At 35.7% G+C, this 72,089-nt stretch overlaps 3 long non-coding RNA genes and 2 other non-coding genes across 5 annotated transcripts; all 5 read right to left on the bottom strand.

Annotated features, from left to right (window-relative positions):
• Positions 1 to 21,553: 21,553 nt before the first annotated feature.
• Positions 21,554 to 28,376, bottom strand: LOC145129473 (uncharacterized). Its single transcript, XR_013717517.1, has 2 exons — positions 28,042 to 28,376; positions 21,554 to 26,051 (listed from the first exon to the last, which is right to left on the bottom strand). It is a non-coding gene; the product is annotated as an uncharacterized LOC145129473 (long non-coding RNA).
• A 2,381-nt stretch (positions 28,377 to 30,757) lies between these two features.
• Positions 30,758 to 37,423, bottom strand: LOC145129971 (uncharacterized). Its single transcript, XR_013717749.1, has 8 exons — positions 36,273 to 37,423; positions 35,936 to 36,074; positions 34,965 to 35,811; positions 34,146 to 34,248; positions 32,217 to 32,302; positions 31,838 to 31,936; positions 31,582 to 31,646; positions 30,758 to 31,157 (listed from the first exon to the last, which is right to left on the bottom strand). It is a non-coding gene; the product is annotated as an uncharacterized LOC145129971 (long non-coding RNA).
• TRNAW-CCA (transfer RNA tryptophan (anticodon CCA)) lies at positions 32,640 to 32,713 on the bottom strand. The gene has a single exon. It is a non-coding gene; the product is annotated as a tRNA-Trp (tRNA).
• Positions 32,879 to 32,952, bottom strand: TRNAP-UGG (transfer RNA proline (anticodon UGG)). Its single transcript has one exon. It is a non-coding gene; the product is annotated as a tRNA-Pro (tRNA).
• Positions 37,424 to 40,587: 3,164 nt separating the features above from the next.
• Positions 40,588 to 43,426, bottom strand: LOC145129970 (uncharacterized). The gene is made up of 2 exons (XR_013717748.1): positions 43,262 to 43,426; positions 40,588 to 41,397 (listed from the first exon to the last, which is right to left on the bottom strand). It is a non-coding gene; the product is annotated as an uncharacterized LOC145129970 (long non-coding RNA).
• Positions 43,427 to 72,089: the final 28,663 nt, after the last annotated feature.

Below are 72,089 nucleotides of genomic sequence, written 5' to 3'. Positions count from 1 at the left end.
GTGTTCAATTAAGTTCTTTGTCAAACAAATCGGAAATCGGGAAACAAACTGCTGGACAATAAGTAAGACATTGTTCCATGTATTTGTCCGGCTGATATCTAGAACAGAGGATTATATGATCACTTATCTGAAATGGCGTATCATCATCTTCTCAGTTCCGAGAAACCTTGAAAAGAGCTACGATTGCTGATCGGTTCCTGAAGTCATACTTGCAGTTATAGTTATTAGACTTATCCAAGTGGGAGACTGTTGGATAAGGTGTCTAAGTCCATAACTATTTCTGGTATGTACTTGACCCGACCCGGCATGGTCCATTTGGGTTGCATGGCATCATGCATTTGGATAGACTAAATGAGAGAAATAACACTTGTGGTTTATTAATATATTATAAGTTCTAATATATTAATAGTATTATTTAATTAGTATTGATCAAGAATTAATCTAGGATTAATTAAGTGATCAAAAGATGACTAATTAAATATATGGGTTGATCATGTAAATCATCCATAACTTGTATAGTGGGCTAAAAGGCTCCATGGATAATCAAGTTGGGTTAAACCCATTGAATGCTCCATGGAGGCTCCATGGGAGTTACAAACCCATGGGTCATGGAAATGAAGAGTCATGCCACATTAGGGTTTACATGGTGTAACCCTAGATGTGACACACTATATAAGCAACATGTTCTCCACCAAAATCGGCGACAATAAGAAACAAGAGGGCTAGGCCGATTTTAGAAGTGTGTATTCTCTCTAAAGTCATTCCAAAAGCATTTGGTGTTGTGTGAAGCATTTGAGGCATCACACTTGGGGTGCTAGGCTCACAAGGTTTCAAGGACCATAAGCAACAACAAGGTAAGTTATTCTATCTTTCATGCAAGTAAAAATTTGTTCCCCATGTATGCTAGATAGGAATATAACCTTGGAATTCAACTTTGCATGATAATTAGACAAACATAGATCCAAGGTTATTAGGGTTGCATGTACACTTAGGAAGTGTTAGAATGCTCAAAACTCATCAATGGTAAACCTTAAGTCACCCTTTACCTACCTTGTTAAGTCCAAGTTAGTGTGTCAGTTAACCACACACGCTCCACCAACGACTTAAACAAAGTGTAAAGTGTAATTTCATGGATTAGCACCTTATTCACATTTTCCTAAAGTAACTAAGATTGGGAATTTAATAAAAGCATTTAGTTACTTTATAATATTCATCATACTTTTAATGAGAATTTATAAGTCCTTGTCTTACCCGTTCGGCTAACGACCCTCCACCGATCAAGGAAGCGGTGGGTGAGAGTGGACACCCATTAAGTTGCCATTTTATAGACAACAACCTTATACCCCCTTATAGACCGGCTTCGTGAATGAGGCGTACTAGCGGTAAGACGACTTGACGTTATACATATATATATTAGTAACTTATAATATTATAAAGTATAAGGGTTGAATTTTAACTTTTTAAAATTCTAAGGGTTGGAACTAAAGTTTTAATCAAGACTTTACATGTTCCAAAACTTGAGGGCAAGTTTTGTAAACTTCCAAAACTTTTCATTTCTTATAACTTATGAATTAATTGAGTAATAAAAATGAAGACTCTTCATTTTTATAACTCTTGTGTTCTTTTAATGGCTTTAATAAAAGTGAGACTTTTGGTTTTCCATAACTTGAGGACAAGTTATGGACTCCATTAAAACACATTATGATCATGAATTAAACTACCATGAAGGTTACAAACAATTCCTATGATCATCTAATCTTCATAAGTTCAAGAACATGAATATGAACACTTTCAAGAATCAAAAATTACACTTAAAAAAAACTTGTAATTTTAATAATTGCCATTGTAAATGGATTAGCATAAACATTACACCATCTAAAACAAGCTTTAAAACATCAAAACAGTTTAGGGTAATGTTTCTAGTCCATTTCCAGCAACAAATGTGCAAACTTTCATACGAGCAGAAAACAGAAAAACGATTTTTTTTTCAAGCTGTTTGCACAAAAAAAAAAAACAAACAAACAAACCTAGGCTCTGATACCACTGATGGGTTTTGAGCATTCTAACACTTCCTAAGTGTACATACAACCCTAATAACCTTGGATCTATGTTTGTCTAATAATCATGCAAAGTTGAATTCCAATGTTATATTTCTATCTAGCATACATGGGGAACATTTTTAACTTGAATGAAAGATAGAATAACTTACCTTGTTGTTGATTATGATCCTTGAAACCTTATGAGCCTAGCACCCCAAGTGTGATGCCTCAAATGCTTCACACAACACCAAATGCAAAGGAGTAAACTTTGAGAGAATCTTACACTTGCAAAATCGGCTCTAGCCCTCTTGTTTCTTATGTGTGTCCGATTTTGGTGGAGAATGAGTTTCTTATATAGTGTTGACACATCTAGGGTTACACCATGTAAACCCTAATGTGTCATGACTCTTCATTTCCATGACCCATGGGTTTGTAACTCCCATGGAGCATCCATGGAGCATCCTATGGGTGGAACCCAACTTGATAATCCATGGAGCCTCTTAGCCCACTATATAATATATGGAAGATTTACATAATCTACCCATATATTTAATTAGTTATCTTTTGATCACTTAATTAATTCTAAATTAATTCTTGATCAAACTAATTAAATAATATTATTAATATATTAGAAACCATAAGTGTTATTTCTCTCATTTTAGTTTATCCAATTGCATGGTGTCATGCAACCCAAATGGACCATGCCGGGTCGGGTCAAGTACATACCAGAAATAGTTATGGACTTATACACCTTATCCAACAGAAGCATCGAAGGATCCTGCCTTGTTTTGGTACGTTTTCAAAAACCCCAATAATTGTTCATAATTGTGATTGCTTTCTCGTCCGAATTGAATCACGTAATCCTCATAAGGTTTAAAGCCCTAATAAGCAAATCATGATAGCTTAAGTAAATACGCTAGGGGCAGTTGTAGTTATACATGACTTGTATGCACCAAACCCTTTGTCTTAAATAGTTCGATCGCAAAACTCCCGTCACTCGTAACGACAAATTGGATGCGAACTTCGAAAACTCATCACTCTTCTAAAACCCGAAAGTATTCATGCGAAGAGTATCATCCACCAAGAAATGGACGAGATAAGAGAACAATCCAGACAATTGAAGATGCGTCGTGAGACACTCATCTATCCTTAATTGAACCTTTTTGCAAACAACGACGACCTTTCCAGTAGCAAGGCTGCACCGTTCGAAGCCCTCTGCAGCCATAAGTACAGACCCCATCTGCGCTGGGCTGAGGTGGGCAACACACAGCTAGACAAGAGTCAAGTCCACAATAGCACTCTCGCAAGTCATCATCCGAGAGACGGCAGAAAGTTTCGTACGAAAGGGCTACGCCGATGAGAGACAAAAACCCTTGAAATTCCAAGTTGGTGACCGTGTCCTTTTAAAGGTCTCACCCTGGAAAGGTCTGATACGCTTCGGAAAGTGTAGAAAGCTAAATCCAAGATACGTTGGACCGTCTGAGATCCTAGCTAGGATCGGTCCCATAGCGTACAAACTCCAGTTACCTCGAGCGCTTAGCAGCGTCCATCCCGTCTCTCTTGTGTCGAACCAAATAAGTGTCCGTCCGATGAGACACCTACGAATTCCCCCCGACAACCTCGAGTTAGACGAGCGTCCACTGAGCTCACAGATCGAGAAGTCAAGCGAACGAAATAACGTCACATCCCGATAGCGGAGGTCCACTGGAACGTCAAACAGGAACTTGGATTCACTTGGGAGCACAAGAGTTCCATGAAACTTAAGTACCTCCATCTTTTCCAAGTCTATGAGTTATACCTCTATTCTTGAATTTCGGGACGAAATTCCCTCTAACGGGGGGGATGATGTGACAACCCGAAACTTCTATCTTGTACCTTAGTCAAATTCTATCAATGTTAAACTCGTTTCAGCTATCTTTAGCATTGTTTTGAGCCTGTTTGGATGATCTAAAGCCTTGTACAACCAAAGTTTGAATTAGGGATGGGTTGGTTTAAGATTTAGGGTTGCAAATAGGCCAAACACTCCATCAAAAGGAGTGTGTGGCCGCACACATGAGTGTGTGGCCGCACACCCGAGTGTATTGCCGCACACATGAGTGTGTGGCCGCACACCCGAGTGTATGGCCGCACACACGAGTGTGTGGCCGCACACCCATCCTCCAGTCGCACACTCATCCCTATTTATATAGGGTGACCCCTTCACTCATTCCTTTCATTTGGCTGCACTCTACTTTCTCCCTCTACTTTCTCTCTCTAAAAACTTCATCCAAGAACGCTCTCAAGGCCTCAAAAACGTGAGTTTTCCATCACCTAGCTTATCATACATGAAGGACCCATTGATCTAAGCCCTTAACCATCAAAGTTCATCATGTTCTTCATCACATGAAGGTGTACGACCGCACACCTTCATAAGGTGGCCGTACACACCTTAAATCTCTCCAAAGTGAAGAGTTTGGCCTTCATTCACTAGTAGGACTTGGTATTAGCACTAGAACATCTAAAAATCGACATTTCGGGCACAAATGAGGAGTGTACGGCCGCACACTCCTATGTACGGCCGCACACACCCTCTGTACGGCCGCACACTCATGTGTGCAACCGCACACACAGCCTGACCGCACACCCTGGCCGCACACACACCCTAATGACCATACACCTCCTTTGTTTGATCACATAAGGTCCCGACAAGCATTTCCAAGTCTTTAGGGTGGTTTCCCGTCATGTTTTGTCATGGAATACCTAAATCTAATACATATATGTGCTATTATATGTTACTAGGATCCACTTGAGTGCGAAACCTCAATTGACACTCAACACTCGTAACCGATCATCCGCTCGAATCATCCGTCAAAAGTGAGTTCATACCCCTACATTTTCCGTGTTTTTTAATGTTTTCAGGGGGGAATACAAGCCAAACGCTAAGTATGCTGTTAAGTTTTAAACTTATTAATGCAGTCCAACGATTTCCACGTTTAATAACATATTCGGATATTTTATCTCTTTTTGTAATATGTTGAACATAAGGGAAACTTCTATTTTGGAAATCCAACTTCATAGCTTTCAGAAAGGTTTTTACAAAGCATTTTCCATATCAACTCTAATAAACTATAATGGGTATAGTTTGGGATAACCCTCTAGGTAGTCTCTACTTAATCAGATTTCATAAATGAATATATATAAACTATGGTAGATTTAGTTTATGTTATATGTTTTCTCAGAAGTATAAAGTACATTTATTCAAGGATAATTACTGTTTTATACTGATTTCTCGCTAATAAACTAGATTATACGTAATTGTGAGGCGCTACTTCAATACTGTACCCTTAGGTGTATAGTGATAAATCCTTTTAGTATAACCAGAGTCTCTTGGAGGGAGAGCGTGAGATTTGTGAATAGATCTATTCGGGACTGACAATCCCACACCAGAACTGCTAGCTACAGTTAGGCGGGCACGCCTGTGGTGAACAAATGTCATTTAGCTTAACGCCTGAAGAACGTTATAAAGGTCTCTCGGTCATATCAAGTATGGTTATACGACTCGCAAATAAGTATAAACTAACCTTGTTTATGGACTCTACTCTTCACTTGTTTTATTTTGATTAATAAAACTACTTTCATGTATATACCGATAGTAATCATGGGTTTTCAAAACTTACATCTCTACCTCTAGTACGGATAACCTGTTTTTAGGGAAAATATAGGATTTTCCCAAGATAACACCGGCATTTCTAAAACTGATGGTTTATTTTCTACTAATGGACACTCTTTCAAAACCGCTTTTCATAAGAAAATATAGGATTTTCTTGAGGAACACTTTTCAAAAGGATTCAAAGAACATTTTCCACCAAAACCAAAATGCTTATGAACTCACCAGCTTTATGCTGATACTCTTTCAAAACTGCTTGTATTCTCAGGGAATTAGTAAACAGGTACTTCCAGGAACTCGGAGAAGTCGAAGTGTTAGAGTCGCGTCTTTCTATTTTGCTTTTGATATGAACAAAACTATGTATTAAAACCATGTAAACCTCTTTCATATATGTATTAAATGTCTGGTTGTGTTTACTATGCTTGCTATGATACATTTGTTGTGATACTACGCATGACGTCCTCCACCCCGGAACGATTCCGCCATCACGGTTTTGGGGTGTGACAGATTACACTGAGATGTTTGTTTGCCATAGTCGAGTAGCTGAGTGGTGTAGTTGTTAATTGCTCGGGCAACACATCTTCTGGCCACTCCATATATTCTTGTCGTTTTGACATCAAGCCCCTTGTCAAATTCCTACACTCGGTACCAAATTCATATCATACAAATTCATCCTGTGAGATTATTAAATTGTAATAGGAAAAACAAAATGTACGTCATCAACAAGAAAACCCTAGGAAAACCAAAATTATGGAGTTATGGAAGGTAGAGCTTAGAAAAACGAGTTCTGATTTGATCTAAAAAGAAAGAGAGCTACATGAAAATAGAACTTATAGACAACCAGAAACCAGACTAGGAAGGTGATGAAAGCTAGAGTTTACGATAAATGATGAACCAATAGACCAATTGTTGTTGCAGGGAAACGGTGAGTCAACGAGGAAAGCATATGGACCAAGAGGAAAGCAAGCGATGATGTGATTTATGAGGTTTTCCTATACTTTTCAAGTATACTTCAAAGAGGGACGACGCAGGTGGACGGTGGTGGAGGTGATTTTCCGGGCGGAGGAGGAATTTGAGTCGACAGAGGTCGATTAGGGCTTTTGGAGAAAATTGTTTAGAGTTTGGGAATGAAAATAAAACGAGGGAAAGAAAAAAGAAAGAAAAGCGGGGAATGAAAAAAAAGGAGGCGTCCATTTCTGTGAGCGATTGGCGAGGGATGGGAAAAAAAGGCGTGTGATTTTTAGTAGTCTGTCGTTGTTCACTCACTAAAATGTTTTAATTTGCGACGGATTAGCGAGGGAGCGATTTTGTCGATAAATTCTTGCAATTCAGTTGTTGATCCCTCGGTAATACCTCTCTAAAAGTCTATAAGTATTTTGGTCGAAATATGTGTGCGTTCCGTCGCTGATCCCTCGGTAATCCGTCACTAATTAGCTACGGATAGAATTTGTAGCTAATTTTGTCGCTGAAGGTTATGTTTCTAGTAGTGATATATATATATATATATATATATATATATATATATATATATATATATATATATATATATATATATATATATATATATATATATATATATATATATATGGTGTGGTTCCGGTGAGAACTCAAAAAATAACGAGGACTGCGAAGACAATGCTCCACCACCGATTTCGTCAATGGCACAAACATCAAATCAAATACTTGGATCTGACGCGTTCACACGCGACTGTAGCACCCGATTCCTGGTACGTATTTAATTTCATGAAAATATTACAGTTTACTCTGGGACTCGGCGAGTTGGAGGCCCAACTCGTCGAGTAGACTCGACTGTTGGAACGGGGGTTTAAGTGACCTACTTGACGAGTCGGGAGACCGAATCGACGAGTAGGAGCTGTCTGGACAAAACCCTAATATTTAGGGTTTTCACCCTATTTAAACACTTTATCTTAGCCTCCATCGTCCCTATCACTCCCAGAGAGCTGTATATCGAAACCCTAGCTGTTTTTGTATGTTCTAAGGCCATTTTGGTGCATTTGGTGGATTGTGAAGCTTGAGAAAAAGGAAGAAGCTTGAGAGTTCGAGTTGAGGCTTGGAGATCCAGAGGTTTTGGTCCATATCCAGCTCAATCAAGGTAAAATTCCCCTGTTTTGGTCTTCCATGTATTTATTCATCTTTAGAAGCTTGGACTTTGGGTACATTTAGGGCTTTCCAAGCCATTTTCGGATTTGGAAGGTGTACATGGAATATTGACTCCAGATCTGAGTCATTGGAGGGGTCTCATGGCATAAAGGTGCCAACTTTAAGGCCATGAGAGCCCCATGCATCTTGTAGAGCACCTTTTATGGCATTTTGAGCCAAAGACCCCATGCATGTGCACCAAGTTTGGAGCTTTACGTGTAAAATGGACATTAGAAGGCCAGATCTATGGTTTTGATGTGTTAAGACCCATTTAAATCGACTATATAGTAATGGTCAAGGTTGGACTCGACGAGTCGTTCTTGGGACTCGGCGAGTCGGGGTGTATTGACCACCAAATCCTTTCTGTGGATGGACCAGTTGTTAGGATGGAAAGTCCCTTAGTTGTTTAGACGCGTAAAGGGACCTGAGAATCATAGGACTCGACGAGTGTATGAACAGACTCGGCGAGTCCAAGGCAATCTCCCAACCTTTGAAGATAAACTCGACGAGTTGTTCATACAACTCGGCGAGTCATAGACTAGATGTATTCGTAGGAAGGAGATGAACTCGACGAGTTCAAGGTTGAACTCGGCGAGTCGGATGAAGATACTCTCGATGATGATTGAAGGAGAACCCGTCGAGTTCTTGCTAGACTCGACGAGTAGAGACGGGGATTGTATCGGGTTAAAGGAGTATGGGCTCGACGAGTTGGTAGGCCAACTCGGCGAGTCAGGTCAACTGGATGTTAACTTTGACTAATGTTGACTTTGACTGAATCTGAGTTGACCCTAGTTAGGGTTGTATATCATATGTGATGACTTAGAAGGATTGTTGTGTAGGGATTGAGGAGTCGAGGGGAGTCGATTTTCACACCGAGGACGGTTCAGACACTACACGACATCGAGGTGAGTTACCTTCCAGTAGGAGTAGGTCTAAGGCACCAAGGCCGGCCCACTGGTAATTGTTTAGTTGTGATGATTGTCTTTGTGATAATCATCTGGGTTGCTTATGCTTGATATATGTGTATGCTAGTATGCCATGTATTGTGAGATAGTATCTGTAGGAGGGGATTAGTCCCCGATTCGGTCGCTAGGACCAATGGGTAGGTCGAACACCCCAGATATGTCTGATAGCTTGATTATGATATGATATTATATGCTAGCGGTAGGGGGTGAAACAGTCCCCGTATTCGGCTGAGACAGACCGAAGGGTAGGTCGGCACCCCATAATAGCCTGACACGGGTAGGTCAGCACCCCAAAATGGCTTGACATGGGTAGGTCAGCACCCCAGAATGGCTTGACATGGGTAGGTCGGACACCCCAGAATTGCCCGACAATATGCATGTAGCTTTGTTATGTGGTATGATGGGGGAACTCACTAAGCTTTGTGCTTACAGTTTCAATTTTGGTTTCAGGTACCGCTTCGTCCAAAGGGAAAGAGCTGGCGGTGTAGCAGCGCCTCACACACACATATGATTTCCGCACGGAGTTTCTGGGATTGTACTCTGATTTTCATAACTCTTGATATTGTGATTTTGAAACATGACGTTATGTTTTTATAAGTTGATGTAACTTGACAATGTTTGGTATCCTATTTCATGAAAGGACTTAATTTAAAAACAAAATTTTTGGGCCTTGAAAATTGGGATGTTACAGCGACCCACGTTCGTGATAATTAATACGGACTCGAGAATTTAATCGCGTGTGACGAACGTCCATTGAACGTCATTTAAGTGAGTTTTTTTATTTATTTTTGTTTTTTTAATTATATATATATATATATATATATATATATATATATATATATATATATATATATAAACACACACTTGGTTTTTAGGTTTTCATTTTTTTATTGTCTTTACTACATCCTTGAAGATTCTATTGTTTTTGTTTATTTCTGTTTTTTAATTTTTGATTTTTTGGGTTTTTTTAAACTAAATATCGGTTCAAGTTATTAAATTTTAACAATTATCAAAATTTTGAATAATAAAAATATTAAGGATTATAATATTCTCCGTTCATACTATTTTTTAATCAAATTATTTTGAATCATAGGATTTTGTGGATCATATCATTTTTGAATCATGTATTTTGGATCAATAATATATTCAGTTAAATGAAGTTTTTGTTCAAAAAAAAATTATGGATCATTATATATTTTGAATCATTTAAGATATAATTAAGCATTATAAAATATTTGAATCTAAATATTTTTAAATCATAACAAATTAAGGATCATAAAAAGTTGAATCAAAAGTTTTTTTTTTTAAATCATATATATTTTGAATCATCACATTTTGATACATATTAAGTTCAATATTTTTAAAAAAAGTAATATTTCTTAAAATTAAAAAATAAATACTTTATAAACTTATTTTTGAAAACTTATTTTTACAAAATCACTTGTATAATGAGTACAAGTATTTGTTAAATTTTTATGATTTTCGGAGAATTATATATATATATATATATATATATATATATATATATATATATATATATATATATGATTGTGTTCATTACATAGAATTAAATTTTAAGAATTTTGTTTTTTATCATAATTAAAAAAAATAAAAAATTAAAAAAGAATTACATTATATTGCGACACGTGCCTTAGAAGGGGATGTGGAAGGGAGGTCACGCGCTTGTGTCATCCGATATATATATATATATATATATATATATATATATATATATATATATATATATATATATATATATATATATATATATATATATATAGGGAAAATGACATGTATGCCCTATTAAGTTTCTAGGGTTTACCCATTTAGTCACTTAACTTATTTTGTGGCTTTATGAGGAAACGAACTTGTGGACAACCTGTCTATTTAGTCCCCTAGACTTGTTTTAACCGGTTTCCTTGCCACATCTACACTATTTACCACATCATTCAAGTCAACATTCAAACTTGGACCTTAATTTCGTTGGTTAACTACTTTGAAAGTCAACAAATGCTTCAATTCAACTTGTCACTGTACCAGCTCCTCTGACATCGGCAAATACACCATCTACACATTTATCGGCTCTACTAAATACAATTTGATCACGGTATTTGGCACATCAGCTTTTAGAATGCCATATTCTTTAAGCTTAAGGTTAGAATGCCATCTTCTTTAAGCTTAAAGTTTCTCTTTCTTTATGACCTTTAGATAATGGAATTTGAGAAATTCAAAAGGTGTAGACCTAGATAAGATATTGAAGAAAGCATGTTGAAAACGAAAATCAAATCTTTGAGTGGTGTTGAAGTTTGTAAAATTCGAAAGGGGTAAAAGTGCTTGACTTACCTAAAGCTAATGCCTGTTGTGAAATATGAAGAAAAGAAACATAGTGAACTGAACCCAAACGAGAGGATTGATTTTGCAACATCATTCCACGTTATCAGATCATTTATCAGGAATCTGATTTTATCGAACGTTTACCCGTAATCCTCGTCGTTTCCTCCTGAAATAACATTACAATCAAGATGAGAAGTAAATCAATAGAACCCTAGATCAGAACCAGAAGTGAATCAAGATAAATCTGTTTATTCTTACTTGGGGATGGAATGAAACAGAAAGAAATCAATTTCTCCTTCTTCGATCTACCACTATGTCTCATTTTCATTGGTTTGTTGTTAAGAACGATGGACTCATCAATAACAATCAGATCTTTATCCTCTCGAATCTTTATCCTATCGAATCTCTTCCATTCGCCACATGTGTCTTCTGGTGTTTCTAGGTGAACCGATATTAGAAAATCGGTTGTTGCGGCGGCGACGAGACCCAGATATGTTAATTTCCTCCCCAGAGACATCAAGTCTGGTTTTTGATCTCTTGGTAGGGGAAGGCGAAAGAACGAGGAGATCTTGAAAGGAGAGAGGGGTTTTAGGTTTAAAAGGAATAGTGTTCTTCTTCTCGTCCTTTTTGAAGTGTTGACTTGAATGATGTGGCAAATAGTGTAGATGTGTCAAGGAAATCGGTTAAAACAAGTCTAGGGGACTAAATAGACAGGTTGCCCACAAGTTCGTTCCCTCATAAAGCCACAAAATAAGTTAAGTGGCTAAATGGGTAAACCCTAGAAACTTAATAGGGCATATATGTCATTTTCCTATATATCTATTATACCTTATAAATCATATTTGGTCAAACGCTGAAATTTAAGTCGTACAAGACCATAATGCAATATGTACAATAAATTTATGCATTGAAATCTTATTTGGTCAACAAAATTCAAAAGGTAAAAGGCTAAGGACGGTAATTCAATTCATTTTTTTAAAGCTGGGGTAGAATACGTTTGACTCGGATGAGTCTGTTGAATCTGAAATCTTGGCAAATATACGTGGATTTCGGCCACTCTCCCTTATATTTGACGTCTTTATGATGAACTTCTCCATGGCCTTCATTTCCACACTCTTTAACCGTCTTCCTCCATCTCCACACTTTATCTCCACCTAATTTTCACCGCTGAAGAGAAACCCTAAACGCCGCCTTCAACCACTTACCCCCTTCAACTACCAGCTTCACTCTATTCCTTCTCCACCATTGACAACTTTCACCATCGTCACCTCCACTGATACCACCATCTCATATCTCTCTCTCTCTCTCTCTCTCTCTCTCTCTCTCTCTTTGTAAACACTCTAATGTTTAAACCACACAATCTCTACTCAAACGATTTATCCCATAATTGGTACCACCAAGATTCGCCCCAATCGCCGCCCCCTTCAACCACCAAGAGTCGCTATCGTCTCTACCGCCTTCAGCCACCGCTATTGTCTCGATCAGAAATATATATATATATATATATATATATATATATATATATATATATATATATATATATATATATATATATATATATATATATATATATATTTCTGCCCTCTCCTATATCCCGCGTCATCATGACCATTAAGTAATCACCACTATATTGTCTCCATTAAGCACCCATCATCCTCGCCACTATAGGCCATCACACCATGGCCCTAATGTTACCCACATTTTCCCTTCTGCGTGCAACCATCTACAACCACCTGCATCAGACCATCCCACCTTAAAACCTAGACCCAGGTGGGCTTGCTTCGTTCACCCTTTTATCTTTAAAAAACCCAACCCCGAATAGTTTTCCCACCACTACAGCCGCTCTGCCTCCTTATTTCCCCATCGCCACCAAGGTACACAATCACAACTCTATCTGGTATGTAGAGGAAATAGGGTTTGGAAAAGCGGTTTCAGGTTTGCATCCAATCTATCTTTATCTGTATTTTATTTTACTGGAATCTTTTAACGTATATCACCCATTAGCGACTAGTGTAAGTTTCCTAAAAGTCAACTATTTTCTCACATCGAACTTCAGGTTACATCTCTCTCCCTGCCTCTCTGTTTCCTTAAAATTTGTTTACTCTTTAAAATTAATGATCGGTTTGGCGCTTTCAGGGTTGGAATTTGAGTAATTTCTCATTTGATCTCTTTCTCTTCCATTATCTCCATTCCAATGTAACTTTCTCCCAATCTAGAAACCAAAAAGTCCTAAATTGTAATTGTCCTCTCTCTATCTATCTCTCTGTCAAGCTCATTAGGTATATATATGTTTCTAGATCATTGTGTGTATAAGTGTGAAACATGGTGATAAAGTACCTTTTGGTCTTAATTTTTCAAGGTCAATGTTATTTATCACCATTTTCACCGGGTGAAAGTTTAGTATTGCTTATTTTTATGATTATTTTGTTGGATTCTCTTTGTATATTCTCACAATTACATGAAGATGGATATAATGTAGCCATATACTTGCATTTGGGCCATTGTTGAATTGGATTGGCTTGGATAATTTGTACAACTCTTTCTAATTGAGAAAATTTAATTTACTTTTTTATTAACTTAGCCAACAACTTATTGTACTTAATTTGCTATATTACTCAAATATTCATTTAATGTTTGATCAGGAACTGCTAGGTGAGAAAAATAAATCTTAATCATATTTCCTTTTGCATATACATGTATTTTCCATGTAGTAGGAGCCAATTTGGCATTATAGATCCTTCTTTTCTTGAGATGCATTATGATGGCAGGCCAGATGAGGGGACTTTCACAGGGGCAGATCCAAGGGGATCCCGGGATACCCCTTAAATTTTTTTCGGTAGTGTAATATTTGTTTACGTATACCTAAAAAAAATCGGTATAGTGTATATATACGCATCCCTCTACTTATAAACACAAACAAATAGTTGGTCTACTGGTTAAGACACTAGCTTCTTGAAGTAAAGGTCTCAGGATCAATTCTTGCTTCTTACATATCCTTTGTTTACTTTTTTTTTATTTCCCAGCTATTCTATCCCACATCACTAAACACATGTAAACCCAACCATTTTTTTCTATTATATAAATTTGTTATGCTCATTCTTTATTTGATATCTACTTTGAGTCTCACGTCGATTCAAATATCAAAATATACTTCAACTTCATGTTTATATAACAAGACTTGAGGTTAGCTAAGGATTCGATTAAGATTTGGGTTTAAAACAAAAACCGAACCGGAGAAACCCAAGTACCCCGGAAAAAAATTTGGTTACCCTAAAAAAAAATGGGATACCCCTTTACTTTGATCCTCGCTCCGCCACTGGACTTTCACCTTTGGCATCGTCTTTAGCGGTAAACACCACTGATCATATTACCATGAAGATTCATGTTCAATTTTTCTATAATTTAATTCCAAATTGTTGGTTGTAAATCCATCTAATGAGACCATACATTGACCGGTCGTCGTGGCGATGAGATTTCTTTGATGTTGTCCGGGATCTCATCGGTGTCGTTATTGAGGTCGATGTTAGTTCGTGCGTCAGAAACATCAACTGAACCCGGACCACAAGACATCTTTGATTGTACCTTCGACGATGTTGGCGTCTTAAGCCATTTTTGTTCTTTTCTCACAATCTCCCAAATTTTTTCGTACTAAAAAACATGACCCGTTTCGACGTGATATTGCTCCCCTGCGGCTTGTGTGAATAAAGTTTGTTGTAGATCGAATTAAACTTGGTGCACTTCTTATTGATTGAAGTCCATTTGCTACTAAACATATCGTGATTACGATATGCCCCTTCTTTCTTCAAAATTGTGCGAAATTTTATGAGTACACATTTCCAAAATCCAACTCTTCTCATGTCGTTTCCTAAAGTTGGATTTTTGGAAGTCATGCACCACATCACCGCCAACGCGTACTCCTCCGGTGACCACTATATTGGAGTTTCTTCTTCATTTTACGCGGCCACTTTCCCTTTATTTTTCCCTCTCACTCTAGGTTTCCGACTACCCCCCACTTGCGTTTCAGCAACCGTTTCTTGTGTGAGTGTTTGTGATATCGAAGCGAAAGTGTTGAAAATGTTTTGTTGAAAGTTTGGGAATTGCATTGGGATGAGGTGAGATTGAAAAATTTTCTGAAAATGATATTTGTGGTGAGTTTTGAGAGTTGAGGAGGTTCACATAGCTCTTATATGGCGCGAAACCGAATGGAGCGGATGTGTTTGTGTTTGGATGAGGTGTGTTTGAGTTTTGCTCCATTTTTGGTTGATTGAGAAAGTGTTTGTGTTTTGTGTAATAAGATTTATGTAAAGAAATAGAAGATTGTGTACATAAAAAAAAAAGTGAGATGAAAAGTAGTTGATTTTAATGTGTTTCGAAGATATAAATACACAAATATATAAAAATACATATAAATACATAATACATAAAAAATAACACATAAAAATACATAAAAAAATATGTAAAGTTGTTAAAAATAATATAAATACATAAAAAAAAACATGTTTATACATTTAAAATACATAAAAATCAACAATTTCCTTAAAAATACATATAAATACATAAAGAAAGAGAAGTAACTGTTTGAAAACGATCAAATCCTCCCAAATCCTCCTCCAACATTCAAATCGTAGTTGCTGCCCTTTGTTACTACAATTGCCGATAACATAAAGGCTAATAACGCCGAACGAGGGCGATATTTCGTCCGTGGTTTAAGCCTTGTCATGTCACAAAAACGCAGGTGGACGTTGCCCACACTCGATAGTCTTAGCGTGTGTTCGTAAAATTAGTTGGTAGCAGAGAGCTTGTAGCGAGTAGCTTGTAACTTGTAGTTTTTTTGTTAAAAACTAAATGAAGTAACATTTAAATTTGGAACGTTTTGTTTAAAGTAAACGCTAGAAGCTTATAATACCAAATAACATAATCTGTTCAAAACGGCATGTTTTATCAAACGCTAGAAGTTGAAAGCTCTCAAACACTTCCAAACGTTCCGTACAGAGATATAGAGATAGAGGCATAGGGAGGAGATAAATAGTAGTCCATTATACAAATCCCAATACTCTTTGCCTTGATTCTCAATCATTCTTCCTTTCCATAAGGAGATTGTTTAGGGTTTAGGTACCAACCACAACCCGAGATTGTTTAAGATAAACATGAACAAATAGACGTGTGACCCAAAAAAAGAGAGATCTAGCCGATCTGATTTGAAAACATACCAAACAAGCCTGGAGCGTTCGGGTACCACAGGTGTTCGGGTCCAAAAAAATACTGGACAATTCCGTTATTTCGATACGGATTAGAGACCCAGTAAAAAAAAAACCGAAAACAAAAGTTTATACATCATACATTACCCATTTTTTTTTTATTTCTTTTATTAAATTTTAGTGGCATGAACATAGCCCCAAAATAATATTAGATGAAATACACTTGTAAAACAGCAAATTAATACAAATCAACAGTTTAAAGCATTTGAAACTACAAGTGAATACAATGAGGCTCAGATCTGTAATTTAAAGTCAAACACAGGGGTCGGACACCGCCATGGCTGCAACACCGATTGCACGGGAAGAGAAAGAAGACCAAAAAACACTTCCTCCTCTCAACATACCATCCGGGTTGCCCCGCCAAGATACGGGCCGAATTTCACCCTGTGCTCGATCCATGATGCTCGGATAACAATCCATACAGAAATCAAATATCATCGCCATCATCAAATATCATCGTAATTGCAGATAAAGACACACACACAAACACATACACAGATATATAGATACAGAGAGACAGAGTAGTATATATTTCCTTTTTCATTTGTTTCAAGGGTTGTTGATTTTTGACGAAAATGGGGACAAATTCACCGGCTCAACATGATCGGATCATATCCGATTATGAGTTGGCAAGAGAGGGGCAACCACCCTTTGAAAACCTCCCGTCTCTCTCGCCGGAGCCTCCTTTGTTTTTCCGAGCATCATCTTCAGATCCCCAATTCTGGTGTGTCTGCGTTCGATAGCTGGTATTTATAGTCATAGCGATTCCCATTTATGTCCTTCGGATTCTTAAAAAGAAAAGTGTGGCTTGCGTAGGGCGGGAGGGTATATTTGTCAATACATATAGTATACATTGATACATCCATCCTTATTTACGAGTTTCGTAGTTTGGCCACGAATTTATGTAAAACAATGCATAAGTGGTGTTTGGATTTCAAGAGATTAATTTATAGTTTTATGTTTTTTATAAAAAAGATTAATTTAATAAAATATTTAATATTTTAGAAACTTAGGTGTTGTTTGTTTTTTTCTAATGCAAAATGTTTGCAGTCTACGGACCACATCTGTAAACCTCTGCAGCAGAAGAGGTGAACCAAACGTCTGCAGTCTGAAAAAAAAAGACTGTTTGTTTTTTTAACATCTGCGGGCTACTAAAATAAGCTAAAATCTAAATAAACTAATTGTTATAACTACAAAGTGACTTTTTTAATATTTTTTATAACTTTATTATAAATAATTAACAAATCTAGATCAACTTTTATGTATTATTGTATAAAAAGTGAAAATAAAAATGGTACAAATTAACGTATATATTTGATAAAAACCAATAATTTTGGTCGCAAAGTTAGACCTAAACATTGTAATTGTGAATCAAATAATATATTATGATTTTTAAAATTTGGCACAAAAAATATAAGAATATATTATGATTTTTTTCATATTTATATAAACAACTTCAATAACCATTATTGTAATAAATTTTTATTTATAAATTTGTCAAAAAATATCATGTTTGTGTCGTCGAACTTTTTATTTTTAAGTATTGTAACTTTTTTTTTTCAAATTGTTTATCACTAATAAAGTTGGAATAAATATAAATTCAAAAAAAATAAAAAAAAAATAAAGATATATGTGTTTTTTTAGGCTAGAAGATGTCTGAATATGTTTAAAGACTCTGGTCCACATCTGCGCCAAGAAGAGGGCGCGCAGACATTTTTAGGTCTGCAGTCTTCAAAAAAACAAACAGTCTGCGAAGACTAATGTCTGCGCGTGGTCCGCGCCGCGTAGACAGAAGAGGCTTAGAAGATCCGCGGACAAAAAACAAACACCACCTTATTCTAAAATACCTAAAAACAAAAAGAATTTCAATCAAAACTCCAAGACTGATATGATTTTCGATTTTGGCTCTTTTATGGTCATTTGATGAATGGGATGTTTATGCACCATGTCACGTTAACATTTTTTTTCCATAAAAAACACCAATTTAATTAAAAGATGATGAAAGTAAATAACTTGAGAAAAAGACCTATAACCTCCTCTAACAAACAAGTTGTCTTACTATTAAACTAATATATTAGATTAGAGGGTGTTTGGCTAACCTTATTTAAACTCATTGTTTAACTTATTACCACTTCTATACCGGTATAAGTTAAAAAGATTGTTTGGATAGAAATAACTTATCAATGTATCATACCGGAAATAAGTCAAATCTATAAGGAATATGCTGTTTGTTTTTTCGAAACAAAAATTCATGAAGTCTGCGGACCACCTCTACAACCCTCTGCAGCAGAAGAGGTGGAACAAACGGCTGCAGCCTATAATAAGAAGCATGTTTGTTTTTTAACATCTGCAGACTGCTGCAGTAAACTGAAATTTAAATAAACTAATTTTATAAATTGAAAATGATTCTCAACACTGAAATTTTAATAATTCTAGTATTAAAACATTGAAAAATTACTAAAAAGAACATGTAAAAAAACAAAATTATAAAACTTAAAAAAAAATCTAAAAAAATATAAAAGAAGCTATCAATTTTATTCTACAAAAAAACTAATTTTAAAAAAACATAAGAAAAGAAAATAAAAAAATTAGAAAGTATTGCAAACGATGTCTATAAATTTCGTAAAAAATTACATACATTAAAAAAGATGAACCTGAAACTGAAAATATTATTAACAGAAACGGTAAAAAAATTAAAAAAAAATCAAAGTTTTTTTTTAAAAAAAAATCAAGTTAAAAAAATTGTATCAAATTCTTAAATAAAAGTTTAAAAAAATCAAAGTTTAAAAAAAAGTTATACCAAAATTATAGAAAAAACACTTTGTGGTCTGAAAACCTTCCAAAAAACAAGCTGCTACGAGAGGGCAAGTGTTGCGCGTGTCTTGCGCCGCGCAACAACAAATGGTTTGAAGAGGTTTTAAAAAAAAGAACAACACCACCTAACTCCCCTAACTTATTAGCTTATAAGTTATAAGCTATAAGTTAAAAAGTACTTATGAGAAGTCATAAGATTAGCCAAACACCCCCTTAGTATAAAGGTTTACTATTAAACTAAGATATTAGATTATACGTAATATTCATCCTCATTATTAATTATATCCTCAACTTTTAATTAACCTTTAATTGTCCCCTAACATTAATCACATAAAAGATGGATTTAACCTCTTTTTTTTGTCTTTTTTTTCTTTACAATCTATTATTATTATTATTATTATTATTATTATTATTATTATTAATGTCTTTTGTAGAAAAATCCTAATATTTTAGGTTAATTTACAAAATAATTTCAAATTAATTTGTTACCGGGTGTAACCAGAAGAAAATGGTCATAATGCAACTTTTTACCGATTTTTTTTTGTAAAAAAAATATTAATTTGAAATTATTTCGTTCAAAATATTATAACTTTTCTAAAGAAAAAAAAACATTACTAGATTTACTACTAGTTTTACCGATTGTTTTTTTTATTTAAGTTTTGTTTATCTTTTATGCATCTACTTTTTAAAATTCCCATGTAATTTGTGTTTGTTTTTGTGGTTAAACTTATAAAGATTAGATATTTAAAAAAACTAAAACCAATTAAATAAAATTATTTTGTTTTGTTATAATTATTTAAATATTTAAAAAACCACACCGAGTAATTCGAAAACCAACTAAACCGACTTAATAACACTCTTAATCCACATTTCCCTTGCTTCACCCATCCACCTTTGTCTCTTCCTTTCCTAGTAACCAAACTAGATCGAATTTGAGGTTTAATGTTGATACTTGATAATGGTTTAATGTTTTTCAACTTCATCATTCTTTCTTTTTCGAATCGAATACATTATTCAAACTAGATACGGCTGTTATCAGCTAGTAAACAGAAAACGCCCTTGCAAATTTACATTCCAATTCAACTTTTTCTTTATCCTATAGTATCTTCCCAAATTTCCCAAAATCACACGGAAATGGCACTATCCCACAACCTTATGGTACAAGTAGCAAAACATAATTTTGTTATATGTTTATATCAAAGTATTTTGCTTGATTCTATTTTTAGATCTAGTGTATTTTTTATTCTACTTTGGTTCTATGTTTAGATCTAGTCCCTACAACAGTTTTCTTCATTTACAATCTATTACAAATAATAACACTCCTAATTTTTTATAAATAATAACAAATAGTGGGTCTCCCGCCTTTGGAAGGGTAGTGTGGAATTTTGTTGACGTTTTTATCAAAGAAAAGCATATTGATACAAAATAGCTTTATGTTTTTCCCTTTGTTACAACATACTTTTTAGCAACAAAAAATGCAAAGAATTGCAATAATCTAAAAGTGAATAATGTCTAATTTTTTCTGAGTTCCAAACACATATTGTATGATACAAAAATACCAATTTACTTATATTTTTTTACTTGTTGCAGACTTCCTTTGTCCTCAAGTTTGACCAATTTGAAACATTAAAAAAAGAATTGCATAAACGATAAATGTTTGATGAAAACCAATGATAGATCTCCATGTATCATATATCTTTTTCTAGAAAGTTATTTATGAATGCTTAAAGCAAGCTCAAGTACAACAGTCGTTTCTAAGATAAAGTATTTTAAGAAATGAATCCAAAGTAGGTTGCTATTTCTTGATGCTTACCCATTTTCTGTTGCGATTACTTTGCTTTCTTCAACACCCACCCATCAATGTTTCATCCAATTTTTTTGATAATTTTTTACTTTTAAAGGTTTGACTAATTTGTAAAAAGGTCACAAAAAGAAGAATCTTTGGTAGAATATGCCATATTCGTTGTACTTAAAATTATTCTGGCACCATGAATGTAATAATCCACCACTTTTAATTTTATAAATTCAACATTAACTCTTGAAAAGAATAAAGTAAACCACATAAATATATCATAGCATATCCACATGGTGCTAAGATTGCAAGAATTTAAAAAATCATGGTTATAACAACACAATTTTCCATGTCATAAACTTCCTTTCTTTGTTGTCAATATAAAAAAAAAAATCTTGTGGAGTAGGTCTATAAAGTATACTTAAATTGTCCGATATATATTCATTTTCCATAACTCTCAATTCTTCTCCATTCTAATAATTTAGAGAAAAATGATGATTAAATATTTTCCCTTCACAAAATCCTAATAACTTAAATTCAAACTATTCAATGATAATCACTTAATGAATTTTATTTAATTTTTTCAAAAACATAATTGCAACAGGAAAATCCTTAGGCTCAGATCTGTAATTAGGGAATGTTGACAAAGAAGATGAGGGACTCTGCCATGGCTGCAAACAAACACAGTTGCAAAGTCACTTCTCACTTTGCCATCAACAAATTGCACCGCCAAGATACACAGAACCAATCTTCAATGTCTCTTCATTTTTGCTCAGAAGAAGATTACACAACTGATCATCATAGCCATTCCATATACAACTTTCCAAAAAATATTACTGATATTGCTTTAATTGGATAGATTTTCCATGAACTTAACCATCATCATCATCATCATCACCACCACCATTGCTTTAATTGGATAGATTTTCCAAGTTGTAATAGAAAGAAATAAAAGTAGGATGCTATAATAAATAAATAAATGAAAGTACATTGCTATTCCTTACATTAGCCTTTTACTAATGATCAACATTAGGTTTTGCAGATGAATCAAGGCTCAGATCTTTTATAATCTAGGGAAATTGAATCATCAAAATCCGCCATGGATGCAATCACAGTTGCACGTAACAAATAAAGAAATAGTTTCTAGAAAACAAGCACATGCCATCTGGATTGCCCAGCCAAGATACATATCAGATCAACAAATTACAAGATTGTTCAAATAAAATTCATATGAGATTTGAACAATGACATTTACTCTTCTGATCATCTTGATTACTCCCAAAAAGTAAAACCAAGAAACTAGCAATGTAACAAAAAGCAAAGTTGGACTGAAATTGTAATTTCTACCATACCATAAGGAAAATAGCTGATAGCTTTTGTTTGGAGATAGAAGTGGTAACTTTTATTTGTGTGAAAGTGTTTGGCAAAAGTAGATGTAATCTTTTGAAACTTTAAAATAGTTTTCGGATTAGGAGATTTTTTTTCCAAAACAAGCTTCAAACCCATGTGATAAAAGAACAAATATTTAACTGAACATATTCTAACAATATTTGAATTGAAATTATGAACGCCCCTACCTTAATCTGATCATCTGGCATATCATCCAAATTGACAACAATAGCAACTATCAATGATCCAATGTTAAAACATGAAAATTTTCAAAACACGTAGTGTAGACATAGCAAAATGTATAGACAAAATATACGTTTGATAATAAAAAGGATCAGTAGCAACCAAAACGTGTAAAATTTCAACTATATATTTAGGAAAATATAGATGATAAGCAACTTTTTCTAAGTTTTGAAGCAGCTATATCATAATTGAACCAACCAAAATAATGAACGTAATTATATGGTGAACATTTGATATTAGATTTGTAACTGCAATGCTTATAAATAATCGCTTGAAACATGATATTCGTTGAATTACTATGGCTTTTGAGAAAAGAAATTAATGATTTTAAAGTAAACATATAGCTAATATATATTAACCAACGGTTGGGAGTATCATGATTCATGAATTCAAAGTTTTAATAATTCGACATCCAATTAATCAGGATTAAGTAACAAGACAATATATTTGTTAAAAATATGGAACGAATAATAATGGTAAAGTACCTAGACAAAAACGCATGATGCGAGGGTAGAACGGAGGCTCAGATCAGTTGTAATCGAATTTGTTTTGCCCAAATCCGTCATGGCTGCAATCGCAGTTGCAATGCATATCGATTTCCGAAGAGAAATCTCTAATGAACAACATATGCCATCAGGATTACCCAGCCAAGATACAGATCAGGTCACCAAATTCAGATATTGCTCATTCTACATCTCATCGTCACCGCCTCATCGGAAGAATAAATTAGCAACAACAGCAACAGCAACAGCCAACAGAAACAGTAATACCACAATATATATATATACTAGGCGAATGCCGCAACGCCGATGATCAGTTTAGTTTATCATTCGTATACATGGATGGAGAAATGTGATGTATATGTTTATGTTTGTGTATGTGTGTATGTTTGAGAGAGATTATCGGGTGGCGAATCGGCATCGAAATCATCGGCTCATACTTGATCGCAGGATCAAATGGCAAAAGCGAGAAAGGATTCCTCTCAGAAAACCCTATTACCCTCGCCGGAGCCTCATTCACTTGAGCAAAACACAACATTACGCCTCATCTCCAAATTTTCACCTAGATTTTCTTATTTTATACGAACATCGCATTTTTTTTATTGGGCTTGGATCGTTAATCGTAATAGTAAAATGTGTTCTTTACTTTACTTAGATTAATAAAAAGGAATATAAGTAAATTTAGGGTAATTTGCATTTTTAGTTTATAATTTTTTTTCTTAACTCGGATGGTTTCTAAGATGTATTTTTGTTGCACGTTTGGTCCTTGTTTGATCTAAAAAAACTATTATGGTTTTATTAATTTTTTTATAATTAATTTTATGATTTATATATTTCTTTTATAATTAAATTTATGATTTATATATTGATAAATTAAAAAAATAATTTTCCATAAAACATAAGCAAAGTTACGACCTCTTTCAGCCCCTTCTTCTTTGACTCTCTTCTTCCACTATCACCCAGTATCATTAACATATGTTGCCATATAATTGTATATTATTATCTGAGATCCACCACCATTTTGTCGGAGTCCATCATCCTTGCCTATATGAGACATCGATGATCCATCCTACCTTATCTGGTCTCTTTTTTTCACTAAAATCAACGTCGCTACCTCCTCAGAGGGTGATGGGTGATGGTGGTTCGCCGGAGGTGAAGAACCAAAAGAAGAGGGAAGATGGTGCGCCGGATGGCAAGCTAGACTTCAAGCTTTGCCCATTAGGTTTGATTTCATTTGCAGATTCGATAGAGTTGTTTCTGCATCTCAATTGGAAAAGGATTTTGATTTCATCGTTGGAAAGGATGAAGCTGGAAAATAGAAATATGAGAATGGAGTTGTTTCTTCATCTCGATGTTGACATACCTAACCAGTGGTGGGTTTTTAGAAACCGACGGTGTCGACAACGGGTCGGAGGTTGCCAACAAGTTAAAGTTGTCGACGACAGGTTGAACCACTTCATGAGATTGATGGCCTAAATCTCATATACCCACCATTATTCTTGATGATGTTCCCCAAACTTTTTTCACATTTTTTGTGAGATTTTTGAGAGAGGGTAGAATTTTCAATGGCAACATCGAAGCTACAATCTCTCCAGAAACACCACCCTGATGGCCCCAAAACTAATAAATTGTTTCTTCAAATCACTATTATGATGTTTTTCCAACTTTTAATCAATATAATCACTTGAATTATATTCACATGCTTGTTTTGTTGTGGAATTTTATGGGGTTTTAGGTTTAGTTGATCGTTTGATTTGATTTTTGTTGTTCGACAACAAAAATATAGAGTTATCATGCATATCTTTTCTTCTCTTGGGATTTTGATGTGCTGCTTTGGAGGTGGATGTTGAAATGGTCAAAAATCTTGAAGTGGCTTCCCTCTTGCTAGGAATGCTTGATGAGGCTAATTTAGGTAAAAATCAAAAAATGTTGATGTTGTCTCTTACTTATTCGTTGTTGTGGTTTATCGATGGCACGAAATGACATTCTTTTCAAGAACAAAAGGCGAGTTATCCTGATGTTGGCGTTTTATTGTCTAATCATTGGGTAACGATGGCTTACTTAAATTTTAATGCATTTACATTTGGACTTGTATTGCTTGCATCCATTTATTATCAATGGATGTTAAAAAACTTGGAAGTTTTCTTCTTCAAAGGAAGAAGACTTAAAGTGAGAGATTGATACAAACTATGAAGTTTCGAAAGGGGATCAAACAACAAAAATTATTGGAATGGACGAGTCCTAAATGGACTATAATGAATTCAAAATGATACAAACACAACAACAAACATAAAATTCGCTTTCAATTTCTTCACATTTGATCAACATATCAACACATATCCAACAAGTGCAAAACCGATCAATAACAATTTATGCTCGCCACATTATACCATTATACAATTAGGGGCTGTTTGATATTGATTCTAACTTGGTCCAAAGAGGGATTGGGTAAAAAAAAAGACAATTGGCATGTTTGATAATGATCTGAAAGTCAAGGACTCGGTCCAAAACATGGACTCGGTCCAAGGTTTTCATCAGATTCGGTCCCCCTTTTTCTATTGATGGACCGAGAACAAAAGTAATCAATTCCCATATTGCCCCATTCTTTTGTCACGCCTCCACTGAAGTTGCTCGCTGTTATCGACTGCTGCTATTACCTTTCACGTCCAGTCATCTTCTTCCTCCGACGAAGCAACCGAAGACAACCTTTTCTCCCTCTCCAGCTTCTGTCTTCTCTGAATTTGCTCCCCCTTCTACCATTGTCGACGCAACCCTCCTCCTCCACGTACTCCAACGTAACGATTCTCCTCCATTTACCCAGCAACGCATCATGGACTCAACATACTCCATCGCAGGTCATCCATCACCGCCCTTATCCTCCATCGTCGTCGGTAAGGCCTACAATCGATTTCTGATCCATGTATCTTTGTTAAAACTTTTCAATCGTTTTTTGCAATCGATTTTTGTAGGGTCTGTAATCGATTTTTGCAATTGATTTCATTTCATGTTTGTCTCTGTTAATCTCGTATGCGCTTCATGCTCTGTTGGTGTTTAGACCTAGATATGTTTTTAGTTAAATGTACTTAAAATCATTTATGCCTTCTATGTGTTCGACAAAATGCCACTGTCATTTATGTCTTCATCATATATATTTGTTTAGAGGTAGATGACTTTATTTATTATATTAGAAGAATATATTATGATATTTCTATAGCTAAGCCATTCAATGGTGAGAGTGAAGGATTTTTTGTTATGAAAGTGACTGTATTTTGAGCCAAATGCAATCAAGATTGAAGCATCTTTGATCAACATTGTGGAAAAAAGGGAAAATAATATGCATCTTTGTTGTCAAATATGGTTGATGGTGTCCCAAAGAAACAAATATGGTTGATGGTGTCCCAAAGAAACCAAGAAGTTCTCAATCACACAATGAACCTACAAACATATATATTCTATATTGTAGATTAATCAAGAAGTTCTCAATCACACAATGAACCTACAAACATATATATTCTATATTGTAGATTAATGGTTCTTTGTATTGAAAACTGTTTTGTGCTTGTATACATCTTTAAATGGTTGTAAATTACATCATTTTGTATATTATATCATCTTGTTTTGGAGTATTCAATCAATTTCATTGTTATTTTTGAATATTTTTATAAAAATGTAATATTATAAATTAAATGATAAAGCATAAAGAAATTATTATAAAAAATGTTGTTTTGGGGTAATATAGTCATTTTGCACAATTAGTCATATGCAAAATCAAACAACAAGTTTCAGTCAGAAGTTAACTCAGTCAGAACTTCTAACCGAATCAGCTTCTAATCCAGTCAGCTCTGACCCAGTTAGCATCTATCAAACGACCCCTTAGTCTTATACTAAATTTATTTAAGTTGACAAATTACTTTACTATAAAAAATCCAAAATACCATTTTGATGTATTTTTACAGTGTTTTAGAACTTTAAAGCATTAAAGAGGTACCTACATACATTGTGATGAGAAGCAGAATTTTAACTATAGTACGATATTTTGAGTGCAAAAAAAAAACATTTCCTCACATGTTATCAAATTATCTTAACTATTATCAACTTCATAACCATTTTACAATTTTTACTATAAATTTTTATTTTCCAACTTTTACTATAAATTTGTATTTTCCAACTTTATTTATATCATACAAAGTAAACCCCTAAAAACTGAATGTTAAAATGCATGTATAAATATAGATGATATGGCGCTGCATGCACTTTAATCTTTCAAGATGGATGCAAAATTAAATTTTACTGAAAAAACTAAATAGGGCATGTCATAACAAAAAAAAAAAGTTGTAAGCTGGAGCAATTACTTTAATTTTTATTAGTGTGAGATGTTTGTATTATGTTTAGATAAAAAAAAAATACTCTTTGGAAAAAGTCGTAATTTAAAACATAATGAATTACAAAATTAAAGCATTTGAAAACTGATGTGAAGAGAATTAGGCTCAGATCTGTAAGTTGAAGTCAAACAAAGGGGTCGGACACCGCCATGGCTGCAACATCGGTTGCACGTAACCATTTCTTTCCTCCATTAAACATACCATCCGGGTTGCCCCGCCAAGATACGGGTCGAGTTTCACCCTTTGTTCGATTAATGATGCCCGGATAACAATCCATACAGAAATCAAATATCATCGCCATCTCAAAATACCATCGTAGTTACATATATAAACACACAAAATATGGGAAGTAATTTGTACACAACATTTTTTATTCAATGTCATTGCTTACAATTCTCCTCATTTCAAAAAATGTAGAGCTATGATTATGAAAAAAAGAACCTTTTCTATATATATATTTATTATTGTTTTATTGTTTTCAAGGGCTGTTGTTTTTGGAGAAAAAGGGGACAAACTCACCGGCTCAACATGATCGGATCAGATCCGATTATGATTTGGCAAGAGAGGGGTAACCACCCTTTCGAAACTTCCCGTCTCTCTCGCCGGAGCCTCCTTTGTTTTTCCGAGCATCATCTTCAGATCCCCAATTTTGGTGTGCCTTTGTTCGATAGCGGGTATTTATAGTCATAGCAATTTCCAGTTATGTCCTTCGGCTTCTTAGAAAATAACGGATATGGGCTTGGCCTCCGTAAGGCAGGAGGGTATATTTGTAATTTTCTAATAAACATTGACGACCACTCATCCCTTCTTTACTGGTTTCGTAATTTGGCGACACATTTATGTATCGCGATGCATTTATAAGGGTATATATTTGGCTGGCTAAGGTTTTGTTGTATGTGATTTCTTATTGAACACATGCTTTTAGGAAGGATACTAATGTAATTGTATTTAATTGCCAATTGGATAACCGGTCCGCTTTTGGAAACATTGCTCCATACCATACCTATTTCATCTCCTTTTATCTTGGTTAATTTGTAGATATTGCAAAAATAAAAGTATAAACCCATAACCACATAATTATAACATATTGTCATATATTTAAGAAAGCCAATTCGTAAACAATTTATGTTATAAAGGGATTGTAGAATTTATTTTAAAAAAAATCGCCATATAAGTATAACAAATAAGTTTCCAAGCATTAAAATTTCTAAATCTAATAATTTGTCATAAATAATTATTCCATCCAATAAAAGTAAAACTGTTGATTCAAAGAACTTATTAGACGCATGTACCTATTATATATTTTACTCATTGCAATGTTTTTTTTTTTTTTTTTTTTTTTTTTTGGACAATGGCTTAAAATGATAATCAATACCACAAAACTTGTTTTATAGTCACTAAACTTTTAATTATATCCAATAAGAAAACTAAATTTTTATTTTAATTTTAAAATACCAACAATTATGATTTTTAATTTTTTATCAATTAAAATGACAACGAACACTATCATTGCCTTTACCACATCTAGTTCTAAACGTCTTGTAATAATTTTTCTCTAACCACAACTGATAACTATTAGCAGCGTCATATTATTTTGTGACCTTGCCAATTTAATCAGTAAAAATCTATGTAATTGAAGTTGTGGTTTAAGAAAAATGACTATACCAAACTATTACTTAGACGCGACAAGGGCAATGATGATTTTCGTTGTCATTTTAATCAATAAATTTTAAAACCAAAATTAAAAGTTGATTTTTTTATTGGATATAATTAAAAATTTTAATGACATAAAGAACAAATTTAGAGTTATTAGTTGTCATTTTAAATCATTTTTCTAAATCATTTTTCATTTTTCATTCGTCTTTTCACATAAGTTTCATAGTTTGCTTAGGCAAGTTTCTCTTGTGTCTTCTATCTATACTAGTGAATTTTAGAGGCCCGTGCTGAGCACGGCCCACGAAGGATAATTTTGGAATTTTAAAAATAATGTGCAATGCATGATCTTGTGGGAACGGTTCTATTCTATTTTTGTAGTGATGTGATATTTTTAGCTTATATTGATAAAATTTCAAGTAACATAATGAAAAAAGTTTACTATTACAAGTTCAATACATATATACTAAAACTAATTTTGACTTTGTTTTCAGCAGATTCACCTGAAAAAAACCCAAAAAAAAATCATGTAATAGTAAGAAAATTACTTTGCTACTATGCAAAAGAACAAAAAGGTAAAGTACAATGCTATGATAACAAACAAATAGATATACATTCACACACAAAGACATTATACTCTGGAAAACATATGTAGATAATAACAGTGTTCTTGCAAAATACAATGATTTAATAAGAAAAAAAAAGTGAAAAAAAATACTAAAATAAAAAATGGTACAATGATTTAATAAGAAAAAAAAGTGAAAAAAATACTAAAATAAAAAATGATTTGTAGAAATTTTATTACATTTTTTGTGTTTTAATAGTATTTATTTAATGGTTTTCTTCTTTATTTTGTTATTTTGTCTGGTGACATTTGTCCCATATCTTATAAATATATTATTCCATAAAATAGTATGATGCAAATAATCTCATTGGTCGCATATTTTTCACAACGTAATATTTACTTCTTAAATTATGAAACCCAATTTTTTTATCATTATAATAATGTAAGTAATTCCTAATTCTTTCATGTGGTTATTTTTTGCTCCCTCTTCCTGGTCAACAAGCAATTCATGGTGTAATGATATATACATTTTGAGATGTTAATTTTTTTTTTTTTATAGAATTTGCAATCGATAAGGTGTCTCTAACACATGAAACCAAGAATAACGACACATCCCTAAAGAAAAGGTCAAAAGAAATCAAATTTAATGTCCCCAAATATGAAATGCACACCAAAATATAAAAAGAAATAAAAACATCCATAATATACCATAGAAGGTCCACCTGAACCACCATGGCTAGCAGCTGATTTGCAACACGATGTAAACATGGACATCAAACTTTGAAATAACTCATGGAAAAGGCCAAAAAGAATTTTAATTTATATGATAATGTTTTCACCTTTTTACTAATTATACAACTGACACGAATTATGCACAATATTTCAATGGGTTTAAACAACTTGCCAATATAATTAATATTGCAAATTTTAAGAAAAATGTGAATATTATCGTATAATTTGGTAAAAATATTGCAAAGATTGTTAAATAAATACATATACAACCCTATATTAAATAGGCAAAATAATTCTTAAGGAAGGGTGGTTCTTAATTGTAATGATTTTACCTGAAGTCAGAAGAAGGACGTGGCCAAAATTGAAGACTTCGTTGGTGTTTTGGAAAAACATCCAAATAAATTCTATCATTCCAATCAACAGTCTGCTTCATAGCTACCAGAAGTTCTTGGTTGTATTTGTAGAGAGGGGAGAGGAATATAATAGATACATTATAAGAGATAGGGATAAAAATTGCCCTATAATGAAATTAATAAAAAGGAAGAAAGTCGCAAAACCAAACAACCAGAGAAGAACACCCCAAAATGTTTCTTTAAACGTTAGCTGCCGTAGAGAAGGTGTACTTACATTGGAATAAAATTTCTTTATTACAGCCAGTGCCGCCTTAGCAGAATACATTGATCAACTAAATTAAAGTTGAAAAGAAAGAATAATATTAACAACTTGAAAATGCCTATGAACACTCGCAACCTTTAAGAGCTTAGAACCATTCATTAAGCTTAAAAAAAAAAGTAATTCAGGATATCATTCAGAGTGTACATGATCTTTAATTAAATAATTGTATACATAGATAGGCTGGTGTTAAATAAAAACATACTTAGTGTCCCTACAAATATGGGTAATGAACTTTAATTTTACACAAAATAGCATCATACTCATATGGTTTTAGTAACACACTTCAATTTCTTCATGGATAATTTCAAAATATTTTGATAGCAAAATCAACAATATTGAACTCAGATCTCGAAATCCCCAAATGATGACGCTTTTTATCAGCACCATATCATATTGCTATCAATTTTGAGTCTGAAAGTTGGAAAATATGATACCTTATTGTAACCTAGAACAAAATCTTGCAGAAGCTTCATTCTTTCATTTATCTTCACTCTCTAGCCTGTAATAACATTAGTTTTCAGAAATTGCATCATTTCTTATTAAGCAGGCATTTGATTTTTTTTTTTTAACTATGAAGGTCTATGAATAAAATTTACAAATATGGATTTTTAACCCACTTTATTGTCCCACTCCTATCACTTGCTTTTCCTATTTTATTATTATATCAATTTTTTTGTTACTTTGAATTACCTTAAATTATTTCATAAATTGAGACTCTTGAAGTGCTTGTAAAGTTGCAGGATGGTAGTGGCTGAATTCAGGGGCATAGTAATTGTTGATCTCTTTTACCTATAAAAGGTTACAACATGGAAAATCTTACAATACACAATCCTCCAGGTATGAGGACCAATAAAAGGTCATATTAAATCATAGATGCCATTTGCACCTACTGATATCCATACTATTTTTACCACTGAAAAATTTAACACTCACATTAAATCGCTACACAAACTTCCTTTCATAATAGACATATCAAGATAAATTTTTAGAGTTTAGACCATACTCCAAGAAAGTGAGACAGTAGAAGCTGAAAAGTGAAGGAGTTATTGGACTATTTGTAAAAGCTTACTTGGAAAATAGGTGCCAATATTGCATTGCAACATAGACATTAGCAGACACTTTGTTTTCTTCAAGTGATTCCTTAAGAGCACGAGCCTGCAACAAGCATCAGTATCCATGAATGAGCATTTTAAACTTTAAAGTGCAACATTAGACAGACAACAAACCAACTGTTGGTTCAAAAACTACTCACCTGAACCAGCTTAAACTTGTCCATAATACCACACAGAACAATTAATTTCTAAAACTATTAAAATTGAACAGAAAACCCTGCTATAACTACTAAGAAGATGTGTCCATATTCAATATACAAAGATTAATTAACATCTCTTTTTTTGATTGACCTCCTCCTTTCTTTAATATCCAGGAGGTCAAATTCAGATTGCCGTTCCAGTTAGTGCTTCAACCGAATTCGATCGAAGAAGATCCGAATCACGCTCTGTAGGATTTGAACCTACGACATCGGGTTTTGGAGACCCACGTTCTACCGAACTGAACTAAGAGCGCTTTCTTATCATAAAAGATAAGACTGTAAATAAAAGGATTGGCCCCAATACATCTTGTATGCATACACTATAATAGTATCATAACAATGAAAGATTCTATATGATATGTCCAATGTGAATTGATCTCAAAAAATCCCTCGTTACTGCTCAAAGGAGCAGTAATAGGTAGGGATGACAGGATTTGAACCCGTGACATTTTGTACCCAAAACAAACGCGCTACCAAGCTGCGCTACATCCCTTCCATTGGTCTACAGTGTCATTGTAGAGAATTCTTGTCTTGTTTTCCACATCGTTATCTCCTCTATTAAAATCTAGAATTTTTATGTCCATTTCGTCTTTTTGTTCTCATTTAACATATAATAATAGTAAAATACTTCTATCTATATGAAAAATGGAATGGAACCCCTAGGAAAAATAAATGAGTTGGGGGAATATTGGGGAAGAAAGGACGTTTTTTTCTGTATTTAACAAAAAGTCAATCTTATTTACTGGATGATTGTACATTTCAATATGTTTATGTATTACAATAAAATGAAGGAGGTTTTTCAATGCGAGATCTAAAAACATATCTTTCCGTAGCACCGGTATTAAGTACTCTATGGTTCGGTTCTTTGGCAGGTTTATTGATAGAGATTAATCGTTTTTTCCCGGATGCGTTGACGTTCCCCTTTTTTTCATTCTAGTTATTGACGTAAAAATGCAAGTACTATTGCAAATTTACATTGTATGCATGCAATTGTGGAGATACCGGTAGTTGTTCGTGGTGAAATAGTCAGACTTTCTAGATACTCTCCTCAAATTTTTTTAAAAAGAACTCCGTGAGAACATGTGTTAACTCTTTTTTTTTAGGGTTAAATGCAAGAAATAGTAACAAACTTTCGTTTATTTCCTACTACAACATTGTACTTTGAGAATTTTACTTAATTATAGCAATGCCAATCAAATACAACACAATTTTCAATTACATTATTGGGTAGACATTTCAGTGTATGGTGTCCTAGCAAGTAACAACATACTGATTGCTTGTGCAAAACAGGGTCGTTCATTAGGGGAAGATGATGCGAGCAAGAAGATGAACAGTGAGATATAGGCAGTTCTTGAGATTGGTTCCATGCCAAAAGACCATCTTTGACCACGTCTCAGTTCTTTGTTGTGAAATAATTTTATAAGTTTCTATCTATTGTATTTGACTTTGTGACTGATGTAAGTAAACTAAAAAATGGAACCTATTTTTAATAAAACTAAAAAATTGGTTCGGTTCCATTTTCTTAGTTCGGTTTTTATAACAAAAAGCAAACCGAACATAAAACTCGTTTATTTAAAAATCTACAAATCAAATATCGGTTTTTTTTTTAATCGGTTCTTTCACACCATTGACAAAAATACGTATGATTCTTAAAGATAAATGCATTTAATGATTGTAATAAACTACCTTTCTAGTAAGGACAACCTGATTATCAAGATCTCTGTAAAGCTCTAGCAACCGATTTGTAGATGATTTGATGCAACAGAGCATCACCATCAATTATTTAATCCTGCAAAATACATGTCAAAATATAAGTAACTAAATAATGATTTTTGTATTGAACTGCCATGACAGACATTATTTCTTCACATGCCTCACATCAACCGTTGATTGTGTAGGAGGCAACTCAGAATGTGATACTGTGATACTGTAACTAACACCATGATAATTACTTTCATTTGAATATTGTATGATAGCAATATACTTTCAGTTATTGTACATTACAACATCCTACTCTCATTTCTTTCTGTTAGAGCAATGCCCTTCCTATTTTTTTTTCCTATTAAGGCATAGAACCTCTGAGATCTGACCAACTAATAGCATTGTACTTCCAATTTTTTCTTAATAAGACATTATAGTTCGAAATCATTTTACTTTTTATGTTTAGCTTGTAGTTTCAATTGTGCATACTTTCATCTCATCCTATTACCGCATTGTCCTTTGGAAGTTCAGAATATATATATATATATATATATATATATATATATATATATATATATATATAACAATGTCATAACACATTCATTGCTATAAAATTTCAACTACAAATTCAAATATTAAAATTTCAAACTCAAAAATCAAAAGGACATGGAACTTTGATACATGACCGCTTAAATTATTAAATGACAAGTCCCTGCAAAAGGAATCATATTAGTTAATTTACACAAAAAGAAAAGGGTATTTTAGTCGAAAGACTAAAATTTAAAGTGTTGTGTGAAAGATTACATAAATATGAGCTGGGTCAAGCCGTCAAGTTAGGCAAATCATAAGGAATTGGTTATGTGAGACGGTTGTTGGTATTAAGCCGCCTGTTAATATTAAAATCCAAAAAATCAATAAAATGGAATCACGTGATATTAAAAAAGGAAGGGTTGATAGTATATTTCACTACTTACAGATACCAGATTTATCATTTTATCTTTATTAATATTAAGGATCTATTTATATAATAAGTTTATAATCAAATAAATGGCATGATTATCTAAAATCTAGACAAATGTTGTAATTATAATATACTATTGGGTAAGCTTTTTAAATTAAAATGTTATAATGGTGTACTAAAATAAACCTGCAAATAAAAAAATGATGAATCATACATAATCATTGTAATTGTAATGGTTATAACTAATAATTATAATTATAATGTGTAAGCTTGTTAAATTAAAATGTTGTAATAAGTAAAAAAATATAAAACACAATCCTTTAATAAAAATCTAGATTTTGTTAAAGATATAGTGTTGTGTAAATAAAGCTGATTGATTTTACATACACATACACACATGAAGGCGGGGCAGGGTTAGTGTTCTTGATAAAAGGTTTATTTTTAGTGCCCGAAAATGAAATTGCAACTAATAAGAGCACATCCACATTACAACGAGTTCCTGAATAAGATATTTCTTTGAGGCATTTCTACAAACAAGTTATGGGCAGCTGACAAAATGTCATTTGTATGTACATATGTCACCTCTCGCCCTCCCTAGTGCAACAGTTTGAACCTCCATTATCGGTTTCAGATTATCCTCAGTCACCCAATCCATTTCCATTAAATTTGGATCATGTAAATGTAGATAACCTAACCGAACATAAACATGAATATGTAAGAGAAAATCCAGCTAGGGTAGATTAGAACATACTCTGAAAAAGACCTAAAACTATATATATAATTGATTTGTTTACAGAATTATAGACATGCATACCTTTGATTGATTTAATTGCTTTGAGTTGCTCTTCACATCCATATTTTAATCTCTCAATAAAAGAAAACATAGATGAAATAGAAGCAACATATATGCGATATCGAATTGAGAAGTGATCTCTTTAACCAAATCCAGAACCCTAATTCAACAAACCCATTTTACAAAATCAAAAAAGAACCCTATTTAACGTTTCAGAAGGGGTTAGTGACATAACACATACAATCAAACAGTAATATAATTTCAAACAATTATAGCCCATAATGAGAATCCAACAAACAAAAACAACAAACAAAAAAAGGTAATCTTGTGGCTTCGATTTGAGGTCGAAATGACTCACCCGACGCATTGTCTAGACAGAAAAGTAGCAACAAAATTGAAGAGAAAGAGAGAATGAGACGAAGTCGGTATGAGGGTTACTCGACTGGAGCTCTTAACAGAGGGTTACTCGACAAAAGGAAGCAGAGGCAGTGAGGCACGTTTCATCGGCGCGGTGGCAAGCAGTTTTGGGGTAAACGGCGACGCCACGAAAGAAAACCCACCGAGAAGTCTCCTGCCTCTTCTTGAGGCGGCGACTTCTTTTTCTTCTGGTTTTCTGGCCAGGCGAAGTAATAGGGCGAAACCAAACTTGTATTGACAGGTGAGTCGGCTATTTGAGGGAAAAGAGAGATGATTATGGCTATTTGAGGCGAGAAAGGGGAAGCAGGTGGAGAGTCGAGCTCTTAATATAGGTGACTCGACAAACGGGAAGCAGAGGCAGCGAGGCACGTTGCATCAGCGCTTCAAAATATGTAGGAGGTGACAAGCTGCTTTGGGGGAAACGCCACCGTCAATAAATAAACCCACCTCCAAGTCACCGGAAGTAAGCAGGCAGACGCCTCTCCATCAGGAAACGGTGTCGTTTCTTCAGTCCCTGTGTGAAGTCACGTTAAAGTAATGCCGAGGGAAGGTTGAAGAAGGCAGTCAGGCAGGTGACGAGAGGAAGCTCCTCGATGACGTGCATAGGCTTAACATCCAAAAGAATGTCTTGCATATAGGTAAATGATATTGTAACATTGACAATAAAATAATAAAATACAAGTAAATTAATTATCTTTTATCGTATGATAGCAATATAATATTATTACTAAATACCTATCAAACATGGGACTTGAACCATTATTAAATGAATCTTTCCAATACACTTTAATAATGATAACAAATTCCTTTTTAATAAAACCAAAACCAAACCTATTACGTATTTTTGGTTTGGTTATGTTTGATTCAGTTTCAGGTCTTTTTTCTTTTTTTTTTTTGCACATTCCCATTTTTTTACCCATAATATTGATATCAACATTGATATAATTTTTAGCTAACACAATAACAATATGTAAGCTCAAACTTTATTATATTAATGTAGCTTATATGTAAATGTTTTCTTTATTTACAATCTATAACAAAAAATAAAGCAATTTAAGACAAAATTTTGGAACACATAAATCCAAAATCATAGCCAAGTATAAATTACAAAGATAGCATCTACCAATATATTTCATATTTTGTTCATTTATAATTCGATCAAACTTGTTAATTTAGACAAACATATAACACTAAAATCTTAAAAGCAACGAGTAACAATACGCACCATTAGTTCAATATATATTTGAGACGTTTACAATTGTACAGTTATGAAATCAGAAATCTACATAGGACTAGGAGCAAGACTCTTTAACATTAAGTAAATATGGTCTTTAACATTTAAGTATATAGTTACTAAAAATTAGACACCATAACCTGACAATCAAAGAAGAAAACAAAACTATATTCTTGATATAACAACTCTTTCACAGTTCTTATGCATTCTAAGAATCAACTACATAAAATGTATAAATGATGATCAAAAATTAGTTTTTTTTCCAGAAAAATCTCAATAACTTAAATTCAGAACACTTTGAAAAGAGGATAGAATAATTTGGGATGAAAATACTTAGGCTCAGATCTGCAATTGGGGAATGAAGACCAAGAAGATGGTGAATCCGCCATGGCTGCAAACACACACAGTTGCAAGGTGAGAGAATATCAATTTCTTCTACACTATGCCATCCGGATGTTGCCACGCCAAGAGACAGATTCGATCATCCATGGCGTTTCACTTTTTCTCAGAGTACACCGATCATCATAGCCATCTCTAATCAAATTTCCATTAAATTACCGCTGCTGTCAAGAACAGTAACATAATCACCACCACCACCACCATTGCTATAACTGCATAGATCTTTCAGAGTATAATGTTGTAATAGGAAGAAATGAAAGTAAGAATTCTATAATAAACAAACCAATGAAGGCTCGGATCTTCTGTAATTTTAGGAATTTAATGATCGAAATCCGCCATAGCTGCAATCGCAGTTGCAGGTAACGTTTTGGAAAATAACTTTCTAGAAACATCCACATGCCCTCTGGATTGCCCAGCCAAGTTACGAATTTAATCAACAAATTCCGATTTTGCTCAGATGAAATCTTATCATCGTCATAGCCTTCGAGAATCGACTAACAGAATTTACTCTTGTCCTTTTGATTACTCTTCTAGGGTTAAATGCAAGAATAAACAGCATACATTCGCATGGATGTGAGTAGATATAATATATATATAGAGAGAGAGAGAGAGAGAGAGAGGTAGATCGGCGGCGAAATCATGGGCTCATGCTTGATCAGAAGACCAAATGGCAAGAGAGGAAAACCTCGTTACTGTCTCGCCGGAGCCTCATTCCCCTGAGCAACACTCGCCTCCGTGACCCTTCCATTTTAGCTTTGTGAGCTATTGTCTTATACTAAGCCCACGGTTTCATGTCTCTTGGACTTAAAAATCGGCCCATAACACTAAATTTTTTTCCTCTAAATTCCACTACCACCAAATAGAGTTGCACAAATTAAACCGTTTTTGTTTTAATCGGTTTAACATAGACTAGTTGTGAGAAAAATACGAAGTTGTAAATATTTAACATTTACAATAAAAATGAGTTCATAAGAAAAGTTTAAAAAGATATTGAATTATTGAAATTGAAGTGTTAAATATGAAGATGTAACAATTAAGAGTTAGAATTTATAAGAAAAATATTGAATTATTAAAATTAAAATGCTCATTTATCTTTATCTCACTTCCAAAAAACCAAAAAGTAAAAAACCAATTATATCTGAAACCGGTATTGAGAAAACTAGTTCTTATTTTTTTTATTTTTTTTTAAACTAATTTAGAACCGATGTATGTGCACCTCAACCTACAAATGCAATTTAATATTGCTATTAATAATCATGTTTATATGAAAACCATTCCAATAAGATATTTTCTGAATTAAATTATAAAATTTGACTCTTTTTTTTTATCAAAAAACCATTTTTAACCGATATTTGTCCATCAATTCCATCATATTTATGCTTATGTGTAAATTTGCTAACAAGTCACAATGATTAGGTATTTTTATATTGATATGCCATTTATTTTGGTTATTGTTATAGTTATGTCCCACTATCCCAACCTCGCCATTGTCATCTCATACCCTCATTATCCCCCTCTATCATCTTTGAACCTCCCCCATTGTTATCTCATGTCCTCATTATCCCCATCTATCATCTTCCTTTCTATCATTTATGATGATGATTAGGTATAGCACTACCATTTTGAGATGACAAACACTAAGGGTGGTGTGTATGACTATTTGGAAATGAGATGGTACAACCGACACCAAACATATGGGGAGGCATTCCTGTCTACTACCCATCTCTTTTTTTCTTTTCTTTTTTTGTATCCACACGTAATCAGGACAGCCATCCTGATGAGGTCTTCTTTACCTCAATCCACCATGCAATCTCTCTCAATCTTTCATTCATACCACCACCCTATAAGGTCAATAAAAACTTTTAGGTGACGTTTGGTTCGCAGAATGTTAATGAAACAATTCGAATCTTTCAAGAAATTGGAATCTGTCGGGAATTATAATTTAATTTCATATTTTGTTTGGTTTGTAGGAAATGATGGCACAAAAAAGGATATTATGCATGAAAAGGAATTTAATTTCATCTTATTTTTAATGGAATGGACTTCCCCTCATTTGTTGGAAAGTTCATTTCATTTAGGAATCCAATTCTTTTACAAATCTTGAAGCAAACATATGATGAAATTAAATTTCAATTCCTTATAATTCCCAAAAATTCCTGCTAGCAAAACACCACCTTAGTTTCAATTTAGACAGTCAAACTAAAGGGCACCCACCACAAGCGATTTCACAGCCGCAAACCTTTATTAGCACTATCCTTCATCAAATATTGTTATTTCATGCTCGTTAACATGAGAAAAATAAAATCTTGTTTACATTTCATAAGAAAAACTGCTCGAATTCAAACTTGTTACTAAACCTTCATAGAAAATTTTGTATATATAGATTGTCACTCTTTAAAACTAATTGCCACGTTACATGCCATCTCTCAACAATTACACTTAACAAAATTTTGATCATGATGCAATTCCTTATCTATAGTTGATATTCCCTCGGATATTATGAGGTTGATATGCCTATTGTTTTATGCATAAAAGTTACATAAATGTTAACATAAACACTTTGCATAGTTGATTGATATTAGAAACAAAAAAAAAAAAAAAAAAAAAAAAAAAAAAAAAAAGGGGGCCAAAGTAAATAATATAGAATTTGATAATAACAAGATATATATGGCTGTCGGTTGGTCTGTCACTCGTCTCCTCAGGACACAAATTTATAATCTACAAGTACAATCTACATCGATTCAACCGATTAAGCACCAAAAAACAACTAAGTTCAACACCCAATTCTATAGGTAACGAGTATATACATACATATAACAACTTGATGTCCATGCCACTATCAACTGAACATAATGATATACATGGTTAGAACAAGTATTTATTATTTAACAATTCAAGTATCCTACTCACTACTGCTAATATATAACCTTCTAAATGTTATGAGGAAATAGTTCCCAAATACTACAAAGCATAAAGGTGAACGGTTTGTGCCAGTCCCTTTACCCAAGCCCATTAGTAAATCCTAATATTATATGTGTGATATGCTAGTTATGTGTTATGGTTTGCCTAATTCCAAGTGCACGAATTTCATATCAAAGTTCGGGTTTATAGAGCGTTTCCATTTAACTGTTGCAGTCGAATCTTGCATTTGTATGGTGCTTTAAAGGGATGCTGCTTTGGTTCCTAGAAATATGGAGATTTAGACTTATACGAAAGCTACTACATGCAAGAGTAAGTACTTTCGTGAAATCCTCTATATGGTTAGATTTATTGCTTTTGAAGTTCTATGGTAGATCACGTTAGATTGTGGTATAGTATTTTTCATAATTTTATTAGTTGTTTCAAAATGGTTATAACTATTGAAACTCTGTAGTGGCGTTAGAAACTCTTGTAGAGACCATACTAGAATAAACCAAGTTTTACTCGTGGATCCCTAGAACAAAAAACAATCAACATCAATAATATGTCAACATGTATGGATTGCATTGTACAAAGTAATTGTAAGATCCAGACACTTGTTAGATTTTAAGTTTCGTGCTAGTTGCTTGGATCTATTCATCTATCGGATGTGTAAGATACATGTTTTTTGTTTAAATTGCTTTGGTAATTGACCATAGACTGTGGGTTAAATGTTGTCTGGTTGATTTCTTTTGTACATGACAACAAAATGTTGTCTTTATAGTTGTAATAGTAATAGTGACCATATATCATTTCCTTTTGTTGATCATGCTAGTTTTTGTTTATTTGGTTCATAAATTGAAGGATTGTATTGAAGAATGTGACAAAAACAAAAACAAAGATGACGATTAAAGAACATGACATGAAGATGAGAAACGATTTTGAACTTCCAATTTTAAAAGGGTTACGATTCTAATAGTGTTTTTAGATAATACCATATGAAACTCGTAAGGGTTAGTGGCTTATTTGAATGTTACTTTTGTATATTTGATCAATGTACGATTTCATGTCGTATGACATACAAACAATAGAACTTTAAATTGGAAACAAGATTTTTCTAGTAAATTAGAAAGTTATTTTTTATAAACAAATAAAGGAACGTGCTTATAAAAATAATAACTATAAAAGTAATAGTTATAAACTTAGAATATCGATCTTAATTTTTAATGAATCAACATGATTGAAAAATCATTTAATTGGGCGAACAAAACAATTTTAATCACTAAACTTAATTTTTGGTGTGATTATTATTATCATTATTTTTGAATGAAACTAACTTAAAAGGAACCTCAATCAGTCAGTTGTAGTATCTGTTTTTAAAAAAAGACGAGGTTTAATTTTATATATAATTGAAGTAAAAACGTATGCTAAAAATTCACGAAGATAAAATAAAATAAATAATTTTTTTGACCACAGTCGACTCCAACAATATCTATAATTAAATTATGTACAAACTTTCGAATTTTAATTTTATAGCAGGATTTTTTAGTTCAAAAAACCATTTTTCTCACATGTTTTCAAATTATTAAGATATTATCAACTTCATAATCAGCTTTTACACCTTTTTACTATAAACTTGTAATTTCCTACTTCATTTATATCATGCAAAGCAAATCATAGAAAACAGAATGTTAAAATACATGTATACACATAGATGATATGGTGTTGCATGCACTTTAAACTCAAAAGATGGATGCAAAATAAAATTTTGTTTGAAAAACATTAGTATGGGCATCTCATAACAAAAACAATTGAAAACCGGAGCAGTTAATTGAATTTTTGCTTTTTGTGACTTTTGTTTTATGTTTAGATAAAAATGCTTTTGAAAAAAACGTAATTTAAGAAAGAATTAAGAATTTAAAGCATTTGAAAAATCATGTGAAGAGAATGAGGCTCAGATCTGTAAGTTGAAGTCAAACAAAGGGGTCGAACACCGCCATGGCTGCAACACCGGTTGCACGTTAAGAGAAGGACGAGCCTAAGAAGCATTTCCTCCTCTAACATACCATCCGGGTTGCCCCGCCAAGATACGGGCCGAATTCAACCCTGTGCCCGATTAATGATGCCCGGATAACAATACATACAGAAATTAAATATCATCGCCATCTCAAAATACCATCGCAGTTACAGACATAAACACACACACACCCACACAAATGTAGATGAGTAGAAAGAAAAGTAGTAGAATATTTGATTTCTGTATATATATATATATATATATATATATATATATATATATATATATATATATATATATATATATATATATATATATATATATTTATTTATTTATTTTTTCAAGGGCTGTTGTTTTATGACGAAAAAGGGGATAGACTCACCGGCTCAACATGATCAGATAAGATCCGATTATGAGTTGGCAAGAGAGGGGCAACCACCCTTTGAAAACCTCCCGTCTCTCTCGCCGGAGCCTCCTTTGTTTTTCCGAGCATCATCTTCAGATCCCCAATTTTGGTGTGCCTTTGTTCGATAGCAGTAATTTATAGTCATAGTAATTTCCATTTCTGTCCTTCGTCTTATTAGAAATTAACGGATATGGACTTGGCCTGCGTAGGGCGGAGGGTATATTGGTCAATTCCTAATAAACATTTGACAATCCACTCATCCTTCTTTACAGTTTAGTAATTTGGCCACAAATTTAAAGCAAAACCACACATTTGATCCATAAAAAGTTGCATTTATTTATTTTTTGTGTTCATTTTTTAACCATGTACTGAGCTTGCACTTATTTACTTTTAGGGGTTGATGAGTCTTTCATACAGGATATGCCACGTCATACAGATAAACATAACCTGTCAGTTTATTATATGGTTGTGTTTTAAATTAATACTTGAGAGTCAATGGCTTAACTCACCAACCAATATATTACATTGGGATTAAAAAATAATTTTTAATATTATTAATTCTTTTCTCAAATTTGGTGTATTTTTATTTTGCTTCAAATCTTAAATGTGACTTCACCTTATATGGTTATACGCAACAACGCATTTCATAGAGATCTTCTGTATCAACAACACAAAAATGCAATTTGCAGCACCAACCATAGTCACCAATGATATCTCCATGTGCGACATTATTCTTTTTGTGATCAATGACAGAGTCGTCACTGGTAGTGACTTGTCATTGGTAGCACAATATCTAAGGACTGCACACATGATTTTAGGGGTTGCATGTCGGAAAATTACATTATGTCGGAAGATTTCCCCAAATATTTACATTGTGCTGCAAAATTTGAGGGATGCACCGACCACCCCAGGAACCCCCTAAATTTGCCCATGTCTGTTACTTCATCCCTCTCATACACCCTATCGGTTCCTATCAACGACAAAGTTCTCCCACAATCGATAATTCTCTAAATAAAGAAGCATGACCTGTGAACCCGATTATGACCCACAAACCCCGCAAACTTGTATAACTAAACGGATTAGGTGGATCGTGTCCAGGTTTTGAATATTCGGGTTAGATAATTTCAATACTATATTTACCAAAAAGAGTGTATGCACAATTAAAAAACATCGATATGACTAATTATTATAAGGTGTTTTATTGATTTGGGCTGATAGGATAGTATAATGCTAGTTATATATATTTAGTCAACGAACTATTTTTTGTATTGTATTACCGTTAAACTTTTTTTAAATGTTCAAGTTTTCATATCTTTAATTAATTCTTCAATTTCTTGTGTGTGTGTATATATATATATATACACACACACACACTAGGTTACTGTTGGATATAGTGTCTAAGTCCATAACTATATTTGGTATGTACTTGACCCGACCCGGCATGGTCCATTTGGGTTGCACTTCACCCGAACAATTTATGGATAATCGTTTGAGAATAGTATAAGTTATGATTTATTAATATATTATAAGTCATAATATATTAATATAAAATCATATTATTTAATTAGTATTGATCTATAATTAATCTAGAATTAATTTAGAGATCAAAAGTATGACTAATTAAATATGGGCTCTTGTATTTATATAGTGTGGGCTAATGCTTATTTGGAATGGGCTAGGCTTGCATGGAAAGTCCATAGATACTCCATGGAGCTTTAACCCATGGATCTCATGGAAATGAAAAGACGTGGGTATTAGGGTTTACATGGATGTAACCCTAATCCACCACACTATATAAAGGAGGCTTTGGTTCTTGAAATGACACTAGTTGTGGTGAATAAACTAAGAGGGTCGATTTCAAGAAAGGTTGTGACTATTCTCTCAAGTATCCAAGTTTGTGGTGTTTTGTGACTTCCATTTGAGGCATCCACACTATTGGTGCTAGGCTCTAAAACTCCAAGCAATCAACTACAACTACAAGGTAAGTAATTCTACTAGCTTTATTTGATTCAAGTTCCCCATGCCATGCTAGATAGGATAAGAACTTTGGAAAAATAATTATTTGCATGTATCATAGTCAAACATAGATCCAAGGTTTCTAGGGTTGCATGTACATCATAGGAGTGTTAGAATGCTCAAAACCCATCAGTGGTGTCAGAGCCTGGTTTGTTTATTTGATACTTGATGCAAAAAAAAAAAAAAAAAAAAAAAAAAAAAAAAAAAAAAACTTGAAAATCGAAGTTTTGTTCAAAAACTCGTATCAAAATTTCAAGTTTTGTATATGTTTTTACGATTCTTGAAATTTTTTGATATGAACATTCATAAACATATGAGTTTAGAAGATCATAGAAATTATGTGCTAATAATTGATTAGATTAATTCTTGATCTTTATGTGTTTTAATGGAGTCCATAACTAGTTCTTAAGTTATGGATAACCAAAAGTCACATTTATAAATAACCATTAAAAGAACACATAGGTTACAAAAAAATGAAGAGTCTTCATTTTTAATAACCATTAACTCATAAGTTATGAGAAATGAAAAGTTTTGAAAGTTTACAAAACTTGCCCTCAAGTTTTGGAACATGTAAAGTCATATTAAAAACTTTAGTTCCAACCCCTAGAATTTTAAAAGTTAAAATTCAACCCTTATACTTTATAATATTATAAGTTTAATAATATTTATATATGTATAAGATCAAGTCGTCTTACCGTTAGTACGCCTCATTCACGAAGCCGGTCTATAAGGGGGGTATAAGGTTGTTGCCTATAAAATGGCAACTTAATGGGTGTCCACTCTCACCCACCGCTTCCTTGATCGGTGGAGGGTCGTTAGCCGAACGGGTAGGACAAGGACTTATAAATTCTCATTAAAAGTATAATGATAATACTAAAGTAACTAAACTTTATTGAATTCCCAATCTTAGTTATTTTAGGAAAATGTGAATAAGGTGCTAATCCATGAAATTACACTTTACACTTTGTTTAAGTCGTTAGTGGAGCGTGTGTGGTTAACCGGCACACTAACTTGAACTTAACAAGGTAGGTAAAGGGTGACTTAATGTTTATCATAGTATCGATGGAGCGTGTGTGGTTAACCGGCACATCGATTGAGGGGTAATACATTAAGGGTACCAAGTAATTTGCATGGTTACTTCACACCTTGTTTTGTGATCCTCGGCATCCCAATCACAAAACTTGAAGGGCACACTCGAGATTGAAACATGCCATTGAAGAAAGTTCAATGAATCTCAAAGAATCTAGGAGTTTCTAAACCAATTAAAACCTAATTAAAGATTTCGTTTTTCATGGTGGAAATTGGTGAATCGTCATTCACCTACCTTCAAATATCTTATAGCTTAGATTACGGCATCCCTCTTCTAAGTTATAAAATATTGTGTTGGGTCCTAGCCTTAATATTACATTTGGGTGTTTTGTTAAGGACTATCTCTATATCTAATCTAATCTATTCCCTCTTCTCTTCAGATGTCTTCCAATAACAATGCTTCTGGCTCAAACCCTACTAGCTCCTTCTCTCTCATGAATCTTTGTGGGAGAGTCATCTTTGATGGGTCCAACTTTACAGATTGGATCAGAAACATCAGGATGGTCACTCGGTATGAGAACAAAGAATATGTTCTCGACAAGGAGCTGAAGGTACCCGAGCCAACTGCTACTCCTGAAGAGCTTGCTGAATATGAGGTACATGAAAAAGATGTTACAAAAGTGGCATGCACCAGGACTTGATGGACCGCTACCATCAAAGTGCTCGTCAAGAGCGATATGAAATAATCTCTTCCATGATAACAACCCGAATGAAGGATGGTGAACCCATCACGAGCCACATGCAGAAAATGCAAAGGTATGTGGACCGTTTACTGAAGCTGAATGTGAACTTCCCTGAGGAGTTAGCAATAGACATCATTTTGCACTCCTTGTCATCGTGTTATGATCAATTCCGCATGACATATCACATGAACAAGGAAGAAGTCACCCTCAGCAAACTTCAAGGACTCTTGAAGACCGCCGAAAGTGGTCTAAAGGGTAAGTCGGTTGTTACTACTCCTACTCCTACTCCAACTGCGGCCAATGTCTTGGCAATCGGGCATGGCAAAGGGAAGAAGAGAAATAACCCTTCTAAGGGTACCAAGGGTAAGACCCTTGAAGGCTCCTCTTCAAGCAAAACCAAGAAAGGTTTTGTCACTCCTTCTGCTAACCCTAATGAGGCTGAATGCTTCTATTGCCATGAAAAGTCACACTGGAAGCGAAACTGCCCAAAGTACCAACAAGATTTGAAGGATGGGAAAGTAAAACCCAACCATGCAGGTATATACACTATAATGTCTAATAACTCACCTCATTCTAAGTCTTGGGTCCTTGATACAGGTTGTGGTATTCACATATGTTGTGATTTGCAGGGACTAAAAAGAAGTGAGAATGTGGAGCAGGGAAAGATAAACTTGATCATGGGAAACAGGAAAGCTTCACCTGTCACCAAGATAGGAGTTTATTCCTTAGTGCTAAATAGTGGGTTTACATTAGATTTGAATAAATGTTATTATTCGCCAGAAATGGCAAGAAATGTTATTTCCTTTCATGCATTGTATAAACAAGGTTTTACCTTTTATTTTGATAATAATAATGGTAGTATTGATGCTTTCTTTAATAATATTCTTTATTTTAAAGCATTACCTTGTGATGGCGTGTATGAAACTGTATCTGTTGTAAATAATCTAGGAAATAATGTATTGTGAAGCCCAACCCTCGCAGAGCCCAATTTCTCAATAAAACTCCCAGTTTTATTAGAAACGATCGTTTTAGGAAACGAAGTGCTGCCCGATTATCATTAAATCAAGTGAGTGTATAGTCACTTTCATCTTACACATAGATATGAAGTATTTTATATAAAATACGTGCTATGTGAATATATATTGTTTGTTTAATTGAGATGGATGTTGAAGGAATGATTTATACAGGTTTTTAAATAATTTAAACTGTATATGTAATTTTTTTATCTACAAAAATGTTGGGTAAAACATGGGTAGATGAAATAGTTGGTATGTGATGAAAGATGAGTTGGATAGATGAAATGATCGGTGATATAGATAATGAGATGAGGGTGAGTGGTGAAATATGAGAAAAGCACTTACCCAAACGTTGGCCCCCGTCATTCAGCAGAGTATGGATGACAACCATGGACTATTCTAGATGATCTGTGGAACACTAGCAGGCTCGCAACCTGTAAGTGTGTGAACTATATGTGTTGGATATAGTGTCTAAGTCCATAACTATATTTGGTATGTACTTGACCCGACCCGGCATGGTCCATTTGGGTTGCACTTCACCCGAACAATTTATGGATAATCGTTTGAGAATAGTATAAGTTATGATTTATTAATATATTATAAGTCCTAATATATTAATATAAAATCATATTATTTAATTAATATTGATCTATAATTAATGTAGAATTAATTTAGAGATCAAAAGTATGACTAATTAAATATGGGCTCTTGTATTTATATAGTGTGTGCTAATGCTTATTTGGAATGGGCTAGGCTTGCATGGAAAGTCCATGGATACTCCATGGAGCTTTAACCCATGGATCTCATAGAAATGAAAAGACATGGGTATTAGGGTTTACACGGATGTAACCCTAATCCACCACACTATATAAAGGAGGCTTTGGTTCTTGAAATTGCACTAGTTGATGTGTGTAAACTAAGAGGGCCGATTTCAAGAAGTTTGTGACTATTCTCTCAAGTTTCCAAGTTTGTGGTGATTTGTGACTTCCATTTGAGGCATCCACATTATTGGTGCTAGGCTCTCAAACTCCAAGCAATCAACTACTACTACAAGGTAAGTAATTCTACTAGTTTTATTTGATTCAAGTACCCCATGCCATGCTAGTTAGGATAAGAACCTTGGAAAAATAATTATTTGCATGTATCTTAGTCAAACATAGATCCAAGGTTTCTAGGGTTGCATGTACACCATAGGAGTGTTAGAATGCTGAAAACACGTCAGCGGTATCAGAGTCTGGTTTGTTTATTTGATACTTGATGCAAAAAAAAAAAAAAAAAAAAAAAAAAAAAACTTGAAAATCGAAGTTTTGTTCAAAAGCTCGTATCAAAATTTCAAGTTTTGTATATGTACTTACGATTCTTGAAATTTTTGATATGAACATTCATAAACATATGAGTTTAGAAGATCATAGAAATTATGTGCTAATAATTGATTAGATTAATTCTTGATCTTTATGTGTTTTAATGGAGTCCATAACTAGTTCTTAAGTTATGGATAACCAAAAGTCACATTTATAAATAACCATTAAAAGAACACATAGGTTACAAAAAATGAAGAGTCTTCATTTTTAATAATCATTAACTCATAAGTTATGAGAAATGAAAAGTCTTGAAAGTTTACAAAACTTGCCCTCAAGTTTTGGAACATGTAAAGTCATATTAAAAACTTTAGTTCCAACCCCTAGAATTTTAAAAGTTAAAATTCAACCCTTATACTTTATAATATTATAAGTTTAATAATATTTATATATGTATAAGATCAAGTCGTCTTACCGTTAGTACGCCTCATTCACGAAGCCGGTCTATAAGGGGGGTATAAGGTTGTTGCCTATAAAATGGCAACTTAATGGGTGTCCACTCTCACCCACCGCTTCCTTGATCGGTGGAGGGTCGTTAGCCGAACGGGTAGGACAAGGACTTATAAATTCTCATTAAAAGTATAATGATAATACTAAAGTAACTAAACTTTATTGAATTCCCAATCTTAGTTATTTTAGGAAAATGTGAATAAGGTGCTAATCCATGAAATTACACTTTACACTTTGTTTAAGTCGTTAGTGGAGCGTGTGTGGTTAACCGGCACACTAACTTGAACTTAACAAGGTAGGTAAAGGGTGACTTAATGTTTATCATAGTATCGATGGAGCGTGTGTGGTTAACCGGCACATCGATTGAGGGGTAATACATTAAGGGTACCAAGTAATTTGCATGGTTACTTCACACCTTGTTTTGTGATCCTCGGCATCCCAATCACAAAACTTGAAGGGCACACTCGAGATTGAAACATGCCATTGAAGAAAGTTCAATGAATCTCAAAGAATCTAGGAGTTTCTAAACCAATTAAAACCTAATTAAAGATTTCGTTTTTCATGGTGGAAATTGGTGAATCGTCATTCACCTACCTTCAAATATCTTATAGCTTAGATTACGGCATCCCTCTTCTAAGTTATAAAATATTGTGTTGGGTCCTAGCCTTAATATTACATTTGGGTGTTTTGTTAAGGACTATCTCTATATCTAATCTAATCTATTCCCTCTTCTTTTCAGATGTCTTCTAATAACAATGCTTCTGGCTCAAACCCTACTAGCTCCTTCTCTCTCATGAATCTTTGTGGGAGAGTCATCTTTGATGGGTCCAACTTTACAGATTGGATCAGAAACATCAGGATGGTCACTCGGTATGAGAACAAAGAATATGTTCTCGACAAGGAGCTGAAGGTACCCGAGCCAACTGCTACTCCTGAAGAGCTTGCTGAATATGAGGTACATGAAAGAGATGCTACAAAAGTGGCATGCATCATGATGGCCACCATGACAGCCGAGCTCCAAAAGTCCTATGAGGACTATTATCCTTTTGAGATGCACCAGGACTTGATGGACCGCTACCATCAAAGTGCTCGTCAAGAGCGATATGAAATAATCTCCTCCATGATAACAACCCGAATGAAGGATGGTGAACCCATCACGGGCCACATGCAGAAAATGCAAAGGTATGTGGACTGTTTACTGAAGCTGAATGTGAACTTCCCTGAGGAGTTAGCAATAGACATCATTTTGCACTCCTTGCCATCGTGTTATGATCAATTCTGCATGACATATCACATGAACAAGGAAGAAGTCACCCTCAGCAAACTTCAAGGACTCTTGAAGACTGCCGAAAGTGGTCTAAAGGGTAAGTCGGTTGTTACTACTCCTACTCCTACTCCAACTGCGGCCAATGTCTTGGCAATCGGGGCAAAGGGAAGAAGAGAAATAACCCTTCTAAGGGTACCAAGGGTAAGACCCTTGAAGGCTCCTCTTCAAGCAAAACCAAGAAAGGTTTTGTCACTCCTTCTGCTAACCCTAATGAGGCTGAATGCTTCTATTGCCATGAAAAGTCGCACTGGAAGCGAAACTGCCCAAAGTACCAGCAAGATTTGAAGGATGGGAAAGTAAAACCCAACCATGCAGGTATATACACTATATTGTCTAATAACTCACCTCATTCTAAGTCTTGGGTCCTTGATACAGGTTGTGGTATTCACATATGTTGTGATTTGCAGGGACTAAAAAGAAGTGAGAATGTGGAGCAGGGAAAGATAAACTTGATCATGGGAAACAGGAAAGCTTCACCTGTCAGCAAGATAGGAGTTTATTCCTTAGTGCTAAATAGTGGGTTTACATTAGATTTGAATAAATGTTATTATTCGCCAGAAATGGCAAGAAATGTTATTTCCTTTCATGCATTGTATAAACAAGGTTTTACCTTTTATTTTGATAATAATAATGGTAGTATTGATGCTTTCTTTAATAATGTTCTTTATTTTAAAGCATTACCTTGTGATGGCGTGTATGAAACTGTATCTGTTGTAAATAATCTAGGAAGTAATGTATTGTGTATTAACTCTTCCACTAGCTTAGATAAAGCATCCTTATGGCATTGTCGTCTTGGACATGTAAGCAAGAAACGCATAAGCCAACTCCAAAAGGATGGAGTCTTGGAGTCATTTGACCTAAAGTCAGATGATAGTTGTGAATCTTGTTTGCTTGGTAAAATGACAAAGTCACCTTTTACTGGCACTTGTGCTAGGGGTGAAGGTTTGTTGGACCTCATACACATGGATGTGTGTGGACCCTTCAGAACCGCCACAAGAGATGCTAATCGGTTCTATGTGACTTTTACTGATGATTTTAGTAGATATGGATATGTCTACCTAATCAAGCATAAGTCAGAAACCTTTGAGAAATTCAAAGAGTTTAAGCAAGAAGTGGAGAATCAGTTGGGCAGGAACATTAAGATGCTTCGATCCGATCGTGGTGGTGAGTATCTTAGTACTGAGTTCCTTGACTATCTTAAGGAATGTGGGATTGTCTCACAATTGACACCTCCTAGGACACCACAGTTGAATGGTGTAGCTGAGAGGCGCAATCGGACCTTGTTGGACATGGTTCGTTCCATGATGAGTCGAGCTTCGCTACCAATATCATTTTGGGGGTATGCCTTAGAGACTGCCGCCCATATCCTTAATCTAGTCCCTACAAAGAAGGTTGCCAAAACACCTCACGAGGTGTGGACTGGAAAAGTTCCCAATCTAGACCACATCAAGATTTGGGGTTGCGAGGCTTTCGTGAGACGCGAGACTCACGATAAGCTCGAACCCCGAAGCGAAAGGTGTATTTTCATCGGCTACCCACATAAATCCTTTGGTTACATCTTCTACAGACCCAGTGATAATGTGGTCTTTGTAGCAAGAAGAGGATTCTTTCGAGAGAGAGACTTCATAAGCTAAGGAGACAGTGGGAGGCAAATTGACCTTGAGGAAATTCAATAGTCAAGTGGTGAAGGAACCTCAAACCATAGCCCTCAACCTGAGGAGGAAACTCCTGTTGAGCCGACTGAAGAATCTATACCTCTGAGGCGTTCCACCAGAGTTAGGAATGCACCTGAGCATTATTATGGTTTTCATATTACTGCAGAAGGTGAGACACTTATCAGTGATAACACACTGGTAAATCTGGATGAGCCTAACAGCTACACGGAAGCCATGGCAGGCCCTGAGGCTGCTAAATGGAAAGAGGCTATGGATAGCAAGATACAGTCCATGTATGACAATCAAGTTTGGAACTTGGTTGACAATGTACCTGATCGTAAGATAGTTGGGTGCAAATGGATCTTCAAGAAGAAGACCGACATGGATGGTAATGTACACACTTATAAGGCATGACTGGTTGCAAAGGGTTATTCTCAAACTCCGGGAGTTGATTATGATGAGACCTTTTCACCAGTGGCCAAGATTAAGTCTATTAGGGTTCTGTTAGCCATTGCTGCATTTCATGATTATGAAATATGGCAAATGGATGTCAAAACCGCTTTCCTTAATGGAAAGTTGGCTGAAGATGTTTACATGGTTCAACCAGAGGGTTTTGTCAGTACAGAGTACCCCAGTAGAGTGTGTAAGCTCGAGAAATCCATTTATGGATTAAAACAGGCACCTCGCAGATGGAATCTTTGCTTTGATGAGAAAATCAAAGAATTTGGCTTTTCAAGGAGTGAAGATGAATCTTGTGTCTATATCAAGGCTAGTGGGAGTATAGTCAGCTTTTTGGTACTGTATGTGGATGACATACTACTCACAGGAAATGACATCCCAACCCTGCAGGAAGTAAAGTCCTGGCTTGGGAAGTGTTTCGCTATGAAGGACCTTGGAGAAGCTGCCTATATCCTAGGGATAAGGATTTTGAGAAACAGGAGTAAAAGACTAATTGGACTTAGTCAAAGCACCTATGTGGACAAAGTGTTGAAAAGGTTCAACATGCATAACTCCAAGAAAGGAGAGTTACCCATCCAGAGTAACGCCAGATTGAGTAAGACACAAAGCCCTAGTACTGAGGCTGAGATAGCAGAAATGAGTCGAATACCTTATGCTTCAGCTGTAGGATCGATCATGTATGTTATGACGTGTACTCGACCTGATGTAGCCTTTGCTTTGAGCATGGTTAGCAGGTATCAGGGGAACCCTGGCAAGGCACACTGGACTGCGGTAAAGAATATCCTCAAGTACCTACGGAGGACTAAGGACTGGGTCCTTACCCTCGGTGGCAGTGAGGACTTGAGAGTTGTAGGGTACAGTGATGCTAGCTTTCAGACTGACAGGGATAATTTCCGCTCTCAGTCGGACTGGGTCTTTACTCTAAACGGAGGGGCAATTACTTGGAAAAGTTCCAAGCAGGAGACAGTGGCTGATTCCACTTGTGAATCAGAGTATATAGCAGCAAGCGAGGCAGCAAAGGAGGCTATATGGCTAAAGAACTTCATCGGAGGCCTTGGAGTTGTACCAGATATAAAGGAGCCAATGGAGATTTTCTGTGACAGCAATAGTGCGGTTGCCTTAGCCAAGGAACCAAGAGATCATGGGAGATCCAGACACATTGACAGAAAATATCACTTCATCAGACATCGAATAGAAGAAGGAATCCTCGTGGCAAAGAGGGTATCATCGGATGAGAACCTAGCAGATCCCCTCACGAAGGGACTGACTCGGGCTAAGCATCTCCAGCATGGTCGGAGCATAGGGCTGAAGGATGATATTAGTTTTAGTAGTTAGATAATCTTGAAATTTTAGAAAATGTAATTGACATTTGATGATAAATAAAAGCTGTTATTTATGAGTTAAGTGTTGTTATCTCTTGTCAATCGTTTACTATTATTTCTTTTTGCATGTTTTGACTTCCAGAATAATTATGTTATGGTTTATATCATATTGTTCAAACTCTCCACAGTCGGTCATATGTTGGAAGTAGATATGAATCAAGACTGTCATGGGTTGGCTTGTAGAGCTCTAAGATGTTAGACAAAGCGGGGCTACAACACTCATGAGTGCTCATAAGTTATGAGTATTGGATTCAACCCACGCTCACTTGTATCACTTCATAGAATTTATCTCGAGTGATCGTGAGACGGTAATATCATATAAGTCTTCAAACCTAGAGATATGATTTGTTGCCTATGAGTTGGTTATGCATTGATTGCACGAAAACGCATTGGTAACTCGATGTTATAAACCGTGCCTTTGTGTGTAGTTCAACAAGTAGTAGATCAAACATATAAGTCGAAGTTTATATGTTCCTTCTAGGATTAGAAGCGACATCTGGGCCCCTCGATGATTTTGTTTTGACCTATGTACCGGTCCCGGTCAGAACTAAATTGATGTGTTCAGTTAAGTTCTATGTCAAACAAATCAAAAATCGGGAAACAAATGCTGGACAATAAGCAAGACCATGTTCCATGTATTTGTCCGGCTGATATCTAGAACAGAGAATTATATGATCACTTATCTAAAATGGCGCTTCATAGTTCAATAGAGTTTTAAGAGCTACGATTGTTGATCGGTTCCTGAAGTCATACTTGCAACTATAGTTATTAGACTTATCCAAGTGGGAGACTGTTGGAGATAGTGTCTAAGTCCATAACTATATTTGGTATGTACTTGACCCGACCCGGCATAGTCCATTTGGGTTGCACTTCACCCGAACAATTTACGGATAATCTTTTGAGAATAGTATAAGTTATGATTTATTAATATATTATAAGTTCTAATATATTAATATAAAATCATATTATTTAATTAGTGTTGATCTATAATTAATTTAGAATTAATTTAGAGATCAAAAGTATGACTAATTAAATATGGGCTCTTGTGTTTATATAGTGTGGGCTAATGCTTATTTGGAATGGGCTAGGCTTGCATGGAAAGTCCATGGATACTCCATGGAGCTTTAACCCATGGATCTCATGGAAATGAAAAGACGTGGGTATTAGGGTTTACATGGATGTAACCCTAATCCACCACACTATATAAAGGAGGCTTTGGTTCTTGAAATTGCACTAGTTGATGTGTGTAAACTAAGAGGGCCGATTTCAAGAAGTTTGTGACTATTCTCTCAAGTTTCCAAGTTTGTGGTGATTTGTGACTTCCATTTGAGGCATCCACATTATTGGTGCTAGGCTCTCAAACTCCAAGCAATCAACTACTACTACAAGGTAAGTAATTCTACTAGTTTTATTTGATTCAAGTACCCCATGCCATGCTAGTTAGGATAAGAACCTTGGAAAAATAATTATTTGCATGTATCTTAGTCAAACATAGATCCAAGGTTCCTAGGGTTGCATGTACACCATAGGAGTGTTAGAATGCTGAAAACCCATCAAACTAGTACCCTGACGGTGCACCGGTCTTACGAATAGACTCCGCCACTTTCCATGCCACTGTAACAGCTGCCGTGGCAGCTGTCATGGCATACTTCAATGCCAACAACACGAACGCAAATGGAACCAGTAACGATAAATTCAACCGTAACAACAACCACGGAAACCAACGAAGGACAACTCGCCAGTGCACCCTAAAACCTAAACCTAAGCTTAAGGAACGAAAGTTCGGGAACGAAAAAAGGGGTAGTTCGACTCAGAGGCTTACTAAAAGACAACAAGCGGGATCAGTCCCTACCCCTCCTAACCCTACTCCTTCCACATCGAGACAATCATACCTTGGGAACAATCCACCCTGCAACAAGTGCAAATACCATCATTGGGGAGCCTGCCAGAAATTTCGTTGCAGAAGATGCAACAAGATGGGACACACCTCCCGCTACTGTAGGGCTCCGGCCCCATGCATTGCCCCAACCCTCAACCCATAAGTAATTCCAGTTTGTCACAAGTGCGGTGCAATAGGACATTTCAAGAGAGATTGTCCAACAAAGATGAATAACGAAGGAGTCGACAACTAGACAGGAAGAGGTGACAAGGAACCCTACCGCAGTTTTTGGTACGTTCCACGATAAACTTTAGGCATCGAATTATCACAAAAAGTTTTTGTCAATTAAAAATATAATCCAAAACTATTTTCTCGTTAGAGCAAATCCTGTAAATCACGGGAAGCTAGGGATCCTTACGAATGGACCATGATGGTTCCATATGAACGTTAGTATCATATATAGTTAGGATTCCATAAACTAAGAGCGTGCGATCCCGCATCATTTTCCTGTCCCTGGTCTGAATGTTGATTAGGACAGAACCCCACAGTCAATTACCTTTTAAAAATTCTAAGTATGTACGGTTAGGTCACATCCATCTATAGTAGAAAAACCGAGCGGAATTTGGATTTCGAATTCCCTTGCTATATAGCAGTGCCCTTGCGACATTAGAACACCTAACAAGCAGAAACAAGATAGACCCAATGGTAACAACGAAAACGAAACTAGCAACGATGAGAACATGAACATTAGAACACCTAACAAGCAAAAACAAGATAGACCCAATGGTAACAATGAAAACGAAACTAGCAACGATAAGAACATGAACATAGAACACCCTGTCATTCCTAGCAACCAATACTCCTCAAATCGGCGTAACAACAAGAAGTCCAATGCCATCAATTGGCACGGACAGGCTTGATCCTCACCTTACAAACTCCGAGCACTACAAATAGACTTCGTCCTACTCAACAAGATAGCTAAACCCTTTCAGCCGGTAACGACGAATTCCTAGAGACCAGATACCTAAGTCCTGGTGTAAGAAATATTGTACCCTTCCCTAGCCCCAATAAAGAGGGAAAATAAAGAAGCAAAAGGCATCAATGGAATCCGAAAGGCTTCCGACCTTTCTCCAGAGATTCCCAAGGATCCCTTTGGAAACCTCAACCAAGTGCTAAGTGGAGATAGAATCACCTCGACTCCTGGAAACACCCCTGATGGGTTTTGAGCATTCTAACACTTCCTAAGTGTACATGCAACCCTAATAACCTTGGATCTATGTTTGTCTAATAATCATGCAAAGTTGAATTCCAAGGTTATATTCCTATCTAGCATACATGGGGAACATTTTTAACTTGAATGAAAGATAGAATAACTTACCTTGTTGTTGATTATGATCCTTGAAACCTTGTGAGCCTAGCACCCCAAGTGTGATGCCTCAAATGCTTCACACAACACCAAATGCAAAGGAGTAAACTTTGAGAGAATCTTACACTTGCAAAATCGGCTCTAGCCCTCTTGTTTCTTATGTGTAGCCTATTTTGGTGGAGAATGGGTTTCTTATATAGTGTTGACACATCTAGGGTTACACCATGTAAACCCTAATGTGTCATGACTCTTCATTTCCATGACCCATGGGTTTGTAACTCCCATGGAGCATCCATAGAGCATCCTATGGGTGGAACCCAACTTGATAATCCATGGAGCCTCTTAGCCCACTATATAAGATATGGAAGATTTACATAATCTACCCATATATTTAATTAGTTATCTTTTGATCACTTAATTAATTCTAAATTAATTCTTGATCAAACTAATTAAATAATATTATTAATATATTAGAACTTATAATATATTAATAAACCATAAGTGTTATTTCTTTCATTTTAGTTTATCCAATTGCATGGTGCCATGCAACCCAAATGGACCATGCCGGGTCGGGTCAAGTACATACCAGAAATAGTTATGGACTTAGACACCTTATCCAACAGTCTCCCACTTGGATAAGTCTAATAACTATAACTGCAATACTTCAGGAACCGATCGGCAATCGTAGCTCTTTCAAGGTCTCTCGGAACTGAGAAGATGATGATACACCATTTAAGATAAGTGATCATATAATCCTCTGTTCTAGATATCAGCCGGACAAATACATGGAACAGTGTCTTACTTTGTGTCCAGCAGTTTGTTTCCCGATTTCCGATTTGTTTGACATAGAACTCAATTGAACACATCAACTTAGTTCTGACCGGGCCCGGTACATAGGTCAAAAAAAATCATCGAGGGGCCCAGATATCAGCCTCTAATCCAAGAAGGAACAGATAAAATTCGACTCATATGTTTGTTCTACCACTCATTGAATTATACACAAAAGCACGTTTTATAACACCGAGTTACCAATTCGTTAACGTGCAATCAATGCATAACCAACTCATAAGTAACAAATCATATCTCTAGGTTTGAGGACTTATATGATATTACCGTCTCACGATCACTCGAGATAAATTCCATGAAATGATTCCAGTGAGCGTGGGTTGAGTCCAATGCTCAGAACTTATGAGCACTCATGAGTGTTGTAGCCATGTCCAACAACTTAGACCTCTGCAACCAATCATGACAGTCTTGATTCATACCTACTTCCGACATATGACCGACTGTGGAGGTTCGAATAATATGATATACCAAACATAATTATTCTGGAAGTCAAAACATGCAAAAGAAATATAGTAAACGATCGACAAGAGATAGCAACACTTTTTACTCATAAATAAAACACCTTTTATTCATCATCTAATATCAATTACACTTTACAAATTTCAAGGTTATCTAACTACTAAATCTAATATCATCCTTCAGCCCTATGCTCCGAGCATGCTGGAGATGCTTAACCCGAGTCAGTCCCTTCGTGAGGGGATCTGCTGGATTCTCATCCGATGATACCCTCTTTTCCACGAGGAATCCTTCTTCTATTCAATGTCTGATGAAATGGTATTTTCTGTCGATGTGTCTGGATCTCCTGTGATCCCTTGGTTCCTTGGCTAAGGCAACTGCACTTTCACTATCACATAAAATTTCCATTGGCTCTTTAATAGCTGGTACAACTCCAAGGTCTCCAATGAAGTTCTTCAGCCATATCGCCTCCTTTGCTGCCTCGCTAGCTGCTATATACTCTGATTCGCAAGTTGAATCAGCCACTGTCTCTTGCTTGGAACTCTTCCAAGAAATTGCTCCTCCATTTAAGGTAAAGACCCAGCCTGACTGAGAGCGGAAATTATCCCTATCAGTCTGAAAGCTAGCATCACTATACCCTACAACTCTCAAGTCTTCACTCCCACCGAGGGTAAGGACCCAGTCCTTAGTCCTCCGTAGGTACTTGAGGATATTCTTTACCGCAGTCCAGTGTGCCTTGCCAGGGTTCCCCTGATACCTGCTAACCATGCTCAAAGCAAAGGCTACATCAGGTCGAGTACACGTCACAGCATACATGATCGATCCTACAGCCGAAGCATAAGGTATTCGACTCATTTCTGCTATCTCAGCCTCAGTACTAGGGCTTTGTGTCTTACTCAATCTGGCATTACTCTGGATGGGTAACTCTCCTTTCTTGGAGTCCTGCATGCCGAATCTCTTCAACACCTTATCCAAGTAAGTACTCTGACTAAGTCCAATTAGTCTTTTACTCCGGTCTCTCAAGATCCTTATCCCTAGAATATAGGCAACTTCTCCTTGGTCCTTCATAGAGAAACACTTCCCAAGCCAGGACTTAACTTCCTGCAGAGTTGGGATGTCATTTCCTATGAGTAGTATGTCATCCACATACAATACCAAAAAGCTAACTATACTCCCACTAGCCTTGACATATACACAAGATTCATCTTCACTCCTAGAAAAGCCAAATTCCTTGACTTTCTCATCAAAGCAAAGATTCCATCTGCGAGGTGCTTGCTTTAACCCATAAATGGATTTCTCAAGCTTACACACTCTATTAGGGTACTCTGTGTTGACAAAACCCTCTGGCTGACTCATGTAAACATCCTCAGCCAACTTTCCATTAAGGAAAGCGGTTTTGACATCCATTTGCCATATTTCATAGTCATGAAATGCGGCTATGGCTAACAGAACCCTAATAGACTTAATCTTGGCCACTGGAGAAAAGTGATGGGTTTTTGAGCATTCTAACACTTCCTAAGTGTACATGCAACCCTAATAACCTTGAATCTATGTTTTCTCTATATACATGCAAATTTCTTTTCAAGGTTATTTCCTAACTAGCATGGCATGGGGATTACATAGAACATAAAACTAGTAGAAATACATACCTTGTTGTTGCTTGGATTCCTTCAAGACTTTGTGAGCTTAGCACCCCAAATGTTGTGCCTCAAATGCTTCACACAACACCACAAGACTTGGAATAACTTGAGAGAATACTTCTAGCACTCAAAATCGGTTATGCCCTCTCTAGTAACACTAGGTCACGATTTTGCTAGCCATAGGGTTCCTTTTATAGTGTTGTCACAATTTAGGGTTTACACATGAATGCCCTTAATTGTCATGACTCTTGATTTCTCATGACCCATGGGTTTGTAACTCCCATGGACTATCCATGGAGCTCCATATGGTTATAACCAAACCCATAAACCATGGATCATTAATCCACCATAAAAGAATTGATGATTGTCATAATCAACCCTATATATTTAATTAGTCTCACTTTGATCACCAAATTAATACTAGATTAATACTTGATCAATACTAATTAAATAATACTATTATTAATATATTAGAACTTATAATATATTAATAATCATAAGTGCCTTATTCTCTCATCTAGTCTATCCAAGTATTGCAATGCCATGCAACCCAAATGGACCATGCCGGGTCGGGTCAAGTACATACCAAATAAAGTTATGGACTTAGACACTATATCCAACAGTCTCCCACTTGGATAAGTCTAATAACTATATTTGCAAATATGACTTCAAAATCCGACTAGCAATCGTAGCTCTTTCAAAGTCTCTCGGAACTGAGATGATGATGATACGCCATTTAAGATAAGTGATCATATAATCCTCTGTTCTCATGATATCAGCCGGACAAACACATGGAACATGGTCTTACTTATTGTCCAGCATTTGTTTCTCGATCTCTGATTTGTTTCGACATAGAACTAAATTGAACACATCAATTAGGTTCTGACCGGGCCCGGTACATAAGTCAAAACCAAATCATCGAGGGGCCCAGATATCGCTTCTATTTCTAGAAGGAACAGATAAACTTCGACTGATATGCTTGTACTAACTACTTGTTGAATTATTCACAAAGGCACGTTTTATGACATCGAGTTACCAATGCGTTTTCGTGCAATCAATGAATAACCAACTCATAGTCAACAACTCATAACTCTAGGTTTGAAGATTTATATGATATTACCGTCTCACGATCACTCGAGATAAATTCCATGAAGTGATGCAAGTGAGCGTGGGTTGGATCCAATACTCAGCCCTTATGAGTACTCATGAATGTTGTAGCAACCATTGCATTGTCTAAAGCACTTTCAGACAAATCATACAAGCCAAATTCATGACAGTCTTAAATCAATACTTACTTCCAAAGTTTGACTGACTGTGGATGGTTTGAATAATAACATAATTATTCTGGAAGTAAAAACATGCAAAATTGAAACATAGTAAACAATCAACACAAGATAGTAACACCTTACTCATTAATAAATAACAACTTTTATTTATCATCAAATGTCAATTACATTTTACAAGTTTCAGGAATCTAATTATTGAAACTAATATCATCCTTCAGCCCAATGCGCCTCACATGCTGTAAATGCTTAACCCTGCTCAGTCCCTTCGTGAGGGGATCTGCTGGGTTCTCATCTGATGATACCCTCTTAGCCACGAGGAGTCCTTCTTCTATTCGATGTCTGATGAAATGGTATTTTCTGTCAATGTGCCTAGATCTCCCGTGATCTCTCGGTTCCTTAGCCAAAGCAACTGCACTTTCGCTGTCACAGAAAATTTCCATTGGCTCCTTTATAGCTGGTACAACTCCAAGGTCTCCGATGAAGTTCTTTAGCCATATCGCCTCATTAGCTGCTTCACTTGCTGCTATGTACTCTGATTCACAAGTAGAATCAGCTACTATCTCCTGCTTGGAACTTTTCTAAGTAATTGCCCCTCCATTTAGGATAAAGACCCAGCCTGACTGAGAGCGGAAATTATCCCTATCAGTCTGGAAGCTAGCATCGCTATATCCTTCCACTCTCAAGTCATCACTGCCTCCGAGGGTAAGGACCCAATCTTTAGTCCTCCGCAGATACTTGAGAATGTTCTTTACCGCTGTCCAGTGTGCTTTGTCAGGGTTCCCTTGATATCTACTGACCATGCTCAAAGCAAAAGCCACATCAGGGCGAGTACAAGTCATAGCATACATGATCGAGCCCACAACGGAAGCATATGGTATATGACTCATCTCAGCTATCTCAGCCTCTGTACTCGGACTCTGAGTCTTACTCAGCTTGGCATTACTCTGAACGGGTAATTCCCCTTTCTTGGATTCTTGCATGCTGAACCTCTTCAGCACCTTATCCAAGTAAGTACTTTGACTAAGTCCAATTAGTCTCTTACTCCTATCTCTCAATATCCTTATCCCTAGGATATAGGCAGCTTCCCCAAGGTCCTTCATAGCGAAACACTTCCCAAGCCAGGACCTAACCTCCTGCAAGGTTGGGACGTCGTTTCCTATGAGAAGTATGTCATCCACATACAACACCAAGAAGCTAACTATGCTCCCACTAGCCCTGACATACACACAAGACTCATCCTCACTCCTAGAAAAGCCAAACTCTTTGACTTTCTCATCAAAGCAAAGATTCCATCTGCGAGATGCTTGTTTCAATCCATAAATGGATTTATCAAGCTTACACACTCTATTAGGGTATCTTGTATCGACAAAACCCTCTGGTTGAGCCATGTAAACATCCTCAGCCAACTTTCCATTAAGGAAAGCGGTTTTGACATCCATTTGCCATATTTCATAATCATGAAATGCAGCTATGGCTAACAATACTCTAATAGACTTAATCTTAGCTACTGGTGAGAAGGTCTCATCATAGTCAACTCCCGGAGTTTGAGTAAAGCCCTTTGCAACCAGTCGCGCTTTGTAAGTATGTACCTTCCCATCCATGTCGGTCTTCTTCTTGAAGATCCATTTGCACCCAACTGTCTTACGATCTGGTACATTGTCAACCAAGTTCCAAACTTGATTGTCATACATGGACTGAATCTCGCTGTCCATAGCCTCCTTCCATTTAGCAGACTCAGGGCCTGCCATGGCTTCCTTGTAGTTATTAGGTTCATCCAAATCTATTAGTGTACTATCACTAATAAATGTATCACCTTCAGTGGTGATGTGATAACCATAATAAAAATCAGGTGTGTTTCTCACCCTAGTGGAACGTCTTGGAGGTACAGACTCATCTATCGGATCAACAGGAGTTTCCTCCTCAGGTTGGTCGATAGCATTTGAGGTTCCTTCACCACTTGACTCTTGAAGCTCTTCAAGGTCAATTTGCCTCCCACTGTCCCCTTGGCTTATGAATTCTCTCTCACGAAAGACTCCTCTTCTTGCTACAAAACCACATTATCACTGGGTCTGTAGAAGAGGTAACCAAAGGATCTCTGTGGGTAGCCGATGAAAATACACCTCTCACTTCGAGGTTCAAGCTTATCATGAGTCTCACGCCTCACGAAAGCTTCACAACCCCAAATCTTGATGTGGTCCAAATTGGGAACTTTCCCAGTCCACATCTCGTGAGGTGTTTTGGCAACCTTTTTAGTAGGGACTAGATTAAGGATATGGGCGGCAGTCTCTAAGGCATACCCCCAGAAAGAGATTGGTAACGAAGCTCGACTCATCATGGAACGAACCATATCCAACAAGGTTCGATTGCGCCTCTCAGCTACACCATTCAACTGTGGTGTTCTGGGAGGTGTCAATTATGAGACAATCCCACATTCCTTAAGATAGTCAAGGAACTCAATGCTAAGATACTCTCCTCCCCGATCGGATCGGAGCATCTTGATGTTACTGCCCAATTGATTCTCCACTTCCTGCTTAAACTCTTTGATCTTTTCAAAGGTTTCTGACTTATGCTTGATTAAGTAAATATATCCATATCTACTGTAATCATCAGTGAAAGTTACATAATAGCGATTAGCATCCCTTGTAGCAACTCTGAAGGGCCCACACACATCCGTGTGTACAAGGTCCAACAAACCTTCACCCCTATCACAAGTACCTGTGAAGGGTGACTTTGTCATTTTTCCAAGTAAACAAGACTCGCAACTATCATCTGACTTGAGGTCAAATGATTCCAAGACTCCAGCCTTTTGGAGTTGGCCTATGCGCTTCTTGTTAACATGTCCAAGACGACAATGCCACAAGGATGCTTTATCCAAGCTATCTGAAGAATCAATATACAACACATTATTTCCTAGATTGTCTACAACATTCACGGCTTCATATACACCATCACAAGGTAATGCTTTAAAGTAAAATACATCATTGTAATAAACATTAACAGCACCATTTTTATTATCAAATGAAAATGAAAAACCTTGTTTGTACAAGCCATGAAAAGAAATAATATTTCTCGCCATTTCGGGCGAGTAACAACACTTATTCAAATCTAACATTAACCCATTATTAAGCAATAAAGAATAAACTCCTATCTTGGTAACAGGTGATGCTTTCCTGTTGCCCATGACTAAGTTTATCTTCCCGTGCTCCACTTGCTCACTTCTTCTTAGTGCCTGCAAATCAGTACAAATGTGAATACCACAACCTGTATCAAGCATCCAAGAATTAGCATTAGATGAGTTATTAGACAATATTGTGTAAATACCTGCATGGGTGGGTTTAACCTTCCCATCCTTTACATCTTGCAGATATTTAGGGCAGCTTCGCTTGAAGTGTCCCTTATCCTGGCAATAGAAGCAATGTGCTTCCTTTGGGTTTGAAGAAGGAGTAATGGGACCTTTCTTTGTCCTACTTGAAGAGGAACCATCAAGAGTCTTACCCTTGGTACCCTTCGAAGGGTTTTTCCTCTTCTTACCCTTTCCCTGCCCAATAGCCAGAACAGGGGCTTTTGAAGGAGTAGAAGTAGCAACCGATTTACTCTTAAGGCCATTTTCAGCTGTCCTTAAGAGTCCTTGAAGTTTGCTAAGTGTGACTTCCTCCTTGTTCATATGATAAGTCATACGAAACTGATCATAACTTGGAGGTAAGGAATGGAGAATGATGTCAATCGCCATTTCCTCAGGAAAGTCAACATTTAGCTTCAGCAACCGGTCAACGAACCTTTGCATCTTCTGCAAGTGACCGGTGATGGGTTCACCATCCTTCATCCTTGCGGTTATCATGGAGGAGATGATTTCATACCTCTCCTGATGCGCGCTATGATGGTACCTTTCCATCAGATCCAGGTGCATCTCATAGGGGTAGAAATCTTCATAGGATTTTTGAAGTTCAGGAGTCATGGTGGCCATCATGATGCATGCTACTTTAGTAGCATCCTTTTCATGTGCAACAAACTCCGCAAACTCTTCAGGAGTAGCAGTGGCTTCACTCACAACCTTAAGCTCCCTATCGAGGACATATTCTTTGTCCTCATAGCGGGTAATCATTCTGATGTTTCTGATCCACTCATTGAAATTGGATCCATCAAAGATGACCTTACCACACAAGTTCATAAGGGAAAAGGAGCCTGTTGGGTTTGAGCCAGAAGCATTGTTGGAAGACATCTGAAAGGAAAGAAAGACAAGTTTCATTAGATTAGGAATCCTTAATAATTCACCCAAATGAAATATTAAGGCTAGGATCCAACAAACTATTTATAGTTGGAAGAGGGATGCCGTAATCCATACTATAAAATATTTGAAGGTAGGTAAATGACGATTTACCAATTTCCACCATAAGAACGAAATATTTTATTATTAGGTTTTATTGGTTTTGAAACTCCTAGATCTTTTGAGATACATTGAACTTTTCAATGGCATGTTTGAATCTCGATTGTGCCCTCTCAAGTTTGTGACTGGGATGCCGAGGATCACAAACAAGGTGTGAATAACCATACAAATTGACTTGGTACCCTCAACAATATTACCTAATCGATGTGCCGGTTAACCACACACGCTCCACCGATCTATAATACAGTTAAGTTACCCTTTGCCACTCTTACTAATCCATGTTAGTGTGCCGGTTAACCACACACGCTCCACTAACGACTTGGTAAGGTACAAAGTGTAATTTTATGGGCTAGCACCAATTTCACATTTTCCTAAAGTAACTAAGATTGGGAATTTATAATGTATAATTACTTTATAATTCATTATACTTTTAACGAGTATTTAAAGTCGTATCCTACCCGTTCGGCTATCGACCCTCCACCGATCAAGGAAGCGGTGAGTGAGAGTGGACACCCATTAAGTCACCATTTTATAGGCAACAACCTTATACCCCCCTTATAGACCGGCTTCGTGAATGAGGCCTACTAACGGTAAGAATGACATATATTCTTATACATATCTATATAATAAAATTATAATAATAGTATAAGTGTTGATTTTTAAACTTTTTAAAAATCTAAGGTTTAATTTGGAATTAAAGTATTAAAGTGTAAGACTTTTCAAATTCCAAAACTTGAGGGCAAGATTTGAAACTATTCCAAGTCTCTTCAATTTGTAACTTATGAATTTTAATGGTTCATAAAAATGAAGACTCTTCATTTTATGAAACCTCTTTAGTTCTTTAATCATAATTAAAAGAAGTGACTTTTGGTTATCCATAACTTGAGGACAAGTTATGGACACCATCATAGCCATTAAGATCATGAATTAAACACACATGGTGGTTACACATAATTCCTATGATCTTCTAAACTCATATGGACACAAATTCATGTCAAGCAATTTCAAGAAAATCATATAAACATATACAATACTTGAAAATTGATAAAAGTCATGTAAAATGGGTTAACATAATCATTATCATTTTGAAAAACAGATTTTACAAGTCCAAAACAGATTGGGATAATGATCTTAATCCATTTCCAGCAACAAAACTCGAAAAAACTGCCCAGTACGCTCCTACTCGCCGAGTGCATTATTCTACTCGTCGAGTAGGATGAATTTGTTCATGGACTCGGCGAGTCTAGTCGTCAGAGTGCAAAATTTTTGATTTTTAAGCAGTTTTGCAACAAGTATACAGAAAACAATCCTAGGCTCTGATACCACTGATGGGTTTTTGAGCATTCTAACACTTTCTAAGTGTACATGCAACCCTAATAACCTTGAATCTATGTTTTCTCTATATACATGCAAATTTCTTTTCAAGGTTATTTCCTAACTAGCATGGCATGGGGATTACATAGAACATAAAACTAGTAGAAATACATACCTTGTTGTTGCTTGGATTCCTTCAAGACTTTGTGAGCCTAGTACCCCAAATGTTGTGCCTCAAATGCTTCACACAACACCACAAGACTTGGAATAACTTGAGAGAATACTTCTAGCACTCAAAATCGGTTATGCCCTCTCTAGTAACACTAGGTCACGATTTTGCTAGCCATAGGGTTCCTTTTATAGTGTTGTCACAATTTAGGGTTTACACATGAATGCCCTTAATTGTCATGACTCTTGATTTCTCATGACCCATGGGTTTGTAACTCCCATGGACTATCCATGGAGCTCCATATGGTTATAACCAAACCCATAAACCATGGATCATTAATCCACCATAAAAGAATTGATGATTGTCATAATCAACCCTATATATTTAATTAGTCTCACTTTGATCACCAAATTAATACTAGATTAATACTTGATCAATACTAATTAAATAATACTATTATTAATATATTAGAACTTATAATATATTAATAATCATAAGTGCCTTATTCTCTTATCTAGTCTATCCAAGTATTGCAATGCCATGCAACCCAAATGGACCATGCCGGGTCGGGTCAAGTACATACCAAATAAAGTTATGGACTTAGACACTATATCCAACAAAAAGGTCTCATCATAATCAACTCCCGGAGTTTGTGAGAAACCCTTTGCAACCAGTCGTGCCTTATAAGTGTGTACATTACCATCCATGTCGGTCTTCTTCTTGAAGATCCATTTGCACCCTACAGTCTTACGACCCGGTACATTCTCAACCAAGTTCCAAACTTGATTGTCATACATGGACTGTATCTCGATGTCCATTGCCTCTTTCCACTTGGCTGACTCAGGGCCTGCCATGGCTTCCGCGTAATTGTTAGGTTCATCCAGACCTATCAGTGTCTCATCACTGATAAGTGTATCACCTTCCGCAGTAATATGGAATCCATAGTAATGCTCAGGTGCATTCCTAACCCTTGTGGAACGCCTCAGAGGTACAGATTTGTCAATTGGCTCAACAGAAGTTTCCTCCTCAAGTTGAGTGCTAGGGTTTGAAGTTCCTTCACCACTTGACTCTTGAATTTCTTCAAGGTCAACTTGCCTCCCACTGTCTCCTTGGCTTATGAACTCTCTCTCTCGAAAGAAAGCCCTCCTAGCTACAAAGACCACATTCTCACTAGGTCTGTAGAAGAGGTAACCAAAGGATTTCTGTGGGTAGCCGATGAAAATACACCTCTCACTTCGAGGTTCGAGCTTATCATGAGTCTCGCGTCTCACGAAACCCTCGCAACCCCAAATCTTAATGTGGTCTAGTTTGGGTACTTTACCAGTCCACATCTCATGAGGAGTTTTGGCAACTTTCTCTGTGGGAACTAGATTAAGGATATGGGCGGCAGTCTCTAAGGCATACCCCCAAAATGAGATTGGTAGCGAAGCTCGACTCATCATGGAACGAACCATATCCAACAAGGTTCGATTACGCCTCTCAGCTACACCATTCAACTGCGGTGTCCTGGGAGGTGTCAATTGTGAGACAATCCCACATTCCCTAAGATAGTCGAGGAACTCTGAACTAAGATACTCACCACCTCGATCGGATCGAAGCATCTTAATGTTCCTGCCCAATTGATTCTCGACTTCCTGTTTAAACTCTTTAAACCTCTCAAAAGTCTCTGACTTATGCTTGATTAAGTAGAAATATCCATATCTACTGTAATCATCAGTAAAAGTCAAATAATAACGATTAGCATCCCTTGTGGCATGTTTGAAGGGCCCACACACATCCGTGTGTATAAGATCCAACAAACCTTCACCCCTCTCACAAGAGCATGTGAAGGGTGACTTTGTCATTTTTCCAAGTAAGCATGATTCGCAACTATCATCTGACTTTAGGTCAAATGACTCCAATACTCCATCCTTTTGGAGTTGGTCTATGCGTTTCTTGCTTATATGTCCAAGACGATAATGCCATAATGATGCTTTATCCAAGTTATTATCATTAACAGAATCAATACACAATACATTATTTCCTAAGTTATCAACCACAGATACAGTTTCATACACACCATCACAAGGTAATGCTTTAAAATAAAGAACATTATTAAAGAAAGCATTAATCGAACCAACTTCATTATCAAATGAAAAGGTGAAACCTTGTTTATACAATGCATGAAAGGAAATAATATTTCTTGCCATTTCTGGCGAATAACAATATTTATTCAAATCTAAACTAAACCCACTACTTAGCGATAAAGTATAAACTCCAATCTTGGTGACAGGTAAAGCTTTCCTATTCCCCATGATTAAGTTTATTCTTCCATGCTCCACATTCTCACTTCTTCTTAGTCCCTGCAAATCAGAACATATATGAATACCACAACCGGTATCAAGGACCCAAGAGTTAGAATGGGGTGAGTTATTAGATAAGATAGTGTAAATACATGCATGGTTGGGTTTAACTTTCCCATCCTTCACATCTTGCTGGTACTTTGGGCAGTTCCGCTTCCAATGTGACTTTTCATGGCAATAGAAGCATTCAGCCTCTTTAGGGTCAGAAGAAGGAGTGAAAAAACCTTTCTTGGTTCCACTTGAAGAAGAGCCATCAAGGGTCCTAGCCTTGGTACCCTTCGAAGAGCTCTTCCTCTTCTTCCCTCTACCTTTCCCGATTGCCAAAACCGGGGCGGAGTTTGGAGTAGGAGTGTTAACAACCGACTTACCCTTAAGACCTGTTTCTGCGGTCTTGAGGAGTCCCTGAAGTTTGCTGAGTGTGACCTCTTCCTTATTCATGTGATATGTCATGCGGAATTGATCATAGCACGATGGTAAGGAGTGCAAAATGATATCTATTGCAAGCTCCTCAGGGAAGTTCACATTAAGCTTCAGCAACCGATCCACATACCTTTGCATTTTCTGCATGTGGCTCGTGACGGATTCCCCGTCCTTCATCATGGTTGTTATGATAGAGCATATGATTTCATACCTCTCTTGTCGTGCACTTTGATGGTATCTTTCCATCAGATCTTGGTGCATTTCAAAAGGGTAGAAGTCCTCATAGGACTTTTGGAGTTCCGCTGTCATGGTGGCCAACATGATGCATGCCACTTTTGTAGCATCCCTTTCATGTGCCCGAAAGTCAGCGATCTCCTGGGGAGTTGCAGTGGTCTCATCAATCTCCTTAAGCTCCTTGTCAAGGACATATTCTTTGTCCTCGTAGCGGGTAATCATCCTGATGTTTCTGATCCATTCATTGAAGTTGGATCCATCAAAAGTGACTTTCCCACACAAGTTCATAAGGGTAAAGGAGCCATTAGGATTAGAGCCAGAAGCAGCATTGTTTGAAGACATCTGAAAGAAGAGAAAAAGATTAGTTTAGATATTAAGAGAGTCCTTAATAAAACACCCAAATGTAATATTAAGGCTAGGATCCAATCACAATATATTATAACTTAGAAGAGGTATGCCGTAATCCAAACTATAACATATTTGAAAGGTAGGTGAATGACGATTCACCAATTTCCACCATGAAAAACGAAATATAAATATTAGGTTTTTAATTGGTTCTTAGAAATTCCTAGATTCTTTTGAGATTCAATGAACTTTTCAAAGGCATGTTTCAATCTCGAGTGTGCCCTCCAAGTTTTGTGATTGGGATACCGAGGATCACAAAACGAGGTGTGAAGTAACCATGCAAATCACTTGGTACCCTCAAGGTTTATCACTCAATCGATGTGCCGGTAAACCACACACGCTCCACCGATGCTATGGTAAACCTTAAGTCACCCTTTACCTACCTTGTTAAGTCCAAGTTAGTGTGCCGGTTAACCACACACGCTCCACCAACGACTTAAACAAAGTGTAAAGTGTAATTTCATGGATTAGCACCTTATTCACATTTTCCTAATGTAACTAAGATTGGGAATTTAATAAAAGCATTTAGTTACTTTATAATATTCATCATACTTTTAATGAGAATTTATAAGTCCTTGTCTTACCCGTTCAGCTAACGACCCTCCACCGATCAAGGAAGCGGTGGGTG

The sequence above is a fragment of the Lactuca virosa genome, chromosome 8 (assembly GCF_052849685.1).
Source record: "Lactuca virosa cultivar CGN04683 chromosome 8, Lactuca_virosa_CGN04683_v6, whole genome shotgun sequence".
Lineage (NCBI taxonomy): Eukaryota > Viridiplantae > Streptophyta > Magnoliopsida > Asterales > Asteraceae > Lactuca > Lactuca virosa.
Note: the sequence above shows the minus strand (reverse complement) of the source record. Positions and strands in the feature narration are given on the sequence as shown.